At 45.0% G+C, this 72,089-nt stretch overlaps 1 protein-coding gene, 1 long non-coding RNA gene and 1 pseudogene across 2 annotated transcripts in view; 2 read left to right on the top strand and 1 right to left on the bottom strand.

Annotated features, from left to right (window-relative positions):
- Window positions 1-32,698: 32,698 nt before the first annotated feature.
- Window positions 32,699-41,636, top strand: LOC142584265 (uncharacterized; annotated as a pseudogene).
- On the bottom strand, window positions 37,071-37,968 carry LOC142584503 (uncharacterized). Its single transcript, XM_075694623.1, has one exon. The coding sequence runs from the start codon at window positions 37,962-37,964 to the stop codon at window positions 37,071-37,073; it is 894 nt and encodes a 297-aa protein (XP_075550738.1). The 5' UTR covers window positions 37,965-37,968.
- Window positions 41,637-70,564: 28,928 nt separating the features above from the next.
- LOC142584264 (uncharacterized) overlaps window positions 70,565-72,089 on the top strand; it is a 12,816-nt gene continuing 11,291 nt past the window's right edge. Inside the window, exon 1 of the long non-coding RNA XR_012828745.1 lies at window positions 70,565-70,832. This is a non-coding gene — a long non-coding RNA (uncharacterized LOC142584264). The remainder of the gene's footprint in view (window positions 70,833-72,089) is intronic.

The following is a 72,089-nucleotide window of genomic DNA, read 5'->3' as shown; positions in this document are numbered from 1 at the left end:
CTTCCTTGTAAACAGCACACAAGAACTTTTTTGAGGATTGATTTTAAAACCATTTTTCTCTGCCCACCCTGACACCTTGTTCAAGCCATGCTGTACCTGTCTCTCGCATACTGCGAGGTTACAGGATTTGAAGCCTATTTGAATGTCGTCCACATAGACGGAATACAAGATGGCTGGTGGTAAGGACGCACGAAGCGTTGTCATTTTAACAATAAAAAGTGTGCAACTGAGCACGCCTCCCTGGGGTACACCAGTTTCTTGTGTAAAAGGACGTGACAGCACATTGCCGACTTTCACCGGGAAGGTACGACTGGACAAGTAGCTTTTTATTACGTTTAGCATATTACCATGAATGCCCATTTCTGACAAATCTCTCAAGATTCCGTAGCGCCAGGTCGTATCGTACGCCTTCTCCATATCGAGGAATATCGATACGAAGAACTGTTTGTGTACAAGCGCGTCACGAATATGTCCTTCAATACGTACAAGATGGTCGGTTGTGCAGCGCCCTTCTCGGAAGCCACACTGAAAGGGATCAAGCATTTTGCTCTGTTCAAGGAAATGAATGAGTCGCCGATTTATCATTTTTTCAAACACCTTACAAATGCAACTTGTGAGGGCTATCGGGCGGTAACTTGCCACTGAGGAAGGGTCTTTGCCTTGTTTCGAAACAGGGACAAAATGGCTTCCTTCCTCGCGGTTGGAAGGTACCCTGCATCCCAGATGGTGTTGAAAAGTCTGAGTAGTGTAAGTTGCGTGTCATTGTGTAAGTTTTTGAGCATTTCATACATGATTCTATCGGATCCCGGTGCAGAGCTCTTGCATGCGCTCAAGGCAGCTTTCAACTCGGCAGCACTAAAAGGGCAATTGTACGGTTCATTCTGTCGGAATTTATTGACGAGTGGCTTGCATTCTTCTATTTGTTTATATTTTAGGAAGGATTGCGAATAATGTTTTGAGCTTGATACACTCTCAAAGTGCTCCCCAAGTGAGTCGGCCTGATCTTTCAGTGTACCGCCCTGTGTATTTACTAGAGGGAGTGAATAAATTTGTCGTCCTTTTATCCTGTTAACCCTGTTCCAGACTTTCCCCTCCTCAGTATAAGAGTTGATACCCGATAAAAACTTCTGCCAGCTCTCTCTTCTGGCCTGTCGGCGCGTTCTCCTTCCTTCAGATTTTGCTTTTTTAAAGTTAATAAGATTCTCCGCAGTGGGAGAGGCGCGTAGCAACCCCCACGCTTTGTTTTGTTTCTTACGGGCGGTCCTACACTCGTAGTTCCACCACGGGACCCGCCGTTTGCATTCGAAACCACTCACTTCAGATATGCATTTAGACGCGGCATCTATAATGAAGGCTGTAAAATACTGAACGGCAGCATCAATTTCTAAAGAGGACATGTCATCCCATGAGATCCTGGTGAGAGTTCGGAATTTCTCCCAGTCCTCTGTATCGATTTTCCACCTGGGAGCCTGTGGTAGACATTCGTGTTCTTTATATGTTCTTAGTAGTATAGGGAAGTGGTCGCTTCCGTAAGGATTATCGTTTACTTCCCATTCAAGTTCAGACAGTAGTGACGGGGAGACTAGGCTAAGATCTATTGAAGAAAATGTTTTGTTTGCGAGAGAATAGTATGTCGCTTCCTTCTTATTCAGAAGGCAAGCACCAGAAGAGAAAAGGAACTGATCAACGAGACGACCTCGCGCGTCTGTACGAGAGTCGCCCCACAGGGAGCTGTGCGCATTGAAATCGCCGAGAACAACATAAGGTACTGGCAATTGATCTATATAGGACTGAAATTCTTGTTTCGTTAATATGTGATGTGGGGGTATGTAAAGAGAGCTAATGGTGATAAGTTTGTTTAGGAGAACAGCTCGAACCGCCACTGCTTCGAGAGGCGTTTGTAGCGGGAAAAGTTGACACGCAATGCTCTTATGGATAACAATGGCGACACCGCCCGATGATGCGACAGCATCATTGCGATCTTTACGAAAAGTTATGTACTGTCGGAGAAAGTTTGTGTGTTTGGATTTTAAGTGTGTTTCCTGTAAACACAGCACTTTTGGATTGTGTTGGTAGATGAGTTCTTGTAGATCATCGAGATTCCTAAGAAGACCTCTGACATTCCATTGAATGATTTGTGTATCCATATTAAAGAAAAAATTGGTGCTGTGTTTACGGAAACGGTGGTGATGTCTTAGGTTACAGAGCTCTTTCGAGGCCCTGTAACGGGAGTTCTGCCCTTTTTGAAGCGTTCGAGGGAGCCTCGCCGCTCCTTAGGCGCTTGGTGCGCCTTGAGGATAGGTGTTGTGTCCATTGCCTCTTGCGAGGCGCCGGACACGTGCTCTTGCGAGCGAGAAGTTACAAGAGAGAGTCCTGCCTTGGAGGGCAAGACCCCTGCGCCCACCAGCCCAGAGGTCGATGGGGCACCCTGCGGGATTTGGCTGCGCCGGCTGTTGCCAGCGCTGGAAGGGGCCGGGGAGGTTGGGACAGCCTCGGCGGCGGCCACCTTCGGGGTCGATGGTCCCTCATTCTGGGTCGACGGAGCAGCGCTAGCTGCAACCGCCGCGGGGGCAGATGGCGTAACTGCCCACTCACTGCCTGTGGGTCGGACAGTTGCCGGAGGCCGTTGTGGCTCTGCCCCCTGACGCGCCACTTCGGCAAAGGTTTTCTTGGGCAGGTACGATACCCGCCTGCGTGCCTCCTTGAAACATATATTTTCCTTTACTTTAACTGTTACAATTTCCTTTTCTTTTTTCCAGGATGGGCACGCACGCGAGTACGCGGCGTGCTCCCCATCACAGTTTACACAGTGGAGAGCATTCTCACAAGTTTCAGATGTGTGTTCGTGGGCACTGCATTTTGCACATGTTTGGCGGCCGCGGCAGCTCTGCGAACTGTGGCCGAAGCGCTGGCATTTGAAACATCGCAGTGGATTTGGCACGTACGGCCTGACACGGAGCTTGATGTACCCGGCCTCGATTGACTCGGGTAGGACACTTGAATTGAAGGTGAGTATTATGTGTTTGGTCGCAATCTCTTTACCGTCGCGCCTCATCTTTATTCTTTTCACATTGACAACATTTTGCTCACTAAAGCCCTCCAAGAGCTCTGCGTCTGTTAGCTGAAGCAAATCATCGTCTGAGACAACGCCGCGGGTAGTGTTCATAGTGCGGTGCGGAGTCACTGTCACTTGAACGTCCCCAAATGACACGAGGCTGGGTAGCTTTTCAAATTGTTTCAGATTCTGGAGCTCCAAGAGGAAATCTCCACTTGCCATCCTTGTTGCCTTGTAACCTTGACCAAGAGCCTCAGTTAAAGACTTTGAAACTAGAAATGGGGAGATTGTGCGTACTTGTGTGTCTGACTTTTCGGAGTGAATCACGTGAAATCGTGGGAAGTTGGGTCTTTCACGACCAAAGAACTTGAATACATCTTCGGTGCGCCCTCTTTTCTGAGGGCGATCAAGGAGGGGTGGGAAGGAATTTGCCATAGGAGAACTTAATTTTCGGCAATAACGCCAGCCACCCACCGTGGAGCCCTACAGGGGGACGCTACAGGTACTGTAAAAAACAGGTCCTGTAAACGCCAGCTGTACGTTATCACTATAGCCAAATATGAGATAACCTAGGTTGGCTATTCACACAAGGTTAACCCTGGCTGCCTGGAAAAATTGGAAGTAAACGGAAGCTAGGAGAAGACAGGAAAGATGAAAAAGTAAGAGAAAGACGAAGGCTGGAGGGAGAGAGAGACAGGAAAAGGCAACTACCGATTTCCCCCGGGTGGGTCAGTCCGGGGGTGCCGTCTATGTGAAGCAGAGGCCAAAGGGGTGTGTTGCCTCCGCCGGGGGCCTTAAAGGTCCAAACACCCAGCATCAGCTCAACCCCCAGGATCCCCCTTTCCCCAGACACGGCTTAGCCGCGCATGGCTACACGCGGGAGGGTCCAACCCTCGTGTGCTCGGGTACGTGGTGTCGCAACACACCAAACGCCTGCTGGCGCAGACGCCCCTGCGGGGAGGGGGATGTCTAGTTAGAAAGTCAGCGTCAGGCATGTCGATAGATTCAGATTAACTCCATTTAGTATACCTCAAATACCTGAAAACATGCTTGAATTATCCTCGGTATACGGTTTACGGTATACTCCATGGTTCTGAGAACGTGATTTCGGATTCACCAGTACGCAAGTGGCCATGAACACGGCGAGATACACGAGATACTTTCGTGGAAAAGAATTCTAAAATGCAAAAGCTTTCAGCGCTTACCGCGAATTTACTAGTCGCGTCTGGAGGGACTTACACCAAATAGTTCATGGTCTAGACTGTCTGTCTCATGCATCGGGGAAGCCTTTGCGAAAGAGACGGAACTGTTACTGATGCGCCGCGGAAGGCTGAGACGTCGGATGTGAGGAGGGTGCATTGAGAGAGACTTTTGCTCAAAGGCAAATTCTCACGCTGAGACGGGCGGTCAAAGAATGGTTCTGAGTTCAATAGTTCAACCATACTGTCTCCTCCCATCTGCGACCGCCACCCACCACCTATCGTCCCGAACAGAGCGAGCACCGTTACCAGCCTTCATTGACACCGCAACAGCCAAACATTGATGCGCGCGCTCCCTGCAACAGTCTTTCATCGTCATTCCGACGTCACCAGTTCCGTGCCTATCGTCGCAGGCTCGTCGCCCACCATCCCCGATGCAGCCATGACGCCCGCGTCCGGAAAACTTTTTTTATTGGGCTTTACGTGCGAAAACCACTTTCTAATTATGAGGCACGCCGTAGTGGAAGACTCCGGGAATTTCGACCACCTGGGGTTCTTTAAGGTGCACCTAAATCTAAGTACACGAGTTTTTCGCGCATTTCAGCCCCCTCCCTTCGTAATGCGGCCGCCGTGGCCGGGATTCAATTCCGCGAACTCGTGCTCAGCAGCCCAACACCATAGCTACTGAGCAACCACGGCGGGCCGGAAAACTAAGCGATGCAGCTGCCGAAGGTGACGCTGCATTCACGACTAGACCGCAAAACCCTCTGGTCATTTTGCCGACCAAACAGAACTTGATGGACGTTTTAGTCGATGGCATCAGTGTCCCAGCACTCATTGACACTGGCCTGCACGTATCCATGATGTGTGCCCAATGGCGCCGCCGCTTGAATAAAGCTCTCACACCCGCTACATCACGCACCCTCCGCGTCCCCGACGGAGGGACACCTACCATACATGTTATGTGCACCGCTCGCATTGGCATCGCTTGGCGCCCAACGACTGCTTTGTTTGCCGTTTTACGACAATGCCCTTACATTTACGTTAAGCCTTACGTTGCATTCGGCTTAGACTTGTTATCGTCTCATTCAGCCCTCTGATTGCGCATCAAGTGTCATTAAGCTTGAACTGCCCCATGGCTGCAGTAGTACACCGGTTACACAACCACGGTTATGCTCTCCCAAAGACACCCGCCTGTCGCCTCAAGCCACTATGTACGTCACGCTACTGCCGTTCCGATCTGTTTCTGACGGCGTCTATGTACTACTTCCCACCGCTGATGTACTGCTTGATAGAAATCTGGCTGTTCCCCATAACATGCTCACCGTTACAGGCAAAGCGACTTCGCTCCCTCTCCTTAATGTTAGCTGCTCGGCTCAAATTTTTCCCAGAGGCATTTCTTTCGGCGAAATCTCGCCTGTGAGCGATTGAAAGATATCGGCATCCGTCTACAGCAACCTCCGATTCACCGACTCTCACAGACGGACGGATTAGCAATATGATTTCACCTGATCTTCCGGCACAAATTGCTGGCCTACACCGTCTCTTGGAAACTTACCGCGACATTTTCGGCCTTGACAAGCTGTCACAGAGTGCATGCCCGCGCCCCTCTCAAGATGGCCGCCATTGCCGCAGCAGCAGCAACGCCGCTTGCACGGCGATGGGGAAGAGAGCTTCCCATTGTCCCGAGCTCGCCAGACCGGTTTGGTCACGTGTGTCGCCTGAGCGCGGCGGAGGGACGAGGCGGCTTGGCGAGCGGCAGAGCGGCTTGGAAGACGGAGCAGGTTGGTCGGGCAGCGGGGCACAGCTGAAGATGTGGTCGGCAGGCTGAAATCTCCAGGCCGAAGTCTTCGCCGGCCGAGCGACAGACGGTGCAAGTCCGTCAGGATCTTCGGCAGCGAGGTTGCAGCAGCCCGACGCTCTTCAGATCGGGACCTCGGCAAGCACGCCCCAGATAAGCCTCGTGTTCCAGCCCGCTCTCAGAACTTTCCGCCGGACTCTCTTTTCTAATCGCGTTTAATCTTTCATTTGTTTATCCATCGCGTGTTAATTTTTGTATGTTCTGTTAGTGTAGTGTTTGCCGTATTTATTGTCGCGTATATTTTTCATTTGTGTCGCGGATTTTTTATTTCGCGAGTGTTAATGGTTCCCACGTGGTGGGCTTAGTGTCGCGCGAGTGGCGTCAGGGCGTGTGTTGTGTGACCCGCACGCCTTCCGCGAGCAAGGACTCACTACTGGAAGTTGTATGTTCTTTTTCTTTCATTATGTCTCGCGCATGATTTTATCTTATTAAATTGAATGTGTGTGTTGTACGTCGCCTCCCGTCTCATGCCTCTGGTTCACGGTCGATCAGGCGTGGACCTTATCGCCGGTCAGCAGTCGAACCTTCAATAACGCACGCGGGGTGGGTTTGTTGTCGCCCCATCCCCTCCTGTTCGGAGAGTGCGAATTACCCCACCATCAATCTTTGACACAAGCGCCCTTTAGCCAATCCCACACGCCGCCGGCGTATCGGATTGATTTCGCATGCTGAACTGCAACTAATTCAACGAAGTCAATAAGATATGGACTAAAGGCGTTATCGAGCCATCATGCAGTCCAACGGCGTCCCCTGTTGTTGTTAATAGTCAAGAAAAAGGACAGTAGTTGGTGCCTTTTTGTGGATTACAGACACCTCAACAAAATCAAAGGCAAGTATGTCTACTCCTTGCTGTGTATTGATGACGCCTTGGGCTTTTCACACGGAGCCAAGTACTTTTCATCGATAGACCTCCTTATCAGGCTATTGGCACATCTCGGTAGATTACACGAACTGCGACAAAAATACCTTCGTAACACCTGACGGCCTCTACCAATTCAAGGTTATGCCATTCGGCCTTTGTAATGCCGCGGAAACTTTCGACATAATGATGGACTCCTTACTTCGCGCCTACAAATGGTCCACATGTCTGTGTTATCTAGACGATGTCATAGCCTTTCACCAACTTTCACGAGTCATCTTAAGCGTCTCTTGGCTATTCTTGCTGTTTTCCGACGCGTCAGCCTGCAATCGAACTCATCAAGTGTCACTTTGGATGTCCTAAAATTACCGCTCTTTGCCATTTCGTCAGTGCCGCTGGCGTTCTACGCGATCCTGACAATATTCGTGCTGATCATAACATTCCGGTTCCGTCTTCCACCGCCGGCATAGGAAGCTTTGTTGGGTTATACTCGTATTTCCGTCGTTTTATCAAGAATTTTGCCGAAGCCACTGGCCCACTCACGATTTACTTAAAGAGAACGTTGCTTTCGATTGGAGCCTTGCGCAAACCCGATCCTTCTCTGGCCTCCTACGTTTGCTCACGGGTCCTCCGTTGCTGTCTCATAATGTCCAGCTGCCACCATTGAAGTTCACACTGATGCCAGTCGCCATGGAATTGGGGGCTGTACTTGTTCAATGGCAGCGTAACGCATAGGATGTAAGTGCATACGCCAGCCGCCTCCTGACACCCGCCGAAAGTAATTTTTCAGTTAGCGAACAGGAGTGCCTAGCGTTGGTTTGGGTAGTCGTCAAATTCCGCCCCTACTTGTAAGGCCGCACATCTTTCATGGTTGCACATCACTACGCCTTGTGCTGGTACTCCTCGCTTAAAGATATCACTGGACGATTGGGTAAGTGGGCGTTACAGCAACAAGACTATTAACTTGCTCTTTTATACAAGTCAGGGCCTTTGCAAAATGACGCCGACTGCTTCTCCCGTCGGCGATCAACAGGATTATTTACCGCTCTGAATATGACGCGCACGACACCGACTCTTCCGTCCTGGTCATTTCTAATCTCCAGGACATTCGATCTGAACAACGGTGTGATGACAGCTTACGTGTTCTCATCAATCGTCTCAATTATGCACAATCGGAGCCCGCGCTGCTCACGTTCGTGCTCCGCGACGACGTTCTCTACCGACGACGTTCTCGACAGTCGCAGCTTACGCCCTGAAGGACCAGAACTTTTACGCGTTCGAATACGCCATCTCCGGACATCAGTTCTTGACCAGTTGCATGACGCCCCTGCTGCAGGCCACCTCGGCGTTTTGCGTAATTACGACCGCATAGGGCGCCGTTTCTATTGGCCAGGACTGTAGTGCTCTGTGCACCGCTACGTTGAGGCCTGTGTGTTCTGTCAGCGCCGTTAAACCCTGCTGTGCTGCCCGCTGAACGCCATCACCCCATCAATGTGCCCTCAGAACCATTCTTTCGTTTCGGCCTCGCTCTGCTCGGCCCCTTTGTGACGTCTAAATCTGGCAACGAGTGGGTCGGTGTCGCGACTGATTAAGCGACTCAGTATGAGATCACGCGAGCTTTGCTCAGAAGCTGTGCAACTGAGGTGGCAGATTTTCTTTCACATGACGTCACCCTCCATCACGGGGCCGCCTGGCAGCTCCTCACTGACTGCAGCCACAGATTCTTGTCCACAGTAGCTCAAGACATACTTAGTTCAAGACATTTGCAACGTTAACTCCAAAAGAACGAATCGCACTGGCTAAGGCATCGATAGTACCGGGAGTATTAGGTATTGCAGAACGTTTACGAGGGACAAACGTGGCGGAGGAAGCCCTAAGCACACGGGATAGGTGACGCTGCGCTGAAGCAATAAATGAAGCAGGATAGTCGTTACTTCAAAGTTCAAAATGAATGGCTTCCAAATCTTTTGTCTAAATCTTTAGGAGTGCTGCAGGATTGTTGCGAACGTTGTATAGCGGATGGAACGCCGGAAAGTTTGTGGCAAGCAGAGTGAATTGACACAAAGTTTAAGTAGTGTCCTGTGTGCGTAGGTTTTCAGAACACATTGAAACGAAGTCCGGTCCCTTCACGTGTGCACCATAACATCAAGAAATGGCAACGATAAATCTCGTCCAATTTAACCGTGAAAATTGTGGCGTGTTTTATTGAGTATTAATGCAACGAAAAAACCAATCAGTATATACTTCTTTATCACGCAGAATCAGTCGCACCCATATGCAAGAAATATTCTTGGTTGTAGCACAAACGTCGCTGGAGCCCGCTGTTCAGCTGCTTCCATAATGAGGTTTTCAGCGATGACCGAAAGGTGGGCATCCATGGTCATTCCTTGAAGTTGCTTGTAGAAGCTACCTTGGAATGCGAAATAAGCATTTTTAAGGCAGAATTGCAAAAGCTTCGCAGGTTTGTTACCTCCAACGGTGCCTTCCGGGATAGTGAAGCGTCATCATGGAGGGCAGCAGAACACACGCAAAATGCGAAGCATATCGGGATAGACGTAAAGAGGGACGTCACGTCGAACGACACCATCGTGGCGTCATCGTCGAGCCGAAGTTCATGCATTTTTCGATAAAGTCCCCTGCGTTACGCACATGTATCGAGCCTCAGCCCACAAGTGACGATAGGATGCGTTTTGCGCCAAATATTCACACGTACATAATCGTATCCCACTTTCGTTTACTTTCATTGTGAGCAAGGCTCCCGTATGGGAGCCGGAACATCTTTTCTTTTCTTTTTTTTTTGTTTTCGGTTTGCGTTCATTTTACCTTTGACTATGAGAATTCCCGACCAGACGAGTTTTCGTCGAACTCTTGATTTTGAGAAAAAAAGTAATAGGAAGTAACAACGCATTCGAATGAGAACGTCAAATAATTTACTGAACGTCCCGTGAGCGCACAGGCTCTTCTTCATCCTTCATCCCTTTTAGCGTATTCTAAAGCGGCTGCCAAATTTTAATGATATCGGGCAGACATCATCAAGTGCGAACTTCATAATATACGCAGACGACACCAGAATATTCTTGACCAGAGAAAATATAGACGATTTAATTGATATTATAAACTGTACTTTGGAATGGCTAGATGAATGGTAAAGACAGTCTATATTCAAGACAGTCTTAAGGAAGACTGTTTTGAATTATTGGGCTTTTCTATAAAAACCGACAACTATTACTATGTAGTAGGCTGTTAATTGTATATCCCGCCTTGTTCGAATCAAAAGGTAATTACTGCATTTTAATCTGGGCATCAACGATTCAAGAGAACTGGCCTAAGTAACTCCCAATAAAGAACGAGCTTTCTTAGGATCGTACCAAGCGTAATGCTAATGTTTCATAATAAGGAAATTTTTATTAGGCGAGGTTCAATAACTTAGTTATATAATTTATACCGAAGTTTTATAACAAATTATGTATTTATTGACTGTGCTGCGCAATAAAAAACACCAAGCCCTTCCAACGTTTCAGACACTCTTTTAGTGCAATCCAGCATCAAATATATATGCAGGAAACATTAAACTAATTTAAATACTTATACAAGAAACGCAGGTGCAGATACATAGAGGCGAAACAACTATAAGGGCGACTCAGGATCTGAGTTGTGCCATTGCAGACATCGAAGCAAGCACAATGAGGTGACAGTTTCTTTGAGGACGTTGCACAGCCGTCACCCATTGAACCTAATAGAGAGACATTTTATTTACATCAGCTACTGCGTGTCCAATAGGTGCATTGTTGGCAGATAACCCAAAAATAACCACAAGCAACAATCTCAAAAGCCAAAGCCCTTCGGAGGGCAATGCAGCGACTGAGTCTGACGCAGGCTACTGTGAAACATCCCTGCCTGGGAGACTTCGATTTTATAACGCTTTCATTACAAAAGCTTGTACAAATACCGTAAGCTCCTCTTTGGAGTCAAGTACAAAATTTCAGTAGGCATATTTTCCCAGTTTCGTTGAAGATAAGCGCCTCTCATGTTTCAAACATGTATGAGCGCTTGCCATAGAATGTTTCTTCTCTCTAGGACATTTAATAGTGCTTGCTTTACAGGCATTTTAGAGACACGTATAACCAAGCCCAGCTATATATACATTAGGCGAAGCAGCGTTTGCATTCAACAACTTTTAAAGGCGTAGTATTGCTTTCATTTGGCCTCGGTTACTCTACGTATTGCAAGAATATCCCTTACGCTTTCTGCAGGACACAATCCACAGAGACAGGAGATCAGGCGCCATCATCGTGAAAGTTCAGAGTACGAGAAGATGATTGCAAGGTGGTGAAGACTGCAGGTGAAGTCTCCTATCACATTCGAAGTGCTTTTGCTGCCAATTATTCCCAGCTGTCTTGTGAGAATCTCAATAGATTCTACATTCGTTACAGTGATGCGTGCGCGTTCCCGCTTGTCTAGGCAGCTGCTGCCGCTCATCTGGGAGATTCCGGAAGGCAGGAACACCATGCGTCGGTGAATACTAGTTCCAGATATTTGTTTCCTACAATAGTATCAGTATCTCGCATTGTTGTAGCGAAATGTAATATTTTAATTATGCTTTAACCGCAAGTGTTATACAGGCAAATGAGAATAGGTACGTCGCATTTTCTGTTTTGATCTTACTAGTATGCATTCGTTGCATTTATTTTATTATTTTTATTATTGTGTTGCGGACATCATTGGTACAGCTGTGTTCCATTATTGCCGTCGTACTTACCCAGAGCAGCTTCAGCGCTCCCAACTCCTTCTCTTTTTTTTTTTTAGTCAGGCATAAAAAACAGTCGGCCATTAGTCTGCATTAGCATTCAATCATCGGTTGGCTGCCCAACATCAAAGTGGCTAGAAACTTGACATGGTTCCTGGCACGCAACCATTCCCGTAATTTAGTTTCCTGAATTCACCTTTCTCCGAAGAATAAGTAGCACAAGAAACATCATATGTAGCTTTTCTTGAAAAACTTAATTCCAGGCAAATTATTTGCTGCCTTGTTTGTGTAGTTATTTTTTTCATCATCTCGACATTTGTAACATTGCTTGTTCGCGTTCTCTTGGTTGTGTAAAGGCTTACTGCTAGCAAGTCATTCAGTTTCGATTAGTGTCCAACATTTTCATTTATAAGTTTCTCCTCATTTTCATCTATATACCTTGCGTCTGCCACCTTGCTTGCAATTCTACAGAAATAAATTACTATGTGGTATTTTCTTGTTTTTCGTGGTCCAGCGATCTCACTTATACTGCCGGAGCAGGGCAAGGTTTCTTTTCTATAATACCTTCGTTTTGAAGTACAAGAGTATAGTTTGTCATACTATTAAGTTCTGCTCCTTCATTAGCACACCATAGCAACGTTTATCCAAGTTGCAGCTTGAAACATCATAATCATCATCGGCCTGGTTACGCCCACTGCAGGGCAAAGGCCTCTCCCATACTACTCCAAGTACCCCGGTCATGCACTAATTGTGGCCATGTTGTCCCTGCAAACTTCTTAATGTCATCCGCCCACCTAACTTTCTACCGGCCCCTGCTACGTTTCCCTTCCCTTGGAATCCAGTCCCTAACCCTTAATGACCATCGGTTATCTTTCCTCCTCATTACAAGTCCTGCCCATGTCCCCCCCCCCCCCATTTCTTTTTCTTGCTTTCAACTAAGATGTCATTAACCAGCGTATTTTTTCCTCACCCAATCTGCTCTTTTCTTATTCCTTAACGTTACACCCATCATTCTTCTTTCCGTAGCTCGTTGCGTCGTCCTCAATTTAAGCAGAACCCTATTCGTAAGCCTCAAGGTTTCTGCCCCATACGTAAGCACTGGTGAGACACAGCTGTTATACACTTTTCTCTTGAGGGATAGTGCCAACCTGCTGCTCATGATATGAGAATGCCTGCCATACGCACCCCAGCCCATTCTTATTTTTCTGATTATTTCAGTCTCATGATCCGGATCCGTGATCCCTACCTGCCCTAAGTAGATGTATTCCCTTACCACTTCCAGTGCCTTGCTACCTATCCTAAACTGCTGTTCTCTTCCGAGACTGTTAAACATTACTTTAGTTTTCTGCAGATTAATTTTTAGACCCACCCTTCTGCTTTGTCTCTCCAGGTCAGTGATCATGCATTGCAATTGGTCTCCTGAGTTACTAAGCAAGGCAATATCATCAGCGAATCGCAAGTTACTAAGGTATTCTCCATTAACTCTTATACCAAATTCTCCCCAATCCTGGTCTCTGAATACCTACTCTAAACACGCTGTGAATAGCATTGGAGAGATCGTATCTCCCTGAATGACGCCTTTCTTTATTGGGATTTTGTTGCTTTCTTTATGGAGGACTACGGTGGCTGTGGAGCCGCTATAGATATCGTTCAGTATTTTTACATACGGCTCGTCTACACCCTGATTCCGTAATGTCTCCATGACTCCTGAGGTTTCGATTGAATCAAAAACTTTTTCGTAATCAATGAAAGATATATATAAGGGTTGGTTATATTCCACACATCACTATCACCTATCACCGGAGTGATAGTGTGAATATGGTCTATTGTTGTGAAGCTTGAAACATAATCAGTATGAATTCAAATAAAATTTTGTCATAAAATGAAACATTTGCCTTGTGCACTCATTGCCGCAAAATGCAAACGGCAGTGCAAGTGCTTGCACGAAACAACTTGACGATGTATGCAACGTTACTTGTCGTAAATACGAAAAATAAATTTAGTTAACGGGCTCAGAGATTCAGCAGTGTGTAGCATACATCTCGGAGGCTGTTCTGATTTGACCCTAGCCGCTAGATTCGAGACAGAACCACTGTTGGCCGCTGAGCCGTACGGGAGTGCCCATTCCTAATGATTTACTGTAATGTTTTATGTTTGACCAATCACAAGTGCCTATATGATTGGCGGTTGTATTCAACAATCACATCCAACGTCTTATCATGACACAAGTGACTTTAAACTTAAGCACAAACAGCTCGAGAAGCGAGGCAAGTTGATTGACTCACAGAAGTAGATTTCCACCAGTTGAGACAAGAATGTTGTGAAACACGAGCTTAAGCCGTGTGCTCCATTATTCTAAATCTTGTACGGGAACTTTCACTTTAAAGTTTAGCCAAGACGTTCCTTTTCCAGAGAGAGAGAAAGAGAGAAAGGGAGAGAGAAAATAATTTACTTCATTTCAGACTTCCAGCTTTTCAACTTATCAACTCACTGTTCCACTGACTTCATACCCTCTCCCTAATCCTGCCGCTTCACAACATCGCACATTTCTCAGACATACTCTGGATTATGTTCCATGTAAAGAACAGTATGCCTCAATAGCATAATTCTAGTCAATTGCTTACTGATCATCGGCAATCGAACTCCTGCGCTTTTCTGTGCTGGCACTCTGTTTAGCCTTTTGTACTGAAGAACTGTCTTGCTTCAACGTTCCACACACATCAACTTTTAGCTGAAGTGTGTGGAAGTATGTGAATACTCCAAATTAAATTTTCTTCAAGGCCAAACAGATGCATTCAGACTTGTTAAAAACCAAGTGTCAGCACCGACCAGCAGCAACAGCACATCTGCGGGTTATCTAGTCATGCGGATTCAAGTACACCAACCTGCGAAAGCGAGTGCTGCCGTCACTGCTTCTGCCGCCGCTGTCCGTGAACGGGTGATAGAGTCATCTCAGCCAAGCTTGCTTAAAATAGCGCGCTGACGGCGGGATGTCGGGGCAAGTAATAGTTAGACGCTGTCAAACCTCCAACCGCCCTAACTTCTATATGTCGTAAAAGATTGGCTTCTGGCTATACGAACCTGCAAAAGCGGTATACAGGTGAGTGCTACCACCCTCTCATATGCAGCGGAGGTGAGTGAACCGGCTTTGCTTTGCGGCCAGTCGCATTTAATAGCGCCCTGACAGTCTGAAGTCGAGGCATATGGTGTGCGACAAAAGGTTTCTGATAGTAATTACTAGAGGGAACAATGGCGGTGCGATCGCAAAGCCACCATGGGAATTATGGCTGGCATATAGATTTTACAGATCTTCATGACTTTGATTATGGATTTGTAAACTTTCAATTGAATGCTGGGGTTACGCGCGCCAAACACATGATTTGATGATGAGGAATGCTGCAGTGAGGGACCCCAGAAAAAGTCTGACCACCAGAGGTTCTTTAACGGCGCAGCCAATGCACGGTACAGCCACTGGTACTGTACAAATCTCTACAGAACTCCTCATCCACTTGAAGTATCTCATCCATATTAGTAATGATATTGCCGGCTTTGTCTCTTAACGCATACATCTGATTCTTGCCTATTCCTAGTTTCTTCTTCACTGCTTTTAGGCTTCCTCCGTTCCTGAGAGCATGTTCAATTCTATCCATATTATAGTTCCTTATGTCAGTTGTCTTACGCTTGTTGATTAACTTGGAAAGTTCTGCCAGTTTTATTCTATCTGTAGGGTTAGAGGCTTTCATACATTGGCGTTACTTGATCAAATCTTTTGTCTCCTGCGATGGCTGCGCCTGCAGGTATGCTGTCTAAGGTATACATCGACAGCATCAGGTATGCTGTCTAACGGAGTTACCACCTACTTCTATTGCACACTCCTTAATGATGCCCATAAGATTGTCGTTTATTGCTTCAACACTAAGGTCTTCTTCCTGAGGTAAAGCCGAATACCTGTTCTGTAGCATTATCTATATGTTCCCTAAAAATGAGCAACTTGCTTTGCTTCGTTCAAAAATACTACAGGGTTACCTACTAGGGTTTCGTATACCCCATTAAAATGCTGAGAAAAGGAGTGCTGGGCAGACTTTTAAAACAGATATTTAGGCTACAGACGTGAAACTTTTTATTTAATCAATGAACCAAATAATTGTGTGTGAAATTCTCATACTTCGGAATACAAAGCGAGTATGAGTTTCGGATTGAGTTCAGTTATTTTTACCAAACACATGGAGTTTCACGTAAGTCGTTGGGACGAGGAAAAAAGGCTGCATCAAGAACATCTTGACTAGCCCTACGTCCCCGGTTGACTATGGCATCATGGTAGTAAAAGAAACGTAGATTACAACGTTAGTGTCAAATGAGAACACAGATGATATGCAAATAAAAAAGACTATTTCACAAAAAAAAGAGAATTTAGCTACGAACATATTAAAACAGCATGCTTGAAACAGAAGAATTATAGAGTGTGCGAATATTTTCGTAGGAAAGTGTGGTTCCTTTGAAGTATTCGGCAAGCAATAACTGAAAGTTTGGAAGCCATAATTTGTGCAGGGCTGTGGCGCACACCATTGTTCCGAGCGTTGGCGTAGGCGCGACGAAGGATTTAGTAGCAAGTCAGCTATATTGTGCATATAATCGCGATTCTTACAGTGTCTGTTCTAAAGGGAAGTAATAGAATGTATTCATATAGCGCGTTTAATTTAATTAGATTACATTTAACGAATAGTTCTGAAGTGTGTGCATCAAAACGTACGTTTGCAATAGAACATAGAGCCGTTTTTGTAGCATAATAATGTTATTTATGGATTGTTTTGTTCTGTTACTCCAATTTAAGTTACTGCAGTGCAGATGGATGAAAGATTGTGTTAAATACCGAAAGATCTTAAGGAAGTAGCAATACACGATGAAATTTTCTGAGTACACCCAAGACCTTGCAAAGTTTGCTTTGTAAAAATTCCCTATGGTGATCCTATTTCGTATGAGTGAGTTCAGCAAAACCGATACCACGAATATATTGTTAAGTAAAACAAAGACAAATGATTGAAATATGCTAGTTGTAAACATGATAGCTAAGAAAGTCAACTTTCTATTAGAAATATTGTTAGTTCTTCATAAATGTAACAAAATGTAGAGATAGCTTTAAATCTCTAGGCAAATTATTAACAAGTACTACTGCTGCATATTGGGCAGTTTGTTTTCCATAGTTATTTCTTACATTTACTAACAAAAAGTTGATATTTGTTAGTCGTAATCATAAAGGGACATAGTTTGTCGACACGTTTATAAGGATAAGGCAATTTATGTTTTTTTTTGGTATAGGTGATGACTACGTGCTAAGTAACAGTATGGCTATATGGAATCATTTTACATTTCCGCAAGGGTGCAGGCGCGTTGACGTGGAAAGAACATAAGCTGAGTAGCTGGAAGGCATTATTCTGTAAGTACTGTAATTGTACGTGCCGCATAAGCTTTAATTATAACTCTACGTCGGTGACATAGCCCCCAGGTCGCACAGAAGCAGTGCCTATCTCTCCTGGAAATTACTCTGTTTGCATGATGTCTGCCAAGCCCTCTTCCCCGCTACCCCTCCCCGTTTTCAGTGAAGTGCTTCCACTCCCCCCTCCCCCCCCCACATCCCGAACAAAAACATTCTGGCTACGCCACTCGGTATTGCTACGATTATATGCAATTTGTAAAATGACTCTGAGTTCAGGCGTAGTACAATAACAACAAAATAGGATGGCTCAGATCTCTTATGTTATACGACATTTTCGCTTTAAATAAAAACATATTTTGGATATAACTTCGACTACAGGGCGAAACCTGGAAAAGAGCAGTGGGTAACAGCGTACGATTTAAGTGATTGAAATGTACTATAGAGTAGACTGGACTATTAAAGTAGAATAAAAAACCATAACTATAGTCTTAGATGGCATATTCTGGAGAAAGCTGAGCTTACACCGCTCTGTCAAGCTCGTAAAGTCATTCGTAAGCCTCGTAATTAAGAATCTGTTGATTAATCTGCCGCGAATATTTTAGTTTCGTCAGTGTAGATAATATGTATGGCATTATGAACACAGTTGGTTATATCGTTGCATAAATCGGAAATATAACTGTTCTCATTAAATAGCGTTGAGGTGCGCTTTTCCCGGTAACTTTGTCGTTGGATAATACTCTAGGAACATAAACAGACTTTCGTCTGTCCTCTAAATTTTTAATGTGAAAATACCAGGTCTAGCAATTTTCTAAAGCCACAACTTTGTTTCAAAAATCGTATGACTGATTGAATGAAAGTTGTAACGTGAAGGAATGGTGCACCAGCGTATAAACCTGCGTGAATTGCAAACCAAATCCGGTCCCTAAGCAAAAGAAATGCTAGGTTTATCGAAAAAGGAGGAATGCGAATCGATTATGTAGTAACATGTGAAATTTAGTTCGTATTTGAATACGAACTAAATGTTGCACAAAATGTTGTTGTTGTTGTATTTGAACAAACAATGTTGCACGCTATGTCCATAAGGACATAGCGTGCAACATTGACGAATTCTACAGCATTAACGAGAGGAAGGCAGCACTCGTAATAAAACTTAATAAGAGGTGTAGATTAAATATAGTACAACCCTACGCCCCAACCACCAGCCATCATGATGATTAAATAGATCAGTTTTATCAAGATGTTGAATGAGCTATGAGAACAGTACAAACTCAGCATACTGTAGCAATGGGCGACTTCAATGCAAAAGTGGGGAAAAAGCAAGCTGGGGTACAAGCAATTGGCAACAACGGCGTCCACTATAGGAGCACTCGAGGAGAGACGTTTGTAGAATTTGTGGAAAGGAATAAGCTGCGAATAATGAATAAATTGTTCAGGAAGCGTAAGAACAAAAAGTGGACCTGCAAAGCCCTAATGATGATACAAGAAATGAAACTGGTTTCATACTTTCTTTATGCCACTCCCAGCATATTGCAGAATGTTTAAATACTCGGTAGGGTAAAGTACAGTGATACTAGGTTAGTGAGGGCTACAATTCACCTCAATTTAGAGGGAGAAAGAGTAAAATTTGTCAAGAAGAAACAGAACAACCTAGACGCAGTAAGAGTTAGAGCAGGCGGAATCAGGCTGATACTTGCAAACAATATGCAGCCTTAGAAAACAGAGGTGAAGAAGACATAGAGGTAATGAATGAAACCATAAGCAGGCTGGCTTCAGAAGCAGCAATTGAAGTGGGAGGTAAGGCACCAGGAAAACCAGTAGGTAAGCTCTCCCAAGTAACAAAGTACCTAATAAAGAAACGACAAAGAATGAATGCGTCCAACTCAACAGATCAGATAAAAATAGTGGAACTCTCAAAACTGATCAGCAAGGACAAAATACTGGATATTCGAAATTATACCGGTGAGAAAGACTCAGGAAGCTATAAAAAATGGACGCAGCATGATATCAGTGAGAAGAAAACTTCGCAAAGGACTAACCAAAATGTATGCACTGAGGGATAAGCAGGGTAATATCAGCTATGTCGGAGATGTAGTAAAAGTAACGGAAGAATTCTATACTGACTGTACAGTACACAGAGCAACCACGACACTTCCATTCGAAGTGGTGATGAACAAGTTGCGGAGGCTCCTTCTATGACTAGCGATGAACTGAGAAGGGCCTTGCAAGACGTCAAACCATATTTAAGAACGGTGATCATAACGTGTTAGAAAACTACCGTCCCATTGCTTTAAGCTCTACCGTTAACACAGTGTTCGAGAAGCTTATAGTCAAGCGAATAACTAACTTCTGGGCAAAATACAATATATTAAGACTGCAGCTGCGTGGATATCGCCCAAACAAGTTGACCAGCACCGCAGGTACTTATGCTACAAACTATATTGACACTTGTCTTAATAACAACGAAGTAGTAATTGGCATATTCCTAGACATTAAGAAAGCGTTCGAAACTGTCAATCATCATATTCGGTTTAAAAAAACTACAATGTTAGGGATTTCGACAAAACAGTTTGTACTTTCAAAATTACCAAGAAGAAAGATACGGCAGGGGCCAAGTTTTGGGTCCGATACTATTTTTCTTTTACATAAACGACCTACCCCAAAGGCTTAATTGATAAGGGTGAGGCAATCATGGATGCTGATGACACCGTAATTTCTAATCACAGGAAAAGATATCAGTCACTTGGAAAACGCTGCTAAAGAAAACTAGAAAAACTAAGACACTGGTTTATGGACAACAAATAACACTAAATACATTTAAAACAAATTGCGTTACATTTTCGTCCAATAAAGTTAAATACCACGATTAACTTTGAAGATTGTGATGGCAACAATTTCAGAGGCTGAAGGGGGATAAATATCTCTGTATAACGCCAGATTCTTCCCTTCATTACAGGGCACGCATAGCAAATTTTTCCAGCCGGCTGAGTCAAGCTCGTTTCACTTTATATTTACTTTATATCAGGCGCGTCAGCATTTTCCCGCATGTACACTACGAAGGATTGATTTATTATTTTCAAGTCAATTAACCTATTGTATTGAGACATGGCGGCATGCATATTCATCCTACTTAGATCCAATATTCAAACTGCAGAAAAGAGCGCTTTCAATTACTTTTTTCTCTGGTAATAAGGAACACACAGAACCGCTATTAAAATAACAAACATTATGACATTCCTCATTTTAAGGGACTTCAAAAGAGCGTGCTCACTTCATGCCATACTTTCGGACAATAATCCCCTCCGAAGTACAATTTTCATCACGCTACAGACACACGAGGACACAATTGAACATACATTTTAGCGTGCCACCTGTTACGACTTTGTACGGTAGGTGCAGGTTAGCCTACATGGGAACGAAAATATGGAATAATCCTCCCAAGACAATAAGGTAGAGTTCAAGATTTTCGTATGTTCCTAAACAACTCATGGTTCATAATGAATATGTATCAAAAGTGCAATATTAATGGATTTTGCTATTGTTGGCTTTTCTCTTGTATTAAAAAAAATTATCATCTTAACAACAATGGTAGCGGAATCTGCACTTACAAATCACAGTACCTGTTACCCTGAGTTGCACTGGTGTTTTGTATTCATGTACAAGGGCCCAGAACTAGTAGTATTGCTAAGGGCCCAGGTGATATTCAGCAGCATTTCTAATCATATATACAAAACTGAACTGAAAAAAAAATGGGGAAAAGCAGCAGGAGAAGACAGACTACTAGTCGATTTTACCAAAGATGATGGGGACACAATGTTTGAAAAACTTGCGGCCCCTTATACGAACTGTCTATCGACTGAAAGGGTCCCAGAGAACTAGAAGAATACCAACATTATAGTGATTCTCAAAAAGGGAGACGTTAAAGAATTTAAAAGATATAGGCCAGCTTACTTTCAGCATAATACAAAATATTCAGCAAGATAATCTCCTATAGAATACCTGCAACATTGGACTTCAGTCGACAAAGCGAAGAGGTTGGTTGCAGAAGGGGATATTAACACGTGTACTTATCTTTATCGGGCGACCACGTTTCGCTGCCTGACAAATGTTATCGCACAGCGCGGGACGCGCCTGCATGTATCCGAAGTTTCTGGAAAGTTATCGATGCTTCTATCCGCTGTCTGTTGTCGCCGAACCTTGTGTTATCTGATTTCATCGCCTGACGCGAACGGTGTAGAACTTTGTGGAAGGCACGCGGGTCCCAACGATTAGTCTGGAATATTCGACGACTGCTGTATAAAAGCCGACGCGCTTGGCCCGCTGATCAGATTTTCGACGATCGCGGACCGTGTCCGCCGCTATCGCTGTGTCATAAGCGTAGCGTGTTTTGTGGGCACAGGTTCGCCCAATAAAAGTTAGCTTTGTCGTTCACAGTATTCCTACTGTGTTCGTCAATGTCACCACCACGAGACAATATTCTACAATGGATCATATTCGTGTCATTAATCACGTAATCAAGAAATCCACAGAGTACAGTCAGGCTCTGTATACGGCTTTCATAGATTACGAAAATACATTTGATTCAGTAGAGATAACAACAGGCATAAAGGCATTGGGTAATCAAGGAGTACCAGAAGCTTACGTAAACATCTTGGAAAATATCTACTGAGATTCCGCAGCTACCTTATTTCGCCACAAGAAAAGTAGGAAGACACCTTTAAAGAAAGGCGTCAGACATGGAGATAAAATCTGTCCATTGCTGTTCACTGCGTGCTTGGAAGAAGTATTCTAGCTATTAAACTGGGAAGGCTAAAGAATAAGAATTAACGGTGAATATCTCAACAACGTTTGGTTTGCAGATGACATTGTCCTGTTAATGAGTTACAACAAATGATTGACAATGAGCAAAAACGTGAACAAGGTGAAAGCAGGAGCCAACGTTTCGACAAGTGTACTTGTCTTCTTCAAGGTGACATGCTTTCCTCGCCACAGTATATATAGGCGGGGTTCTTCTAAAGGGGAGAAGGTGTAAGGCGGGAGTGTGCGGTGACGAGGGAAGGCGTGTTAGCGTGTCGAATTAAGAGAAAAGGTATGCTGTACAAAAAGCCAAGGCCAGATCCGCCCCCCTCCCCACTCCCCGGTCGGTCAACGCACGCATGTTAGCCAGCGTGTCAATGGCGTCTGACACGCCTTCTGAAAAAAGAAAAAAAGAAGAGGAAAGGAAAGGAAAAAGGGGGGATACTCTAAGAAATCAAACTAAGTGTCGTTCCCTATAGCTTGAAATTGAGCAGAGCGAATAGATTCTAAAGCTCCCTTCGATACGTTTATGCCTATTGGTTGCAATGTCTTGAACTAATGGATAAGGTATGATTCTTTGTATTTTCTTTCTCGTTCAGAACGGAAATTTGACTGTAAGATGTAGAGTTTAAGTTCATCAAAGTTTTGACCAGGTTAGTTGAAATGATCGGCGACGGCTTTGGGAAGGTTTTAGCTGTGTCCGCGCGATGTCCGTTTAATGTGACGTTCAGTGATTCTCCTGTTTCACCGATATATTGTTTCTTACAGAAGGAACATTCAAGCATATAAATCACATCCGAACTTTTACAAGTGCAGCTAGATTTGACTTCATGTGTATAATTATTTGCGGTTTTTTAAATTTTCATGTCCCTTTGAAGGTGCCTGCAGGTTTTGCACCTAGGGCGACATCATGCTTCTATTAGGGGGAATGTTGTTGGCTGACTTTTGCGTGCACTAACATGTCTTTAATGTTCCTGTTTCGGCGATTTGCAACCCTAGGTACATCCGGGAACGCTTTTCGCAGACGCTCGTTACTTGATAATATTAGGAGGTATTTTCTTAGGATGTTGTTTATGTTTTGGAGTGCATTAAAATATTTTGTTATAAAGGCCGGCGGTCTGTCAGATTCTAGTGTGGGCTGTCTCTTCTCCAATTCAGACTGTCTCTGCACTCTTCACGCGGCCTGATAAGCTCTATCGAGAGTAACTTCGCAATAGTTCCTTTCTGCTAGCGTTATTTTAAGGTCATTTCGGTGATGGATATAAGCGTAGTCTTCGCTGCAGGTTCTTCTTATCCGTTTCGCTTGTCCGACGAAAATTCCTTGCTTGCAATGTCGTGGGTGATGACTGTTGTAGTCCAAATATTGCTGGCTATCTGTAGGCTTCCGGTAAAGTGTGGTTCTCGGTTTTCCGTTTTCTATGTAGACCGTCGTGTCCAGGAAGTTGACCTAACTAGGAGAGTGGTGAGCAGTAAATTTAATACTCGGGTGAAAGCGATTGAAATGGCTAATTAAGTCGGTTGAGGCGCTTATGCCGTGTACCCATATTATAAGTATGTCGTCAATGTAACGAAGATAGGTCTGGGGATTTAAAGGGTAGGATTTCAACAGGTCTGCTTCAAGCTGTCCCATGAAATTGTTCACATACGTGGGAGCGAATGGCGTACCCATGCTAGTGCCGAAAGTTTGCAGGTAGTGAATCGAATTGAATTCGAAAAAGTTGAGCATGAGAACTAACCTAAGGAGCGATAAGTAAACTTCAGGAGCATGCGCTTGGGGATTGAGTGCGAGGGATCTAGAAACGGCTTCAATTGCTTCCCTCATGGGAATGTTGGTGTAAAGGGCAGAAGCATCCAAAGTGACTAGAATAACGCGATTGGAAAGGATTTGGTTGGCTTTGATGCCGTCGATAATTCGAAGGAAGTGCGGCGTGTCTTGAACGAAAGATGGGAGGGTGGTGGGTATGTTTGACAGGTGGGGATTTAAGAATTTAGATAGTGACTCAGGAGGTGTGTTGGCATTAGACACAATATGCCGACCTAGGATTTCTGCTGTAAGTATTTCTTCGACCAGTACTTTATGTATTTTTAGAAGATAAAAACAGCCTGCTTTTTTGTTCTTTGGCATCATGAAGCGATATTCAGATTGCGTGAATAATTTCCTGGACAGGAGCTCCGCTATTGTGTTTATCACAATATTGCTGTAATCTGAAGTCGGGTTAGAGTCGAGTTTTCTGTAATGAGTGTGGTTGCTCAGCTGTTTAGAGGCCTCATCCTTGTACTTTCATGTAGGCCTGATTACGATACTGCCACCTTTGTCTGCTGGTTTTATTACAATATCATTCCTTTTCGCAAGTTCTTTAAGGATTTGGTGTTGATCGGGGGTCAAATTCTTGCGTTTCCGACAATGCCGCGCTGACTCTGCAATTGTCTTTGATATCAGTTTTAAGTATAAATCGAGGTCTGGCCACTGTTCGGTTTCCGGTGTCTACGTGCTAGGTGGTCTAAGAGTTTCTATATTCTTTTCCTACATCAGGTCTATCGAAAAAGAACTTGATACGCATGCGTCGTGAAAACTCTGTTATATCTTTGTGGAGTTCGTATTCGTTTACTGCGTTGTTCGTCGGACAATACGTTAGACCACGTTTCAGGAGATCAACTTCTTCGGGGGTTAGACTCTGGGATATGTCTGCTACATTGCTGCAGTGCTCTGGATGCTTGCCTGTAGGACTGTCGGTGGAGCTACGTACTGCCGGGGTTACATTAGTTTCTTTGGGTGCATCTGCAGCTCTAATATATTTGCGCTGGTATTTATATAGTACTTTTTCCTCCTTAGTTTGGACAAATTGTTTAAATTCCCTTTAGGCTCTCTTTTTTCTTTTTAAGTTCTCCTTTTTTCCGGTTCAGACAACTTTATGCTGTCGAGTTGATCAGCAATCATAATAAGTTGTTCTTTGCAGTGTTCTTCGAGAATGTCAGGAAGGGAGAGCGATGCATGAATTATCGACGGCATCAACGCCAACCAAATCCTTTCCGACCGCACTATTCTAGTCACTTTGGATGTTTCTGCCCTTTACACCAACATTCCCATGAGTGAAGGAACTGAAGCCGTTTCTAGATCCCTCGCACTCAATCCCTAAGCGCATGCTCCTGAAGTTTATTTATCGCTCCTTAGGTTAGTTCTCGCGCTCAACATTTTCGAATTCGATTCTATTCACTACCTGCAAACTTTCGGCACTAGCACGGGTACGCCATTCGCTCCCAAGTATGTGAACATTTTGATGGGACAGCTTGAAGCAGACTTGTTGAAATCCTGCCCTTTAAAACCCCAGATCTATCTTCGTTACGTTGACGACATAATTATAATATGGGAACAAGGCAAAAGCGCCTTAACCGACCTAATTAGCCATTTGAATCGCTTTCACCCGAGTAATAAATTTACTGCTCACCACTCTCCTAGTCAGATCAAATTCCTGGACACGACGGTCTACATAGAAAACGGAAAACTAAGAACGGCACTTTACCGGAAGCCTACATATAGCCAGAAATATTTGGACTACAACAGTCATCACCCACGACATTGTAAGCAAGGAATTTTTGTCGGACAAGCGAAACGGGTAAGCAGAATCTGCAGCGAAGCCCACGATTATTTCCACCATCTAAATGACCTTAAAACAATGCTAGCAGAAAAGAACTATCCCCAAGTCGCTCTCGATAGAGCTTATGATGCCGCTTGATTGATTGATTGATTGATTAAAAACATCTTTATTTGCAGGATATTCGTAGAGCTCGTAGGTGGGCCACCAAGTCCGGTAGCCCACTGGTTACTGCTGCTGCGCTGACCCTCCCCACCAGCCAGTGCTGGCGGTCAGGATCATCGCTGAGCAGAATAGCCTCTCACTGCTCTTTTGAGGGATTTGGGATGGGGTCAACTATGGGATTAAATTGGCAAGCCCACTCCATGTGGTAGAGGTTAGCTATCTCTCCACAGTGTGGGCATTGCGGGGAGTATAGTGTAGGGTACCACTTGTGTAACATAGCTGGCGTTGGGTATGTATTAGTTTGTAGTCTCCTAAGAGTGTTCTCTTCCAACTTAATGAGTGATTTATGTGGTGTTGGGTACTCCTTCCTGGCTGTTCTGTATGGTGCGAGATTGTCAGCATACACTGCTGTCGCAACTTCGATAATGGATTAATTCACAGGTGAGGGTTGTCATTACTGACTAAGCATCCACCCAGCCAAGCTTGAGTCATCTGGTTTCCCGGTCACCTGGAACTACCAGGAGGAAACGAAGCCACTCACAGGCATGCCCGAGCTCTTCTATACAGGCCCTCTCCCCCTGATGACCGTGAAGGGTGCTGCGACCTAACTGCTTTAGCAGTGTATGCCGCGTGAAGATTGGAGAGACAGTCGGAATTTGCGAAGAGACAGCCCACACTAGAATCTGACAGACCGCCGGCCTTCCTAACAAAATATTCTAATGGCCTCCCAAACACAAACAACATCCTAAGAAAATACCACCCAATATTATCAAGTAACGAGCGTCTGCGAAAAGCGTTCCCGGAAGTACCTAGGGTTACCTATCGCCGAAACAGGAACTTTAAAGACATGTTAGTGCACGCAAAAGTCAGGCAACAACATTCTCCCGTAATAAAAGCATGTTGTCGCCCTAGGTGCAAAACCTGCAGGCACCTTCAAAGTGACATGAAAATTAAAAGCACCGCAAATATTTATACACATGAAGTCAAATCTAGTTTCACTTGTAGATGTTCCGATGTGATTTATATGCTTGAATGTTATTTCTGTAGGAAATAATATATCGGTGAAACAGGACAATCTATGAACGTCAGATTAAACGGACATCGCGCGGACACAGCTAAAGAGCTTTCCAAAGCCGTCACCTAGCATTTCAACCAACCAGGTCATAACTTTAATGAACTTAAACTCTACATCTTACAGTCAAATTTCCGTTCTGAACGAGAAAGAAAATACAAAGAATCACACCTTATCCGTAAGTTCAAGACATTGCAACCAATAGGTATAAACGTTTCGAAGGGAGCTTTAGAATATATTCGCTCTGCTAAATTTCAAGCTATAGGCAACAACACTTAGCTTGATTTCTTAGAGTATCCCGCTCCCTTTTTTTCCTTTCCTTTCCTCTTCTTTTTTTCTTTTTTTCAGCAGGCGTGTCAGGCGCCATTGACACGTCGGCTAACATGCGTGCGTTGACCGACCGGGGAGGGGGGAGGGGGGCGGATCTGGCCTTGGCCTTGTGCACAGCTTAATTTTACTCTTAATTCGACACGCTAACACGCCTTCCCTCGTCGCAGCACCCTCCCGCCTTACACCCTCTCCCCTTTAGAAGAACTCCACCTATATATACTGTGGCGAGGAAAGCATGTCACCTTGAAGACGACAAGTCCACTTGTCGAAACGTTGGCTTCTCCTTTCACCTTGTTCACGTTGTTGCTCATTGTCAATCACTTGTTGTTACTCATGAACGGGACAATGTCATCTGCAAACCAAAGGCTGTTGAGATATTCACCGTTAATTCTTATTCTTTAGCCTTCCCAGTTTAATAGCTAGAATACTTCTTCCAAGCACGCAGTGAACAGCAATGGACAGATTTTATCTCCATGTCTGACGCCTTTCTTTAAAGGTGTCTTCCTACTTTTCTTGTGGCGAAATAAGGTAGCTGTGGAATCTCTGCAGATATTTTCCAAGATGTTTACGTAAGCTTCTGGTACTCCTTGATTACCCAATGCCTTTATGCCTGTTGTTATCTCTACTGAATCAAATGCCCTTTCGTAATCTATGAAAGCCGTACACAGAGCCTGACTGTACTCCGCGGATTTCTCGATTACGTGATTGATGACATGAATATGATCCATTGTAGAATATTGTCTCGTGGTGGTGACGTTGAAGAACACAGTAGCAATACTGTGAACGACAAAGCTAACTTTGATTGGGCGAACCTGTGCCCACAAAACAGGCTACGCTTATAGCACAACGATAACGGCGAACACGGTCGGCGATCGTCGAAAATCTGATCAGCGGGTCAAGCGCGTCGGCTTTTCATACAGCAGTCGTCGAATGTTCCAGACTAATGCTCCGGACTCCTGCTTTCACCTTGTTCACGTTTTGCTCATCGTCTTGAATTTCCATCTCCCGCATTCCCCGTGTTTTCCAACAAATAATTGAGCACCTTTACAGAGAGTGTAACAGTGGGGTTGAAGATTAATATGCAGAAAACAACATTACTGATCAATGATCAATAACGAGGCCAGAGAACAAGAGCTCAGGGTCGCCAGTTAGCCTCTAGTGGTGAAGAAGTGCGCTTACCTTGGTCACGCATTACATTACTCACAGGGGAGCCTGATTATGAGAAGGAAATTTACAGAAGAATAAAAATGTGCGGGAGCCCATACGGCAGACATCGTCAGATCCTCTCTGGAAGCTTACCATAGTTATTGAAAAGAAACGTATACAATCAATGCATTCTACCGGGGCTAACCAATGGGGCAGAAGCTTGAAGACTTGCAGAGAATTTCAAAAAGAAATTAAGGACCGCACAAAGAGCGATGGAAAGAAGAATGGTAGGTGTAACGTGAAAAGACAGCGACAGAGCGGTGTGGACCGGAGAGCAAAAGGGGACAGCCGATATCTTAATTGACATTAAGATTTTAAAAAATGGAGCTGGGAAGGTCATGTAATGCGTAGATTAGGTAACCGGTGAACCATTAGGGTTACAGAATGGGTGCCAAAACAAGGGGAGCAAAGTCGAGGTCGGCAGAACATTGGGCGGGGTGATGAAATTAAGAAATTCGCTTGTGCTAGTTGGAATCAGTTGGTGCAGGAAAGGGGCAAGTGGAAATTACAGGGAGAGGCTTTCGTCTTCCAGTGAACATAATATGGTGATGATGATGATGATATCCCCCATAATGACATTTTTCTGTTCCGCAGCCAAGGTGCTAATGACCGTATCTAACACATCACAAGATTACGACGCTAATGATTGTGGTGAACAACAGATGTACCCAAAAAATATTTTCTTAGTGCTTCGTGACTTGGTGCAGGTATTTCTATCCATATTGATTCACAGTTCTTGCAGAGCAGGTTAAGGTCGACCGTCTTTTTTTGTACTACGGTAGATGAAATGAGTAAAACTATTTCATCGTGATTGCGCGCGGAACGAAAACAATATTAGAAAGGATTTGACGGGAAACAAAATAAATTCTTCTTGTCCGAAAAAGAATCTCAGTGCCCTACCATTCTGTGAAGAAGGATGACCAGCGGAGCTGTGTATGAGGGCCCCTTAGTGGCGAGTTGCACCTCTGCCGCCTGTCGGCCTGGCGTAGCACTATCTTCGGGATGAGCCCACGTATGGGGGGCGCTTAACGACAGCTTCACCTGGACCGCGGTTCGGCCCGGAATTGCAATATCTTCGGGATCGGGCCACGTATGGGCAATGCTTAACGCCTGTTTCACCTCGGCCACGGGTCGGCCCGGCATTGCACTATCCTCGGTATCGGCTCACGTGCGGGGAGTTTTTTGCTTACCACAAAGACACAAAAATTTCTTTGGACGGTAGGTATACATCTTCGCTGTAAAAAGCTATGTGTCAGGCGTGCAGATGAACGAAAAGTCATGGTGAAATGAAGCCAGCATCTCATGGATTTTATCATGATGTCCGGGCACCGCACTTTCGCCATCATCATAGAAGATTCTGTTCACTTGGTGAGAAGCAAAATATGTCATCATGCATATAGGTTAGGGTACTCACACGTGGTTCCTATCTAATGAAAGATAGAGAGATCAGCCTACGGAGTTTTATGGTGAACATGGCTGTCGTTTGTTTTCCTAGCATGCATCTGGCAGAATTATCTTTACATAAATGCTGCTTGAGCGTCCTTTTTAAACGACACAGCTTTAGCCAAGAACGCTTTGTTTTCAGGAATTTTGTGGTTGTTAGCAAAAACAGAAAAATCCTGTGGGCCTCAGATATTTAGGTCTTTCGTGGCCAGGCGGACCTTTTGTGACTCCCTACGGAATTCATGTATTTAAGCACAAGAACATAATGTAGCTACGGTGTGTTTCTTGTTAGGGCTTCGCTTAGTCGGTGCGCGGCACACGACGTCAGTGCCGGTGTCGTAGATGGGGTAGCTTATTTTCGTGTTCAGAGTTTTGACTATGATTATAAAATTGTAGCCACAGTCAAAGGGCGCCCGTAATCTCCGAGTTTAAGACCATAGAGTACATTAAACTAAACTTTATTTTCCCTAGGATAGTGCTTCAGCTCGGCGACTCACTTCACCAAAGTTTCATTTTCAGACCTGAGTAAACTGTTGGCGATTTCCAGACTAGCGTTTCCCGCCTTACTGCTTTCTCTTAAAGGAGTGAATAGCTTTACACGTCAAGGCAAGTTCTCAAGTTATGCGTGCAACTCGTCAACAAGTGTTACAGCAGAACCTAATTCGCGTCTACATCTGTCACGAAATTTGTCAACTCTTTTCTCCGTCGATTTGTTTCACCACGGTTCCAGTTAATCAACTCCTTTAGCTAATTCCGCATACAAGCACATGCATATCATATTGGCCGCAAATAAAGACTGGGAAAGCGGAAGAGAACACAAAAATGACACGGGTAGTAACTTTGCACTGGTTTATTCACGGCAATCCGTGGGCATATATGTAAACAAATAAATTTGTCTATATATGCCCATGGCTTCAGATGAACTTCAGTTTGGCCTAGGTGTCCTTTACTGCATATTATATTGACCGCAAATAAAGAAGGGAACAGCGGAAGAGAACACAAAAACGACACGGGCGGGAACTTTGAACTGGTTTATTCACGGCAGGCCGTGGGCATATAAAGACAGACAAATTTGTCATTATACATATCGAAGAGGCCCAGTGGGCCTCTTCGATTTTCGGAGTTCTGGCAGCCCGCTGGCAGCCAAATTGCAGCCAACTAGTTCCGGCTCTGACAGGAAGTCACTTGGGCTGGGATCCCAAGACAACCCGAACCTTCCCGATGTTTGCAAAATTGAACACCGGTACAGCTGGCCAAATGTAAACATGCTACCAGCATGGCAGCGCCCGGCGAGGCCGGCGTGCGCTCGGCGTAGTCGGCCTATTTATGCGTTGCCAGCTTCAAAATATATAGTTGCATTTAGGGATACGATCACTTTCGCGCGACTCGGCGCAGGACGCGGACTCGGCCAACCTCGCCTTGCGCAGCGCAACAGATGGCCTCCGACGCGGCGGATGAGAAGACGCAAAATCGTGATTCTATACTCGAAAGCGATGGCTGGAGGATCCCGGCTCGCAGCGATCACGTCGACCACCGGCGACATTGATGAGTTGGCGTTGTGTCATCACAAGACATGAAAAAGCAGGTTATCGGGTACGTCTCATACGCATAAAATTTCGCGCCGACCTGCTTGGGCTTCGATTTCAGAAAGTTTGTTGCGGCTGATGGTGCTTCTCATTTAAGGAGCTCGTGGCGCGGCTGGCGCGTGAAAATGCACGTCGCCTGTGACCAGCGAAACGTTCCACACGAAAAACAACATTGGTCGCAATCATGAGAGCAATAAGCCAATGTACGTGTGTCTAAGTGTACCGAGTGCAATCAGTGTATTCTTAGATCAACGGCTTGCACTTCAAACACATATCGGTTTCGAGCTGCCACCTAAGACACACACACACACACACACACACACACACACACAAGCTTCAAACGGTTCAACACGGCTCGTATCAGACGGCTTCGCGATGCGTAACGGAGCGTTAGCACCTAAAAAGATAACGCTAGAAGTAAGGAAATCCGAAGATGACCGTAGACAGTTTGCTGAGCGAAGTAAATTTAAGTCTTCAAGCGCCCGCGTTGCAATCCGTGAAGTCCCCGTAAAGATGGCGGCGAGCGCCCATCGCCTCTTTTAGTCGTCTGCTAGCCAGAGAACTTCCAGAGAGCAGCCAGACGAAAATCGTCCTGGCAGGTTCGGGCTAAAACTCCTGCATTCACGCGCCACCGCCGCTTTCTTAAGTAGCGACAACCTTTGTTTTGCGCCGCTTTTCTCCTCACACCAAATCCTGTTCCAGTATTTCCGGTTCCGGTATTTCCGGTTGTTTAAAAATTTCCGGTTCCGGCGTTTCCGCTTCCTGGAGTTGCGTTGCGGGAATTTCCGCTTTGGCTGCTGTTAGACGATGGTGAGACGCCCTCGCGTGCTTAGTAGAGCTGTGGCAGTCACCATAAGAAGAATGCAAAGGGAACAAGTTGTTGTATTCCGCTGAAGTAGTAGTTCGCGGTCACTGTTTTCCAAATGCACGAAAAACGGCAGTGGTCTCCAAGCACCCAGGCACTACATTCCACTGTACGTTGTCGCTCGTGCCACAACCGGTCGCAGGTTCACGCAAAGCAGCGAACACGAGCAGATCGCTGGTTACAATAGGCGGTGGTTCTTGGATGGGATCGCATTCACAGTTTCAACCGCAGCTGGTGCAATTAAAGCCTCTCAAGCGACGCGAAAGTTAACAACGCTAAAAAACAAAATGTCACTTCCACTCGGAACAGGAAGCTGCAGCTACGTAAGTTCCGCTTGGCGCCGGAAGCTAAGGGGATGAGTGGGAGAGGGGCGTGGAGGAGGAGGGCAAGTTGGCGGTACTTAACAACGCTCTTAAATTCTTTCAGTTCTCAAACTGCTGAGCGGCGCCTGGCCCCTTTCCGTTGCGCGCCGCGAGAGGGCGTGCACGACGGAGATAGCCCGGCAAGGCGCAGCGTAGCAGCACGTTGTGCAGAGGTGGCCGCTGTGTGTAGTCGTCGTTTGCTCACGTTTGCGCTCGCACTCGCGGTATTTAATGTTTTGTGCATCGCGCTGCCAATCGTATGCACTATGCCAAGCTGCTTCGTTCCAGGCTGTAGGAGCGGCTACGACACCACGCGATCCGTGGACAAGATACATTTTAACGCGATAGCGTCAAGGAGCTCGTGTCGCAGAAAAGCCGGTGTCGTCGGCGTCGGTGTCGGTGTCGGCGTCCGCGGCGTTGGCCGTGAGCGATAAATCACGGCAGGCACTTCATAAATAAAAAGCAACTTCCAAGATGGGCTGGGTGGGAATCGAACCAGGGTCTCCGGAGTGTGAGACGGAGACGTTACCACTGAGCCACGAGTTCTTTTTTTTTCTTTCTTTCATGGTATTTATTATAGTTGCATTCAACCATTCAACCAGACGTTCACCAGTTCTGCATAGTCAGAGAATGGAGGGCACAATGAAAGTCACACACAGAAAAGGTAGCGTTCATACTGTGAGTAGAAACGTTCGTGTCACTTTAGAAGCGTGGCAAGGATAAGCACCTCAACAAAATAGGGTACCAGTCCGGTTGTACACCGAGTCCATCATAAACCTGCTTTAGGTGTAGTGTCATTTGGATGAAATTTGCCCTTGTAGGTACAACCGTTTCGGCGTTGCGGTCCATCATTCGCGTTTTCCACAAACTGTGCATTCCCATTACAAAAAAAACATATCGAAAGGCGCACTATTATCACAGGTTGGTAGCAGGTATCGCACAGTATGAGCGTTAATCTCAAAGTCTTTCTTTAAAGTCCGTTGGAGGACATCCCAAAATAGGATGGCGTCGGTGCAGCTAATAAAACAATGTTCAATTGTCTCTGGTACATCACAAAGGCGACAGTTAACAGAAGAGACGAAGATACCCTTTTTTTGTAGCCATGTTTTAACCGGTATGGTTTCACTATGAACTTTATAGAAGAATGTTTTGCAGCAAGGGGATAAATACATTTTGCGAACTCGCTTTAGCACATCGTGGCCTGGCAATTTAATGTATATTGATCGGTAAAGTGGAGGCGGAAATAGCATGGATAGTAAGTCTTTGTACAACGTTTTGCGCGACACAGAATACAAGTATTCAGTGGAAAACCGAACTGTCAGGAAACGAACCGCCAAGTAAACTTCTTGCATGAACCCCCACAAGCATAAGCGCGAAGAAAAACTTGAAGAGACAACTAAATCAGGTAACACATTAACAAGTGTGACTTGCATGTATGAACGAATTACAGGATGGGAAGTATCGCGAAAATAGAAGACACGAGACACTATTTGCCGCACATAAAGATGTACTAAGCCCAGCCCACCTTCACTAACAGGCCTAAAGATATTATCGCGCCTCATGGGCTCAAAAGTTGAAGACCATACGAAGGTTGCAAAGATACGGTGAAAGCGTTGGATTTATAGCCCAGCACAATGGATAACTTGCAATACATAGAAAATTTTTGTTGCCAAGAACTTATTGCAGGCTGCGGCTTTCCCAAAAATAGAAAGTCGTTGTGGAACGAATGTCTGGGCGTAACTTTGCAGTACCGAAACCCGTTCTTTCCTATAGTGTGCGCTTAATTTATATGCGTCTAGCGGCACGCCAAGATACTTTGGCGGGACATCAGTCCACTTAACGCCTGCAAACTGTTCTGGTGTATAGCACCATGAGCCAAACCATAAGCCTAAACTTTTGGAGGAGTTCATTCGCGCTCCTGATACGCTGCCAAATTCTTCTATTTTCGATACTACTTTTTCAACACTGGACTTATCCGTGCAGAAGAACGCTAGATCGTCTGCATAAGCTAAGACTTTAACTTCATTACCCAGCATATTGAAGCCATGGATGTTACTCGACTGAATTACGCTTAAGCATAGCGGTTCCAGGTAAAGGGCGAATAGTAGTGGGGACATTGGGCAGCCTTGTTTTACTGATGAGCAAATAGAAATGGGTTCGGAGAGTTGGCCATTAATAACTAAACGAGTAGTACAACAGGTGTAGCAAAGCCTAACGCCTTTAAGCACAATGGAGCCAACATTGACATGCTCCAGAAGGGAAAATAAATAGGAGTGACTGACACGATCAAAAGCTTTAGCAAGGTCTACCTGGAGCATTGCAAGCTGCTCAGTGGAACCATAACAGTATTGAAGAAGGGTACGGGCGATATGTATGTTGGTTTGAATTGATCGGCCCCTGATTCCACATGTCTGATGGGAACCAATTAGAATTGACATCGCAAATTGCAATCTATTAGATAGAACTTTCGCAAAAATTTTGTAATCCACGTTTGACAATGTGATTGGTCGATAGCCTTCAACGGAACGCAGTTTCTCTTTATCTGAACTTTTGGGAATTAAAACTGTGTGGGTTTTGCAAAAAGACTGCGGAAGGGCGTCAATCTCTAAACTTGAAATAAAAATATCCAATAATATGGGGCTAATAATTGATTTGAAAGCTTTGTAAAATTCACATGAAAGTCCATCGGGGCCGGGTGTTTTCGACAAAGGCAGCTGATCAATAGCTAGCTCAATTTCTTGAATCGTAAGGCTACCACTGATGACTGCACAGTCATCATCCTGTAATGGTTTGACAAGAGATACAAAACTCTCTAAAACTTTTGCATCGTGATCGTCCGGAGGGGCACTAAACAACATAGTGTAGAAAGTTTCGAACTGAGAAATTATGTCATTAGTATTTGTTACAAGACTACCTTCGGAGTATATTTCCGGAATTACTTTGGAAATACCGTGACGTCGCTCGTCAAGTAAAGCTTGACGTGTTGGTTGCTCAGATTGCAGAGCACGCCTGTTTCGAGATCGAATTCGCGCACCTCTGTAACGTAGCGCGTCATACTTTTGTAACTCACATTTAATATTTTCTATGTCAACAATGTAAGTGCCTGGCATTTCGCATTCAATCTCATAAAGGCTACATAGGCTCTTAAGAAGCGTTTTTTCTTCATTCTTTCTATAGAATGATTTCACTGATCCAATTTCTATAGCCACTGCACGAACCTCTTGTTTAAAGAGTTCCCAAGCAGCAAATAATGGCAAGTCACTAGAAAGAGAATTGGCTAGAGCCATGCGCACGCGATTAATAAATTCCTGATCATTTAGGAGCTCAGAGTTAAGCTTCCAGAGTGCCCACTGTGGTCGGAAATTAGTTACAAATTTTTCACCAATGTTTGCGATAACCATACAATGATCAGAGAATGAAACGGGGATAGTAATGCAGGATAGTCCTCGAGAGAGGAGCGATGAAGAAACATAAATCCGATCACGGCGGGCGTAGGAATGACCTTGAATTCTTGTATAAGAGCGAGCTCCCTGTCCCGACACTCCTATATCAACGAGCCCTGCATTTTCTATTATGTTAGACAAAATTTCACCACTCCTGTCCCGCTGAGTGTTAATGCCGCTTCGATCGTTGGGATCACATACACAATTGAAATCTCCCATTAAAACAATGCAGCGATCACAGTCCAATAGACTAGACACAGTATCAAATAAAAGAGTTCGTTTTGCAGCGTCATTAAATGCATAGACGTTGACTATGCGCCATGGCACACCCTGCAACACAAAATCACAACATATATATCGACCTTCAGTGTCGACATGATAACTAAAAGCTGAATAAAGTAGGCTCTTTTTCAGAAACAGGAAAGAGCCCGCGGATAAACCAAGAGCGTGTGAAACGCAAACATTATACTCAGACAGAAAAGGTCGCAAAGCCCTTTCTGTCTCGTCATCACGCTCAATCTTCGTCTCCTGCACGGCGACGAAGTCGAGGCGCTTCCTAGACAAAAGCCGGCGAAGCTGCGCCTGTTTCTGCAAAGACCGAAGGCCTCGTACGTTCAAGGTTGCGAATAGAAGTTGCTGGGACAGGGCCATGGTGACTACCAACTATTTGGACCTAATGATCTATGTGATCGGTCCTAGAGGGCAACGGTGAGGCTCCCTCCGAAACCCCACCTGGCCTTCTGGACCGTGATCGACGGCACTTTCCTGAGTGTTTCGATGTTTTGCGGCGACGTGCTTTTCTTGTGGTACTGGTCGTCTCGCTGTCTGTGCTTGATTCCGATCTGTTAGTCGCACGGCGCTTCGGAACTGAAGTATCCGCGTTACTTCGTCTGTCCTCTGCCGGCTCAGCGCACGTGTCGAGACGCTTGGGTGCATCAGGTGAGTCGTCTCCGGCTCCCTCATTCGCTTGCTGGGCAGCAGCTGGCTCCGTGGTAGCGGGTGCTCCTTTGGGTTGTTGCTTCGGTTGGTCATCTTTCTCTTCGCTACTTTCGTTTTTCACGGGCAGTTTGCGATGCCAGTGTGACTGTCTTTAACAGGCAGAGGGGCCTTACTGGCACAGCGGGTCTCCGCGGAAGAGGGAACGTCTCCCGTCGCGTCAAGAACCTCCGTAATGTCCATTATGTGTTCTTGCAAGCTTTCATCCGGAGGCTTTGTTCTGTGTCGTAACTTATCGGCGTATGTTACGACACATTCTTCAGATGTGTGACCAAAGCGTCGGCAGGTTTCACAACGCGGGGTTCTGCAGTTTCGACGAATGTGCCCCACCCTGTTACAGCGCAGACAAAGTGGGGGCCGGCCTGGAATTAATACGAGACTCTGCACTCCAAAAACAGGTAGTAGATGTGGAACGTCCCCCACGCTCACTCCATCGGCAAGAGTCAACACCACGTCCCGATTTAGCGTACGCATTTGTTCCATCTCCGATACTCTCCAGCTTTCTGCTGATATAGACTTGACTTTCCCGTAAGCCTGAAGCGCATCTCGAATGTAGTCATCTTCCAAACGCTCAGGAAGCCACAAAAGCTTCATTTGAACTTCCGTGGGCTCAGGATCAATGACGACGCAGCGTCTACCTTTTACGGATAATTCCCCGCATGCGACTAGCTTTGATTTTGTCATCCCTGATTTGCACGTCACCATCCACACGTGCGACATCTGAAATTGTCCGATGGAACTTATTTCCTTCAGGTCAATAACGTTCCGAAGGGCGTCTCTGAAGTCTTGGGCTCTGTACGGTCGACCACTTAAGTCAGCATGCAGGAAAACGGAGTCCACAACCAGCTTACCGGTAGGAAGACGGGGTAACACAACACGGTAGTCATTGCTGCTGGCTGAAGCCTGAGCAGCACCTCGGCCAGGGGCCGATAAAACCTTTGAAGCGGAGAACATGAGAAAAGCGACCGTTCGGAACGGTACAAAAGCGCCTCTAGTGAACGCGGTGTTGCCTTAGAAACGAGCTGTTTCTAAGGCTCAGGCGCACATTTCGTTGTCGCGCCGAACGCTGCGTTGCTCGACGCTCACCGCGTCCGATGCGGGGCGCGTAGTCGCTGCGCCGTAGCCCATTGTCTTACACTCCTTGGCGGATCGACGGGAACGCTGTCGCGTTCCACTCTTGAAGGCGAAGCTTAAGCGTCCTCCAATTTTTTTTCAAGGCACCCCGCAATGCTGAGCGCCTTCAACAGTGGTAGCGCGCTATACCACGGCTGGACAAGAAGCTTTCAAGCTCGTGTTCCGTCTGCGACCTCCACTTCATCAATGATGAGATTTTGAAGGTCTTCGAAAACAACATTTGTGGTGATATTGTGGTTATACCGCGCGACAAGTGGACGCTGAAAGATGACGCCGTGCCTCGCCTGTTTCCGAACTGCCCAAGTTACCTCTCGAAACCCACACGGAAGCGCAGAGCACCAGCTCCCAGACGATCACCAGCACAACAAAAGCGGCATAAGAAACAAGGTGAGTGTGTGGATGCTGCTGTCAGAGCTGCCGACGACGAAGCGAGCTTGCCTACCGATGACAGCATGCCGGCGGAGAATGTGTTTCATGTGCTCAGTCGCATGGCGAAAGAGGGACGAAAAATTCGAGGTTCGTCCCTTGACGTTGTTAAGGCAACGGTCGTTTTGTACAAGCTCGGGATAAGAAAGAATATCCCGCATGTATAAATGTCTGTGGTGTTGTCAGACAGCCTTAATTTAATTGTCAGCGCAGATGGTCGAGTTGTGCCACGCAGTGTGTGTGCCGGGAAGCAGACCACTGAGTTCAAGTGTATGGAAGACTTCACATGCCTCGTGCTATATGTGGAACAGCTGAAGCTGTGTAAGGGCTGTCCTGCAAAGAAGTACCCAAAAATCTCTTCGTCAGTGGTGGCAACAAAGCATGGTAAAACGTGGAGGCGCAACACATGCACGGTATTGAGTGTCAATGCTATATGTGCTCAGTGCCGGACTCTCGAGAAGCTTTTCTTGCAGCGGACGAAACAGCAAATGATACCAAGAAAAAGCAGCCTGCTCGCTTGAAGTTACTGCGTAGCAAAGCAATTCGTGCAACCTCAAGGCGAGAAAAACTGAAGGAAGAAGTCGTTCTGATGAAGAGGAAGCTTACTGCAATTACGGAAGAGACAATTGACTGCTCTCTTCATATTCTTCCGGCCAGGCAGCAACTAGCTTTCAAAACAGCTTTCATGGCTGCAAAAGCCAAGTAAAAAAATGGGAGGCGATATGATGATGAATGGCTTATGACATGTTTGTTACTGCAAATCTCAAGCCCGAAGGCCTACACTTTACTTGGGGATATGCAGCTGCTACCACTGCCATCAAAGGCTCGCCTTCGCCAAATAATAGCAGGAATACCATGCAAGTATGGATTCAACCAAGTTGCATTGAACAATGTCAGAAGCCATTTCAGCAACAAAAGTCACTTGACACGGCTAGGAGTATTGCTCCTAGACGAGATAAAGTTGAAGCGAGGTGTCTCCTTCAATAAGGCCTCATGCAGAATGGATGGCTTTATAGACTATGGTGAAGTCGTGGCAACAAATGCAAACCACCTTGCTGATCATGCATTGGTACTGATGTTTGTGCCACTGTTCGAAGACTGAGTGCAGCCAATAGCAAGCTTTGCTACAAAAGGAGCGGCTCCTGGGAAAGTTCTTGCAGAACTGGTAATGAGCAGCGTCCTGGAACTGCACAAAAACAATGCGTCAGTGCTGGCTGTGATCAGTGATGGTGCTGGCAACAACAGATCTATGTGGGGCCAGCTTGGAGTGTCAGGAAAAATGGATGCGACATGCCACTTCATTGAGCATCCCTGGGAACCGTCACAAAATATTTACTTCATTTGTGATGTTCCACATATTGTGAAGTGCATACGAAATCACCTGAGGAAGCACACATACGGAATGGTAAGGGAAAAAATCTCCTTATTTTCCGAACAGTTTAACAATTTCTTTTTATTATTTCCAGGCTGGTGACCTTCGCATCAACTTTCAGCATTATGCGTCCCTATACGAAACAGAAAAAATGAAGCATGTACGTGTTGTGCCAAAACTCAGTGAAGCACATGTTTCCCCTGACAACCTGCGCGAAATGAGCGTCAGGCTGGCTACACAGGTATAACTTGCTGCTGTCCAAGCATGTTGCCTTTCTGTTCGTAAACTAAAGAATGCGATCTCTCTCTCTTTTTTGCACAGCTCTTTAGCCGTGGAACGTCAATTGGATTGCGTGTGTACAGGGAAGCAAATGTCCCCGCCTTGAAAGACTCTGAAGGGACTGAGACATTCACAAGAATACTGAACGATGTTTTCGATGCACTCAACGTCAAGCTTCCATGCAGGGGAATCAGGTGTCATTCCAAAGAGATACAGGCAAGTGGCCAAATCTCATCCTGGAGCCTAAGCTTGATCTTACATATGCCGTCGTTTTGCTTCTTGTTATCGTGAACTGTTGAAACGTTTTCTTTCCAGATAATGAAGCAGTTTCTAGAAGTCTTAAATGTGACTGAGCAAAATGCAGTTGAGAAAGGTACAAAGCTATTCGCGTCGCAACTAACGACGGAGACTCTACGCGTCACATTGTTGTCTACGCTGGATATTATCAGTTATCTGTTCAACAAGGGAGCGCTTTATGTGCTCACTGCCAAGCCTAACCAAGACCCCTTGGAGGTACCTACCACAATGACCTTGTTTCCCTTTTAATATATAATTTATGGATGTTTTACATATCCACTTTAATGCGTATATTTTTTCTTTCAGCGGCATTTTGGTCTTGCACGATCATTTGGAGGAGCTGAGTCGCATCCAAGCGTCATGAATTCCTCGCAGATATTTCGTCTGCTGAGCCTCTACACACCCATCAAAACAGCACTACGTGGAAGTGTACAAGGCGAACCAAATGCTGTACTTGTCAGCGTGGAAGAGGCATTGAACACTGCTCGAGCGGTCCATCGCTTGAACAGAGCTAGTTTGAGAAATGAGATTGAGGCTAGGCTGCTAGCAATTACTTCTGGTCCTTCAAGCTCTCTTGAGCGAATGGACACCGAACACAGCTATTTCAGAGGCGGTGTAGACGATGCTGTGACATACTACTTATGTGGCTATGTCATACACAAAATGAGCAAGCACACAGAGTGTGAATTGTGCCTGCAGGACATCAGCTCAACTGTCCCACTCGTTGGTTCCGATGCATACTTGCCAACATATCGGAGCTTTAAGGAAGGGAGCCTCAAGCATCCAACAATGAAGATGCTACAGTTCGTAAGAATTGCAAATGACTCCGTATCATTTTCCCTTGATCAGGCAGGTCTCTGCGGTGACCTATTTTGGAAAGTCCTGGATGAACTAGATAAGTGCAGTCTTGCTCGGCTGGGTTGCGATGAGCACATGTGCGCGTTCACGTGCCAAATACTGAACTTTTTCATTGCCACGCGAATGCATTTCTATGCGAGAGATGCGAACCGCCGCCTGGAAACACGAGAGAAAGTAGCCATCGCAAACAAAAAAGCTCGTCTTTTGTAAAGCCACGCGGTAAATTCATAAGCCGTATGCGGCTCCTGTAATAAAAGCTTTTGAACTCGTTGGGAAAAAAAAAGATCTTGTCTTATTTCTTTCTCTGTTAGTTGCTAGTAACTAGCCACGGCCGCTGGATAAAATGCGGCCGTGCTCTAGCAGACGCAAACGACGGCCGCAGTGAAGAGTGGTCCGTCACAGCTTTGGGCGCAAGTGCTTTCCTTGTTCAGTTGGCTAAGTCGCGGCATTTTTTAAACTTCGGAATGGGTACGAAATAAGCTCCAAATAGATTAATGACGCGCTGGGCACATTTGGCGATTTCAACAAAAATAGCGCCACTCGCTGAGCAATCGCCAGCGCTTCTCAGCGTAGGGCGCCGAGCACGGCCGGGCTAACAGCGGCCGCCGCGCCACCTGTTGAGTGGAAACGAAAAGGGGCCGTGCATCGACGGCCGCCGCAAGGGGAGTTTGACAACTGAAAGGATCTAGTAACGTTGGTACTTAACCTGGTCAGCGGAAACGTGTATGGAGGGGTTTTAGTTCTGGTAGCCCACGGGTAGCCAGAACCGTCCAGCGCGAGCAAAACGAACGCCCGGCAGAAGTGCGTAGCGCGGTCGGCGGAGCAACCCGAGAAAAACGAAGATGGTCTGGCTGGCTCTGGCAGCCCGCGGGTAACCAGAAGTGGAAGAATCGAAGAAGCCCAGTGTGTGTCACGTGTGTGAAAGGGTGTGGCCCAACTTTAATGAAACATCGTGCGCACGGCCTTTGCAAAACTAAGCCGAACAGACCTTTCGCTCGTGATAGCTAGGTTTACGAGAGTTAAACCTCAGCCAATTTTTTTGCTCTCCCCGCTAGAAACCGACGGTATGTTTTGCTCGCCGTGTTCCATCAAGAGCTGTCACGAAAGGGAGATGACTTCATGTTATAAAGGATGCGCGGGTTATCGATTTTTTTTTTTATGAGCAAGTGGGAGGGTTTCAACATCGCGCTAATGAGTTGGATGACGACGACGATGCAGACACCTGTCTAGACAGAAAGTGAAGCCAGCGCAGACTAGGTCCCCGCTCCATAAATATGCCGGAGTGGTTTCATTCCCAGTCGAACGGTGGCGCTTCGACCTCACCCGCTAGCAATATCGCGGTCTCTCCTTTGGAGCTAGTGAGGACATCTGAGTTTCGAAACGTGCAGCTTTCAGTCCTCGCGCCTCGATCGGTAGGTGCCGCCACGAATCTTAAAACTGGTAACGCCTCCCATGTGGTTCGCTGTTTATCGCAGGTAACCCGGTTAGAGGAAAACATTCAGCGCCAATTCAATTGCAGAGGCAACTGTCAGCTGCTATATCTCAAAATCCAGTGCAATTTACCCTTTAAAAACACGTTTCACGAAGCGTGGGACAAAAAGCTGGGTTGAACCAGCCGTTTGCGACATTAATGGGGTGGTTCTGATGCATTCACGACAAACAACAATGGAACATGTTTTTTAACACATAATGTGTTACTAGCGTGTATTCTCTACTGGAGAATTTCGTGTCTCGAATAATGTAAACTCAACAATACGAAATATGCGCAATTCAGAAAATGCAGTTTCCCACATATCTCTTTTTACTTTATATAGTGGGACTGTACAAGCATATACCGATGGTACGGTCACGCCATCTACCACAACGGCCGCATTTGTCATCCCACAACTTGGAATTACTCAACGATTTCGATTAGACCACAAATTGACATCTACGGCTGCGGAACTTGCGGGAATACGGGAGGCTGTCCGTTTTATGAGAACGCAGACACCCCATAAATGGACAATATTGTGCGATGCCAAATCAGCGCTACAGGCGCTAAAATACTTTTTAAACAAAGGACCATACTATCTGCTCGTGCTGGAAATCGTCGAACTTTATCACAGTGCCGAGTTAAGTGGCCACGTGATCACCTTTCAATGAGTGCCTAGTCATTGTGGTGTTTTTGGTAATGAACTCGCTGACAGTGAGGCAAGATCGGCCTCCTCTTCCTCTGATGAAGTACGGATTGCCTACTCGCGACCTGACACCAACTCCATGATCAAGGCACTCATGCAGGACCTTACAAAGGCTTACAGAGCCCACTCTGATAACATTCACAGACGTCTACATATGATTGACCCAGACGGTGAATTCTATTTGCCCCCGAAGCTTACACGGAGCAAAACATCATTGCTACACAGGATTCGGCTCGGCGTTGCTTTCACCCGTCGCTATGCACACCTCATCGGCCAATCGAACAACCCTGATTGTGTACACTGCCAGATGCCCGAAACACTGCAACACGTACTGTGCGACGGCCCAGCATATATGCTGGAGCGAAGGACGTTAGACAGTTTCTTACTGCCAGATGCCCGAAACACTGCAACACGTACTGTGCGACTGCCCAGCATATATGCTGGAGCGAAGGACGTTAGACAGTTTCTTAGCCAGCGTTGGCAGGCAACTACTGTCGGAGGAAGCTATCCTCGGCCCATGGCCTGACACTGCAATTTCAATGCGTGCAACAACAGTATTGTTGAAGTTCCTGCAGGACACCAAGCTCGACGAGCGGCTCTAGCGAGGCAACTGTCTCATGTACATAAGCACTCACCACTTCTCTTATCATCGTCATCCATTCCAATACTTTTTCTCCCCTTCCCTCTTCCCTAGTGCAGAGTAGCAGACTAGAGTGCACTAGCTCAGGTCGACCTCTCTGTCTTTCCTATCAATAAATTCTATTCATTCATTGACGTAGCCCTCAAGGTGGCAGTCAATGAAAAGGGAGCGCACGAGCTCGTACCGTTCTCCATGCTAGCATCTCTAATTTACTAGTGCCTCGTTTTTTCCAGCCTAAGGTCAATGATGCCGTGAGTGGGATATCAGCCATCTGGTGTGGGAAAATAGTGTGAAAAAGCCTACTTTTAGTGCTTTGCATATACCCTTTGCGTATGTCCTTTTGCGCTCGTTCTTTTTTTCCTTTTTTGCTGCAGTAGTACTTGTAATGCAGTCCCAAAGCAACGGCGCATGTGGTTCCTTGCATAGTACGATGAGCACATTAAAAGACGGCCGCGCTCGTTACATCTATCCGTACATTTAGGTACCGTTTACTGCCACCGCACACAATATGAAATACTTTCAATTCAGTAGGACCCAACGAAATGCGTGTGAGTGAACTAATAACAGTAGTTATCCCTCTCCGGCGCTTTCTTACACTTTGCGATATCCTGTTATCTTCACGGTGATTCTTTTATATGTGGAGTAACACTGCAATGTAGGCCGTCCGCAAGTTTTTGAAGCCCAGATATAGACAAAACATTTACCTTCCTGGTGACTTCGCTACTGAACTTCTAAATTTAGTGAGCACTGTACCTGGCTTGTGTGAGTTACAGCCACAGTGTCTTTCGATTCAAATGTAGCTTTTCTAGCCATGGCGAACTTTTTGTTTGTCGGTGCTCTTGCTCGAAAATTAAACGTATGCGATTGCAAAGAATGCTTTGACAGTAACGGAAGTATGGTCGGTGTATCACTTCGGCAATAAAGACGGCTCACACTTAAAAAATAAACAAAAAAAAGAAGCTCACTCCAGATCTATCTACCCCGAGCATCTCGAGTTTAGGGGATAATGAGCGATAATGACCATTACGGGACAGAAATTAACTCGTCCTGGGGATTGCCGCGTTTACGGATTTCCTAGGACAAAAAGAGGTGTGGTTAAATCCCAGTGCCTTGACACTCTTTAATTAGGCTTGTTCAGCTAACTTCGACGCGAAACAGCACGCGTACTTACACAGTTTACCTTATCTTCTCGCCTCTGGGTAAAGGCCAGAACTTATTTCGTTTCACCTTAAGTGTCTGGTATCCCTTCGTAGCATAGTTTCATAAGAAAACTACAGGCAAATAGGTGTAGGGGGGGGCGGGTGGAAGTACCTGGAAATGCTAACAGAAAAGTTCCCTCAGTGACATAACTTCTCAGGAGTACTCAATGAAATATGATCAGCGCCCATACTATTGGCTCTGCCTACGTAAGAGAGTTATGCTTTATCAGCTTTAGGCTCTGCCTGGCCAACTGCAAGTGTTAATAAACACCAAAGTCACCAGCACTAATTGAAGTACGGATGTTTTAGACACGTCGTACACATATTAGTAGTTCTTGTTGTACCGGCGGCCTAATTTTATTCATATGCACCTCCGAATCTTTGCAACGGGCTCTTTTTCCTCCCACAAGCTGAAATCATTACGAAAGTAACTATTGGTGCTTGTTGCAGACTTCACGGAAGCATTGGCCACTTTGATTATCAAAGCACAACTAGTTTACCTTGCGCACGCATGCCTGATAAACTAACGAATTGTAATGGGAAAGTAAATTAGGGACTGGAGTAAATGGCGCCAGAGCATACAAAGGGCAAGAAAAGGCGATCGGGAAAGTCATAAGTTGCATAGTACTTCCTGTCCATCGTGTTTTTTGGTGCCGTTTACCACTACCGAGAATCAACCATTCCAATAATACGCTTGAATTCAGGAACAAAGTTCGAAACATAAGTCAGTAGCATAAAGCGATAGTGACTCATACTCGTTCACATGTATTGTGGCTGGTAGACACTCCGTAATATACATGCACACTAACACTCGTTGGTCATTCGCTCAGGTTCCTACTCGCACTCACTAAAATTCTTGAACACTCGTACTCACTGAATATCTTGAACACCTTAATATCTTGACGGACTCCTTAGCAGCCGTTCAAGAAGTCAAGAAGGTACACAAGACCGTCAAAAATCTTTGAGTCCATGCACACCTCAAATCGGGCAATACAGGTACCTGCGTCAAGGTGCACTAGATTTAAGGCTCCGCTGCGAATCGTCACAGCATCGCCACTGACCAGCTGGCGCGCAGACGTCATACTCGAGATCCTCCGTTAGTCCACCTGTCACCTCTATCCCTCACCTCACTCTGGGCCTATAAAATATTCCCTCCTGAGAGACATGCGCGTGCTTATCCCAACGTGTGTTGGCTCCCTCCCCCGTCCCCTGACTAATGCGGTAGAGGTGACGCTTAGAACGCTTCGGGCTGGAGCGGCTCTTACACCGGCTGTCACATTCGTAAAGTACTCACCGAACTTTCTATGGGGTGTAACATGTCTAGAATGTTCTCTTGCAGTAATGTAGGCAGGTGCGTGCCAGCTAACATGGACTTGTCGCAGCTTGCAAGCAGAATGCTCCCGTCTCCTGTTGCAATGCAAGTTGACTTATGCCATTTTTGGATTTTACGTGCCTAAAGCAACAATTTCTTTATCATGCAGACTGTAGTGGGCAACTCCGGAAAAATTTTGACCGCCTGGGGTTCCTTAACGTACACCTAAAGCACGGTAGAGTGGCTTTTTGTGTTTCACCGCCAGTGATCGATGTATCCACCGCAGCCGGGATTCGATCTCGCGAATCTTAGTAGCTTAGTAGCGCAACACCATAGCTACTACACGACTACTGCGCGTAAGCTGACTGAGGCTACAGAGCCACGACCGGCCATGATCGCCGGGTACATGTACAAGAAATACCACAGAACACTGCTTGCTTTCCCACGCATAAGGGTTCTCACAACATATATATATATATATATATATATATATATATATATATATATATATATACATATACCTGCTAAGGTATGTTTTATGGCAAGCCTTGGTAGCAATAAAAAATACAGCGCGAGCCAGTTTACTCGTGCGTGACCATGCCGACCTATGCTTCAAAGCAGTCATGTAAAACTTGACCTAGTGCACGGTACTGTCGTGCACAAATGGAACGCAAGCAAGTTAGTGCTAGCTTGCCACTGACAGGACTTCGTCCGGCGTAGGCATAGTTTCGGCTTATGCACTTAGCTTCAGGCCCACGCCACATTTGGTTGGCCGGATACCTACCGGGCTAAAGCAAGAACGCCATATACAAGAGCTTTTCGTCACGGGTAATATTTCGAGAAACTATCTTAACATTTGTCGATAAACACCGCACACCATTTCTAGACTGAGAAAACATTCTTTAATGAAAGTTCCACGACGTCGCACGCACCAACCTACGCTTTTAGCAGGAACATAAGCACGGTTTTCGGAATTCCATAGTCCTGGAATGATTCACGGCTCCTCTGGCAATCAAGCAAACGCTGCGTCTGCCTGAGTCATACACCCGGTGTGTCTGTGTATTCACCTCTTGGCGCACGACATCGTGACGGCAAGCGGCGACGACCTCACCGTATCAAAATGCGCTCCTCGACAGTCGTAAACAGGTATCATTTTTTGTCGTGTTGTTACTGTGTTTCTGTACTTAAGTAGGTTCATACCTCAGTTCTCATAGATTGCTGACTTGCCGTCTTCTTCCCTGGAATTCTATAATTATCTGACTGCCTCATCCTAGCCCACTCGGAACGAAATCGTTTTTAGGAGTGCCACCTGCTTGTGGCTCATCACGAGTAAGCAAATTGTCTTATTTTTTATGCGTGGGGGGGGGGGGGGGGAGCAACACATGTGCATGAGCCTTCTTCTGTAGAGACTATTCAGTATAGAACGGTGTACGTATCTGTAATATGAATATTGCCACGTGGTGGTGACGTTGAAGAACACAGTAGCAATACTGTGAAAGAGAAAACTAACTTTTATTGGGCGAACCTGTGCCCACAAAAAGAGGCTACACTTATAGCACAACGATAGCGGCGAACACGGTCGGCGATCGTCGAAAACCTGATCAGCGGGTCAAGCGCGTCGGCTTTTATAGATCAGTCATCGAATGTTCCAGATTAACCGCTGGGACCCGCGTGTCTTCCACAAAGTTCTACACTATTCGCGTGGCGTATACATGCAATCAGATTACACAAGTTGCGGTGAAAGACAGTGGACGGAACCATCGATAACATTCCGGAAACTCCTTTTACATGCAGGCGCGTCCTGCGCTGTGCGATAACATTTGTTACGCGGCGAAACGTGGTCGCTAGATAAAGATAAGTACACGTGTCAATATTAGAATTGGCATTATTTTTTCTTAAATGTTGAAAGACTAGAAAAAAAGAAAACTTGAGTATTGTAATATTAGTAGGTTATTCGCTGTGTCTGCACTTGAACACGGCTGTCAAACGAAAGCTGTTGAATTGGTGCATTTAAGAGGAAGATCTAAATCGTGGCTTACTCTGGTTTTCCTACTGGCATATATGTAAAACGCAGAAATGGATTTACGAGGTTACTGCAACATCCTTACCACAAATAAGGGTATATTTCTGCTGTTTTTGTTATACCTAAATTTTATTCAATTTACATGTATGATCAGGTGCGGTTAATTAAATTGTGATGCGATTTTTGAGAATAGGGTTACAGTATTGCAAGTTTGATAGATTAAGATTTAATATTTTTTAATTGTGCAGGATTTCATGAACAAATTGAAAGCTTGAATAAAAATCTACTTCTCACAGTAACTAGATTTCACTTGTTCTTTTGACTTTTGTTCAGGGTTTGGGAGAAAAACAAAATTTTTATTCCCATGTATTCCGAAAGAAGCTCCCGGCATCCGTCAAGCAATGATGATTGACATTTGATAGAGGTGGACTATCTACTCGCTAAGATGACATCAATTTTTCTAATACTTTTCTAGAAGTGGTGCGATAGATTCTGGCGAACTGTGCTCAAATATTTACGGAAGTTTCAGGAGCCTTTATACACTAGATCCTCACTAAGAGATTTCACGTAGTTTAAAACGGAACCGCTACTCTAGATTATGAGATATCTGCTTAACACCCGCAAAACAAACGTAGAGCTTGCCATAGCTGTTGGTGGTGCGCAACAGACTTGTGCAGTCTTTTTTACAATGGCAATTTTTCCCTCTTGTGAAACCTCCGCCGCCTTAGCGATTTAAGCGGAAATAATTTTCCTACATAGTTCAGCTGCGATTCTATTTGTCGGTAAGTTCACCGTAACGCTGCCATCTACAAGGCTACACTTTAGCTCCGAGTGACAGCTCCTGAAAGACGTTGGTCCACGGATGCGATATCCAAACATGGTGTGCTACACACGATGTTCCGCGTCGCTGGAGTTTTCTCAATGGCCGACAGCGAACAAAGATTGCGCGGAACGCCCGAAAGCAACAGTAAAAAAAAGTCGTGATAAAGCCACGTACGTCAACACGAGAGTACCCTACGCACACTGCTTTCGCTATTGAAACACAGAAGACTGCCAAATGTTTAGTGCCATCTCCGCTTTTTGGAATCAACGCAATATCGAAACACCATGACTAGCCCGCTATATGTCGCCACACTCGGCGCAAGCCGCTCGCCCATCCTCGCCAATCCTGCGTCACGGGTGTGTCTCCTTTTTGTGACATTATCTGCCTATTCACCGTCGAATGCGAACAGTGCAGGCCTGGCACATTCTCACGGAAATCTTTTCCTTTTCTTCGATTACGTTAAAAGAATTTTTTTATAACTTACTGCAACAGGTATAATGCAGTGGGTGGAACGATGAACAGATGTTATAGAAGGCTCCGACGCTTTCACCACGTCTCATCTGAGGGCATCATCAGAGCACGCGTAGACACCGGTCTTCGCCAAACGCAGGCCTTCCTGCATAGTACCATTTCTTAAAGTGCAAATGTCTTTTTTTTTCGGAAAAGAGGTGCACGCATCTTTATAGATTGCAGGTTTCTCACGACGACATGACTGCTGGTCACCTTGGTTTCCAGAAAACCTATTAGCGCATCAAAGGTCACTTCTACTGGCCTGGATTGTCCGCCAGTGTAGCGAGGTATGTCGCTTCCTGCACCCTATGTCAGCGTCTAAAGCTCCCCACATCAGTTCCAAGCGGACAACTGTAACCGGTTCCTTGTCCGTCGCAACCATTTGAAGTGGTTGGCATTGACCTGTATGGTCCTCTTCCTGTGACTCTCACCGGTAAACGATGGATTGTGACAGCCGTTGATCATTAGACACGCTACGCCGAAACAATAGTGTGAGTTCTGCCTCAGCCTCTGAAGTTGCCGCATTAATACTTCAATCCTTAATACTGCGTCACGGTGCTCCTCGCGTCCTCCTGTGCGACCGTGGAAAAGCATTGCTCTCGCAACTAGTAGACGAAGTACTCAGAGCCTCCGGAACCACCCACAACAGTACCTCCAGTTACCATCCGCAAACCAACGGCCTCACAGAGCGATTTCATCGCACGCTGTCAGACACGCTAGCCATGCACATCAAACCGGATCACAGAAACTGGGACGCAATTTTGCCATTCGTGACGTTTGCGTATAATACCGCCGTTCAACGCACGACCGATTACTCGCCATTCTACCTTGTCTACGGTCGTTCGCCCTCTTCCTGTATTGACGTCTCTTTCTTCGTGCCAACTGTCCACCAATGTCCATCCTCCTGTGAAGAACATGTGTCCCGAATTCTGCGTTGTCGCCAGCTCGCCCGCATCAACACCGAAGCACGGCAACAGGACCGCAAGCAGCATTACGACGCCTCTCATCGCGTCGTGTGCGTCCGGCCTGGCGAGGAAGTGCTACTCCGGACACCAGTTCGTACTCCTGGCTTGAGTGACAAGTTTCAGCTTTGGTTCATCGGCCCCTACAAAGCCTTGGAGCAGACTTCTCCGGTTAACTATCGCGTGGTACCAGTTACTGTTCCAAATGACCGCCGCTGCCGCTCCGCTGAGGTTGTCCACGTCTCCCGTATGAAGCCTTTCACGAGGCATTCGCCGCCCCTTTGAATTGCTGCCAGGATGGCCGCTTTCGCGCGAAGGGACATTAGCGTGGGAATTTATAAGCTATTCTTTGTCATCTGTACATGATCATCATCATGTGGGGTTCATATGGGGTGCTTCTTCATCATCGCTTGTGGGGCTGGCTCTCGAGTGTGATCCGTGCTGTGGGCGTGGTCGATTCGCCGCATCTTTGACGCGGAATAAACGTCGTAATTCCCGAACAATTTTGAAGCATTTTTGTGCAGTAACTAAATGTAACGTTCAAAAACGAGCGAGAGTGAACCCAATATGTCGAAGAGGGCAGTACCGCTCATTCTTTATTATTTCTCGCTTTGTAATTGCGTAAAGAAACCAATAGTGGAACGTGCTTTTCCAGGTCGTGTTAGTTCAAGTGAGGGCACTTTATTTGGGAAATTTCGGAGAATCGAATATCGCCTATAGAAAAAAAAAGAATTTTTGCAGTAGCGCTACCTTGCGAACATGCCCTAACTTTAGCTCTATATCTGTTGATTTTAAAAGCGGACGATGGCGAAGATATTTGCCTTTAATTTGAAAGAGTTTCCTGCAAGCAGGGTGACAAATTTTGAAAACCGTGCTCTTTCTAGATGAGCAGAAAAAATACAGAAAGTTAGGCCAGTATCTTGAAACGTTACCTTTTCGCAATTTTTCTCGTCGGTCACAGCGGGGATACGTGTTAATTAGTTGGGGTGAATGCTACGGAGCCGCTAATCTGTTCTGCATCTTCCTTCCATCGTCATCATCACCGATTATGCTCCTTTTTTACTTCTTTTCCCCTGCCCCTACCACAGAGTAGTTGACTAGAGAAATCCAGGGAAAACACGGGAAGGAGGGAGATGGAAATTCAAAACGATGAGCAAAAAGTGAAAAAGGTCATAGTGAGAGCCAACGTTTCGACAAGTGGACTTGTCTTTTTGAAGGCCACCTTGAATAAGACAAGTCTACTTGCCGAAACGCTGACTCCCAGTTTTACCTTGCTCTCGTTTTACTCATTGGCTATAGAAATGTAACTTGGATCGATTTGTCTACCTTTCGTATCATTAAACATTTCTCTCTTTCTCTTTCGTTGTCTAAACACTACGTAGTTACAACACTTCTTCTTTGGGAATTAAAGAAAATGGTGTTTCTTCAAACTACATAAAAATGGCTTCTTTTGAAGGGATGATTTTACATTTCTTTCGTGAAGTGCACTTTTTTTCTGTCACAACTATAATCGATTTGGTTGTTTTTCGCACTCGGCAGCCAGACTAATTTTTTTAATAGAAATTAATAGTGGTTAGATTCCTATACCTGTCAAGGTTATTTGAACACACGTACATTGTTGCTTTATTAGAAACGAGGTCCAGAGATGACATTCAAAATCCCAGTTCTTATGTTCATGGCAGCTTCCAGAAATGATGACATTTTAAGAAAGAGTATGCTGGAATACTGCTTTGATTATTAGCGATACTGTGACTTGGCGACATTTTCATTTTTTACTCATTTAAATATTAATTTGACGCACGTGCACTACGGTTATTTAAAGAAACATAATAACCTGATTGAAAATGCAGGCATATATTATTATCAAAGAAAATGCAACACTTAACCTTTAGGTGTGTACACTGAAGAAAAATTAGAAAAAAAAGAAACATAATAATGAACACTGATAGTGCCCCAAAAGTCCAGCCAAGCTCATTTTTTTGTGGTGATTTCACTTGGGGAAATCGAATAGGGTGAAAGAAAGAAATTGTGCAGAAACCATCTAAGATGCTTATCAATTTTAGTAAATAAGCGAGCTCTAGTGAAAATTTGTTCGCTTCAATAAAGAAAGGATGTATTTGAAGGGGTACATTTGTCGCATGGCAGATTTCTTTAGCTTTTGTCACTTCACTGCACAATTTTGCAGAGAACCGAGCAGTTCCTTAGCCGTAGTTGACTACACCCAAGGTGTTTTTGCAGTCTTAGGCTAGTTTCCGGCGTTTCGGGATGTGAGTAGGCCAAAACAATGGCGGCGTCTGTAGAGCCGCAATTTCTTAAGCATCAGGAAAACTAGCATCAGCGTATGTGTCCCAGCTGCGTTTGAGGCCAGATGCATCGAAACCGGTTATGGATGATGACTTGATGCGTTGCGATCTGCGCAAACAACGACAGCCCGTCCGTTGCGCCCTGTGGCTTATACCAACGATGGGCAAGAGCCTTGCCGTGGACTGTGCCGTCGCGTGCGCCGTACAGACTGGTGCGGAAAGGTTGTCGCTATCGTATACGTTCATCCCGGAACGTCAGAGAGGGTACTCGAAGTCCTTATGATCGACACATTTGGATGGATCCTCCCGGTGGACCCCAATCGCTTCGACATCGTGGGTGACGCTAACGTCGACGTGTCTCGTCCCGCCGGAGAGCGGTTCTAGGCGTTTCTCTCGTAAAGATTCGGCGTTCAATGCGACATTGATACCAATGTCTCCACGACGCGCCATCGGTCGTGCACAGCCCTAACGTTCGCTAAGAATCTTTCCAGTGTCTTCACAAAGCCCATGGCTGTCTATCATAGCGACGATAAAGCAATAACTACTGTGGTCCCGATATAAACGTGAATACAAATGAACATAATAACGTGCATATCTGCGTAATATTGTTTTGTTATATCATTTTAATTTCTTTGTATTTATATACCGCTCCACAGGTCATCCACCTTCACAGAGTGAAATGGCTCTGACTTTTTTTTTAGCTCATTCAGAACTTTTAAAAGTGCTTGTAGGACTTCATGATTTCTGTCATAGAGCTGGATTGCTCGCAACCACGCACATTGCCAATTACTTTATTGAATATTTTAGTCCTTGGAATATATTGTAGCTTGTGAATTGTAACCGCCCAGGTTGTCAGATGAATGCGCGTGGAACGACTTTTCAGGATGACACTGGTTTAGAGGTAACAGTCGTCTAAGTTGACGACAAGATACACTGGCGAACCAGTTACTTTTGTGCTTCAGTGGATAAAACGGCATACCAAATAGTAAGGGGAACAACAGGAAAGTGTTACCTCAAGTTCCGCGGCGCGTACTTCAAAACCGGTGCCATCCTGAGTATTCGCTTGAAGCGGATACGCCTTGCAAACTCACTTACACTCGCAAATCTCAATGCGTGATCTAAAGTGCTTAATGCTCACATCAAACGATCAAATTTAGTGACAATTCGAGCTAATGCTCTTTACTTGGCTCAGTGTCAATTGAGCGGCGTGGTGCTGGACGGTAAAACGAAGTCTCATTGGGAATGCGAATGACGGTTTAGTATTGTAGAGCTTGGTACGATTCTTAGAATTTTTTCGTTTAAGAAACGCTTACTCCTTTAACACAAAAAGAAAAGGCTCTTTTGAAGAATTTTCGCAATGAAATATGTCATACTCTTGCTAACACATCAAGTTGCCTTGAGTCTATACACGAGCAGAATGCAACCAAAAATCGAAACGGTCAACAAAATGGATTCCGCCCAAAATGAACGTTTCAAGCTTATTTAGGCTCCACTGATGTCGTAAAGACGCTCATACATCTGAAATCAAGAAAAAAAGTGATTCTATAATTAGTGCCGCCTCTGCTATGAGCGTTTATTTATATATTCTCGCAACACTGCTATCGAGGCTACACACTTCACCACAGCGAAGTTAGTTCGTCGAACACACTCGCTGGCAAGTGCACTTCGCAGCAAGCGCCACTAGACCTTTCCCTCTGGAAGACTGCGTGTGATACTACAGGCAAAGTGCATCCGTTCGAAGTGCCATTAAATTTACCCCTGTGACTGGAGTATGAAAAGGGGAGTTAGTGCATTTTAAGAAGTGAATTGGTACAATATTCGTCGCTTCGAATAATCCAGGTCAACGACTAGGATTAGGCCATCTTCCACAGGCGAATTAAAAAAAAAAAAACATTGTCGTCCACCCTGCCCCTCCCCGCCCCAAGGAAGAACGAAAGAAAATAAACTGTAAAAATCAATTAATCCCATGAGTAAACAAAGCTAAGCATTATTTGCACCTTGGAGGTAATAAAAACCATTGATACTAAACGTGCACAGTTAGGCATCGTAAATTACTATGCAGGAATCATTTGGGAAGCCTTAAACAACATCGGGCGCATGATGTCTATTAGGCCTTGTTTCCTATCGTGCAATATTAGTAAAGATGTTTTGTGTTAGTTTGATTTATCTATTGAAATTGCAGTTGCAAGACAATTATAATGGAAAAAGTGTATTTACACTGCTATACGTTCAGTTTAATGATAACCTCAGCAGTTATTGATTGCACGGTGCGCTTCAGTTCAGTGGTTTAGAATTCACATGTTCACGATAAAGGTGAGGATGCGTAGTTTTGTTGGCAATTCAGTGTGGGGAGGTAGGGGGGGGGGAGTAAACTAAAATCGCAAATATATATATACACACAAATGCATAGCTGAACAAATATTTATCCACTCTCGCGAATGTCATTCCACGAGCATCCGGCCCATTTCTACCTTTTGTTCCCGGCCCTAATTATGTATTATTATGTATTATGTATAATCCCGGCCTAATTACGTGTACATAATTACCCATATAACGCTTCGTGCGTAGTCGTTTTCCAATCATATTTACATCACGTTGCTTTAAAAACCTTCTTCTTCTCTTTGGCCAAAGCGCTGTACATACTTTTCAATTCCATTTACTTTTATTTGTCTTGTGAAGCTCACAGTTCTCTTTCTTTTTTTCTTGCTGCTGAGTCAGTTAAGCATAATGGGTATCTGTGAAGCTGATAAAAAATTAGAATGCAGAATTAAACACGCTACGAATACCTGCGCTACTGCAGCCATAGCTCAGGGGAACCACAGCCAGAATTCGGCAAGCGTGGTCGTTTCCCTAGGCGGCAAATAAATCCACGAGTGAAGGAACGCTCAGTCTCAAGAGGCAAAACATAAAGGCACGAAAGGAGAACTGGAACGTGAAATTCAAGCTGTGCGCTCTGAATTCCGCGGCAAATTAAAGTGTCCCTGCCTACCTACGGCTCCGATAATCCAAGTTGTCCGGCACTTTGCTCGAGAGCAATCATTCGTTCTTATAGGCTGTCAGAGTTAGAGACGAATGTCTGCGCAAAGTGCGAGAAAGTGAGAGAGCAAGAGCATTATTCTGCGCTAGAGAACTTTCTTGTGCGTGTTTTTTTTGTTTAATTTCCGAGTTAATGCAGCAGTCAGCTGAAAACCTAACGCACCAACAGGAGCGTAATATATTAGTCGAGGCGAAACGTCAGCCCCTATTAAAGCACGGCGCAGTTCTTGCCGTCTCCTTTCTTAGGAGCACTGGAACCCGAATTCAAAATTGAGGGCACTGCCGGATTTCATTTACGTGCTCTATATCTTTGTCAAGTTTTGCTATACGTATACATTTGGCTTTCATGAAGGTTGTGAAAGTTGGAACGAGGTCTGGGAAAGTCACGGAGGTCGACCAAATGCACGTCCGATTTCGTTTAAGAGATCAAAGAAACGAATGCCGCGAAGTATTACGGGTCCACTTGTCTAGAGAGGTATATAGCCGAACTTAGCGAAGCGCTGACATAGAAGAGAAAAGAAAAACTACAAGGCATCAGTATATAAAATAATAAGAATAATTAGGCAGCGAATGTTTGTTTATTTTCGGTTATTCGTGGGTTGCTGTGAAAAGACTGCGCTACTTTATGTTGCTCTCTATTACAGCGAAGAAAAGAATGCAATGCTAGATTTGCTGCTATGGGGATTCAGAAATGTGCGAATACTAACGCTGACTAGGAATTTTCTGAAGCAAAAATATGTGCGATGAGCGAGCAGTCATACGAAAAGTGGGGAAAGCTATCTCACCTCCGTAAAGTATGAACGAGTTGTGGTACAATATGTGGTTGATAGAAACAGTAGATTACTTTCAGACGCGTAGCAATCACCATAAGGGAAAAAAAATATCTTACGATGCTGGCACACACACACACGCGCTAACAAATTGCTGTAATTATACAGAGTTGGAACTTTGGCATTCTGATATAGTAATCTCTTGACAATGAGCCACCAGTTGATTAAACACCTGTATAACCACGTTGCAACTCATTAAAGGCGTTCGAAGTGTTGAAAAGGACACGTGTGCTATTACCCTTTGTCTTATATTTTACTTCTAAGATTATGCGTTACTACAGTTACCAGAGTGGTGCTGGCATTAATGAATTTACTTTCACCTCTCACCGTCTGTCAGGGCATTGTTCTCAATTACACGTTTAAGGCGCCTAATTTGTCTTCCCGGATCTCTTAAGCTGCCTGATTATCTGTGCGCAAGGTTCGCAGTATATTTTCTGACGCCTCAGGGAGCTGTTCTGCAAGACTTCGAGAGATTACGTCTTCTCCTTTAAAACACGTTTTCGCCATGGGTAAAAAAGCGCTTGTTCTCGTTATAGAGATCGCAGTCAAAGCATGCTTCGCACAGGAGCTTCATTTTTCATGCCAAGCAAGAACCAGGATATTACCGGAAACAAATCACCTCTTTACAAGAGGACGGAATGTTTTCTTGTTCCCACGCGTTCAACAAAGTGCCTGAAAACTCTGCAGCATGGGTTTAAGCCGAGCGTACATGAGGTGACTGCTCTTTTCGAGGTAGCAAGGGCCGCAGTCCACGAAGCCATTACTGAGGCCCAACTCTTCACCGGAGCTTAACCCCTTCGCCGTCCACCCGCTTTCCGGAAAGCTGCGATGAAGCACGTTTCGCAAGCCACCCTTTGGTTTTCTTCTGTGTTCGATCCCCTCGTCTTCTACTCAAGTGCGAGTCCTGGCTAGCGTCTAGATATGGTGTTACGGCAGCCGGGTGTAAGCATCACTCCTGGAATAGCTCCATAAATCACTATTGTAGAAAATGTAAGCGTTTCCTCTTCGAATGGCTACTTCACAAACTTAGAGACTTCTATGTCACACTTTAGCGAAGATGTGATTTCCAGGCGCCGTAAGTTTTTCTCTTCTTTTTTTTACAGCGATAGCTGCTATAGGCCCGTTCCTTTGGTCGTTTATACGTCCACCGGTATTGCCACAAGAATTACAAAATACGTTGACAGAAAATTACAACAAAACAAAGCTCTTATCGTGCCCCAAGAATTTAAATCGACGAAGAACCGATTAGCATTTCAAAATTACACTTCTCAGTCACTCTGCCGATGCTACAGCATTGCAGAATACTGATTCTTCAGAGCATGATTTTGCCCCAGTAATGGCCATGACCGGCGTAAGGTCTATGAATTTTGGACACAAATAGAGCTGGCATCAGCGCACTCTTCGTGGGCTAGAAGGTTATCTTCGACGTTACGGAGGTGGTATTAAATTCAGTTTATTTCTATGGATATAGCGACAATGATTAAGATTGTCTACTGCATCTTCATTAGTATTTCTCTAGCGCTCGGTTTTTCACATTTTCACTGGATGACCCTAACGTCGTCTGCTTTCCTTCTTAGATAGCGTGATGCCCGCTATTAGGTGAGTCCAAATGTAAACCAGAAAAAAGAAACGCTGAAAATGCAGAAGTAAGGAGCCAAAAGGTTGTTTTAGTAGAAACCAATGACTGTGTATGGTTAAGTGAAAGCAGAGAGAAAACGGGAGTCTTTCCATTTCACCACCGGGAGACACACCTCCGACAAGCGAAAACAACTTACAATTCTTGTACCTCACATAATGGAATTGTTATCTCGCATCCGCGAAGAGACACGGCTAGACGCAGTATAAACCTTACTGCACAACATAATTCACCAGCTATTGTACCACGGCATCATCTTACTGGTGAAACTGATATTTTCTTTTTGCAGCGTTCAGCAACGATTGCCATAATCTGAAAAATCGGTACAGGTTACGCTATATAGAGAGCAAGAAATATCAATTACATGTATCTTAATGACAAAAAACCAGATATCATATCTTTCTGATGTACGGTATTCTGTGACCATAGGATGTGTCTAAATGGTTTATATATCTATGCAAGAGGTCAACAAGATTGCAGATTAACTCTCTCCTCTAGGCCCACAATGAATAAGCTATATAATAATAATAATAATAATAATAATAATAATAATAATAATAATAATAATAATAATAATAATAATAATAATAATAATAATAATAATAATAATAATAATAATAATAATAATAATAAATAGGTAGCAAACATCGTCAAAATAATAGCCGGATGAAGCGTTTATTCTCTTCGTACTCAGGCACTCTCCCACAGTGCTTGACATCTTTGATGAACGATGCCGCTTCGAAGAAGCCGTCCCATTACTCACCACTTCTCAGCCCTTGCTATCACGGCTTCCGCGTCTGTTTGCGGACACCTCCGTCGCCCACCCATTCCTGGTGCATTCGACAGTATTGTACGCAATGTTCGCGGGGAGATTGAAGCTGCCTTTCCAATGCCTCGCCACTTTCACGCCCCAGCCGACTCCCACGCAACAATATCCCCTGTACCGGCCATTGTGCAGCAAGAATTGGCCAACGTCGGACTCTAATCAAGTTGTCGACTCAAAAAACACGACTTTCGCTCGCCCGGCGTGCGCAATCTACCCCGAAGTTCGTAAGCTCGTCCTCATTATCGAAATCTAGTAGAATGACACGTTTCCGATAACCGGACTATGTGCTTCTGCTGTGGACGCGTTGCACATATTTTCCTCCATTACCATATTGCTTGGAACTCGCATCCTTGGCCGAGTTTTCCAGAAAATCAACAGCCGGCTGTTGGTTTTTGGATTCATATGATTTTTTGGATTCATATGTGGCCGAAGATATGGATTTTACATCTTCTGAATTGTTCTTGGATTTAATATATTCTTACCTTTTAACTCAGCTTGTTGACCAATATACTAGGGTGTGTGCAACAAGGTACTCTGTACTTGCTTATATATTAATCTCTAATGCTTTAACACCGCATGTGATTGACTATCTTGTTGATGAAGGGTTATCTGACCTCAAAATGGTTATTTTGTCCTTGAACATGTCCTCGTACCTCCTGTACCAGGATTCAAGCATCCAATATTTAACCTTTCAAGCTGCTGATGATGTTAGTGTCTTCGATTACCTTGAAAGGTCATTTATAACTTTATGTCTACTTATGAATGCAATGGTGGCACTGACGATATCTGGGACTTTTTTCATAAGGTTACGGTGCATTGCATTGCGAGATTTATCTCTATAAGCGTCAAAAAATGAAAACCAAGAAACTCACGGACTATAAGGGAAATAATTCATGTCCAACGGAGGGTAAGAAGGAAACGACAAGCTTGTTTTCGGGATACTAGCGCCCAGAACAAGACTTTCCTTCCTAACATGAGGCTAGGCTTAAACCGTTTTATCAATGAATCCAAAGACAGATTCGTTAATGCACCACTGAAAAATTTCCTTCATAAAGCACCTAGTAAATTTTGAAGATATGTAAACGCTTCTAAAAACAACACAAAAATGAGGATGAAAGGATTATCCGACAACGTACAAAAAATTGCAATTCCTTTTTTTAATCCATGTTCACCAATGATGACGGCACACTTCCGTACTTTCATGACTCCTCTGACCGCCCTTGAGCATCTAACCTTCTCATCAACGAGGTAGGAGTCCTGAACCTTCCTGTGCGCATTAACACTAAGAAATACCCGGCCCCGACAGCATCCAGAATGAGTTCCTATTTAGATATGCTCCGTGGGTTGCTAAATATTTTACCGTAGTCTTTCAATTTTGGCTTAGTCATGGAACACATCCTTTAGCCTGGAAACAAGCTAAAATAATTCCAGTTCACAAAAGTGGGAGCACATCTGAGGTAAGAAACTACAGGCCTATTTCGCTTACGGGTACCTGCTACAAACTGCTCGAGCATATAGTTTGTAAGTATCTGTCGAATTATCTGGAAGCTTACAATTTATTATCACCAATACAACATGGTTTTCGTAAGAGGTTGTCTACAATAACGCAGCTGCTTCGATTTCTTCACGATCTTTAAGAAACTATAAATTGCCGAGGACAGTTTGACATAATCTTTTTAGACTTCGCCAAATCGTTTGATAAAATATCGCATCCTAAACTCCTGCTAAATACAAATGAAATATTTAGAAATACAAATATTACTAAATTAAGTGGTTTACATCCTACCTTGAGTCGCGTGAGCAGTATGTTGAAATAAATAAAAATTTAATCTATGTCCTAATCGGTTTTGTCTGGAGTACTCCAAGGCAGTACCCCAAGGCCTGAAGTACCCCTGGGTGCTCTTTTATTTCTCACATTGAATAATGATTTGCCTTCCGATGTAACTGTTCCACTAAGGTTGTTTGCTGACAATTGCGTTATTTATAGTAGGATCGAATTTTTAAGTGACCAGTTAGACCTTAACGACAATTTACAAAGAATTTTAAAATGGTGTAACAAATGGCAAATGTCACTGTGAACCCAGTAAAATCAGTTTGTATGACCATAACAAGAAAGAAGGCGACCTTGCAGTACAAATGCAGCATCGGTCCACACGAACTAAATAGAGTAACAGAATATAAATAACTAGGAATAATATTTACTCAAGGTTCGAGGTGGAATACGCATATCAATCAGGTCTGTAGCAAGGTAAATAAAATCTTATTGTGCCTCAGGTGAAGATTGTACAGCGCAACTCCTGAAGTGAAAAGCCTGGCATATAAGATATTAGTAAGGCCAATTATTGAATAAGCAAAGATTGTGTGGGACGCACACACTGCAACCAGCCGTCGTAATTTGGACAGAGTTCAATGAGTCGCCTCCAGATTCATATCTAATAAATATCAGCGCGTGCACTCTCCTACTGAACAATGCAGGCGTGCAAACCTCTCCGCTTTAGAACTAAGGACTGTTTGACCGACTGAAATTTTTATACCTAATTATTCGCAACCAGGTCAAAATTAATTTAGCTGATTTCTATGTAATTTCACCAGATCAACGTTTCCAGGCACAAGCACATTTTATACATACAGCCGCCAGTCACACGGAATGATATATTCAAGTACAGTTCTTTCTTTTTTTTCCGAGGGCAATCCCCCCAATGAATAGAATGAAATACCCAATCTTCTTGTCATACGTTCCTCGTTCAGTGCCTTCATTGCTGGTTTGGAGAATCTTATCTTCCGGGATATGAATGCGTCATAGCAACTGCTTCTGTTTCGGGTGCGCATGCTGCAGCGTGTTTTGTCTATAATCACCGCATGTCACTTTTTACAGACACTGCTATTGTGTAGCTTTTTTTTGTTTCTCGTTCAATATGTACGGATATTTTGTATCTTTTCTTTGTTGTATTTCTATCCACTTCTGTAATAGTCCTTTCTTGGACTGACAGTATAAATAAACAAAGAAACAAATAAACACATAGTCGGCTTTCCCGCTTCCCGCTGCATGCTCGCTCTCCATCTCCTTCGTACCAGAGTTCTTGCTCTAAAAGCGAAAGGTCTCATCTCAGAGATTTAAAGCCGTCATGACGACCCGACATGAAATTCCTCTGCTCACACTGCCTGGCTATCAGAACCTTATCAACGTGGACGGGGACAGCATACATGTAATAGCACTGATGGAGGAAAGGAGTACACACATCGGTTGTGAACTCGAACCTGTGTATGAGACTAAAAAAGTCCCAATGCCTGCTCCACTCGCCGTCTTCTACGTAGCCGACAGTGGAACTCCAGCTGTCCCTGAGGTGTGTATCACCCATGTCCCTGTGACTGCATGCAATGCTTCTGTTTTGTTTCACATCTTGGAACAGTGTCCACGTAAAATAACCTGAAGCCTTTATTTTCCGTCAACACATTCGGCCCTTATTGACTTCTCAGGGGCTGCTGTCTCACTCGTCCTATAGTATGCTCTTGAGCCTCCTGATCCTACACCGAGTCGACTGTGCTCCACCGATTATGTTCGCGTACGTCATCCAGCTGGGACCTATTATTTCCGTTTCACCCGGTTTACCTGTTGCCGACAGCGCTTGCTCCGTGTCTCCCAACATTGCAGTCCACCTTTCGCAGACGGTCGCGTTGTCACACACTTTCGTGACTAGAAAATACAATGCCACGTGTCTTCCTATGGTGAATATAGGCATCTGTTTTCAAGTGGGACCTTAGAGCATATCAGTTGCAGTGCTTGCCCCCAGCTGGCGACCACAACATTCCTGCCCTAACTGGTGATACTGGGTCGGCTACCAGTGTTGATTCGGGCCTTACTGCCCAGGTATTAGTCACTTTCACGACAATTATCGCTCCTGACCTTCTTGTGCAACATGTGGCCGCAGTTCGAAGGCTTCTCGCCTCGTACTGGTACGTTCATGACCTGGATGACATGCCACACTGGGTCAAACGGGGGTAGTGAAACATCAGCTACACATTGGCGACGCCAGCCCCATACATGGAGGGCCTGACACTGTCTCCCTCACTGAGCACCCAGTCATAGAGAAAGAAGATGACCAGATGCTTGCCCGAGACATCATTGAGCCTTCCTTTGGCCCTTGGACTGGCCCGGTCGTGGTCGTCAGAAATAATGATAACAGAGGGCAATTCTCTGTGGACTATCGCCATCGCAACAAACTAACAAAAAAGACGACTTTGCGCTTCGCGAATAGATAACGCTCTAGATTGTGTACATGGCGCGTAAATAAAGTTCTTTAATATTTCTTCGAGATATTTAATCCAGTTGCAAGTAATGTGGAGTTGATTACATGGACTATGAAAAATTATTTTATTGTACTTGATGACTTCACTTAAAGTGATGCCGTTCGTGTTATCAAATGTTCCTGATATGTTTGAACATATGACGGTGACTCTCCTTCACATATTTAAGTGTACACTTTTCCTGTGATGTCTCGAGGACATTTTTCTCTTTTCACCGACTTTTGCCACACACCTCGGGCGTCTTTTGACAATTCTTTATGCTTTTCGCAAAGACGGCCAGCAGTGTTCCCAGCCGGCCACCTTCAACGTATGGACGTACCATCTGAGCCATTCTTAAGGGTTGGTTTTGACCTTCTTCGATCTTTCTCACTTTCTGCCCGAAGAAATATGTGAGGTGCTGTCGTTACATACGACATTACCCGGTACGCGATCACACCATCTTTCACAAACAGCTGTGCAACCGACGTCACCGGCTTCCTCCTCGAAGACGTTGTACTTAAGCATGGCGCTCCTCGACAACTCCTCACAGCCCGCACAGGTATTTTTTGCCAAATGTTGCCTACGACATCTTGAAGTCCAGCGCTAGAAAACACAGGCTTGACAACTGCGTATCACCCTCAAACGAACCGCCATACAGAGCGTCTTAATAGAAATATAAGAAAGATGCTTATTTTGTATGGTTATGCCTACTATCGACACCGGTGTGCATTTTATGACATTTTCCTGTAATTCCAAATGACATGGCTCTGCAGGATTTTTTACGTTTTATCTCTTGTATATGGACAGAACCTCGCGCTGTCATTTGGCATGCTCGTTCCAGCTGTTCTTTATACAACGTTAGAATAAGCCCGTGAAGTCTCCATAGAGCTGTAGAGGCACGCCAGATTGCTCCTTGCGACTTACCACTTAGCAGGAAAATCAACGATGGTTCAATGACGTCTGTCACCGCGATGCACACTTCAGCCCTCGAGATATCGCCCTCCTATGGGCAACGTCAAGGTGAGATGACCTAGGCAAATGTTAACTTCGCGTTACTCTGGCCCGTACCGTGTTTGGCGCCAAGTGACCCACGTCACATGTGAAATCACGCCTGTCTGTACCCCATGACTCAACCTTCCACCGATGTCGTCCACATCATCCGCCTCAAGCGATAACACTAGAAATGATCTAGCAATCACCATGACGACAACTTCGCTGTTGGGGGTAATGTTCGGAAACACTGCCAGAGAGGAATTTGAGGGCAGAACTGAAGACGACGATGCTCGCTGATTTTGCGCGGACTCTTTTCCGTCTCCTATGCCTCTGGACATCCCATAAAAAAGCTTCTAAATATATCCTAAACATCTGTTCTCCCTCTAACAACATAATGGACAATATGAATTATGTCACTTTGGAGCTTAGCAACCAGGTGTTGATGCTGAAAAATCTCCAGCGTCCTTTGAAACAATAAAAGGGCCGAATTTCATGCGAGTACTTTGTCAGTTTGAAATTGTCGTTTACTACATCAAACGGCATTTTTCCGCATTTTTTTCTTTTTTCGTTTTCCGCGATGAAAATCAAGAAATATTCAGTCGGCTATTATTAGTGAAAGCAACGCCTTCGCATATATCAAAACAAAACAGAAAAGATAAGCCGGAACTTCAGAAGTTCCGAAAACGAATGGCGAAAAGACCGAAGAGTGCGAGATCCCGATATAGTCCGATATGCACAACAGTATGCATATAAAAATAAAACAGGTTGCACCACACATTGAATAATGAGTCCCGACGAACTCAACAGGCGCTCGTGATTGAGACGTGGTGCGGGACGTTATATACAAGCACTGAGGTGAAACAAATACCACGCTGTAAGGTGGTTGGACAGCGAAGCTGTAAACAACAACTAGAACGATTACCCACCCCGGCGTAGCATGAAATTAGGCACATGGAGATATTCACATGCACTTTACCTGATTATTAGTCCAATAGGTTTCAACGGTCTCCAGAACGGCTTGCGCCGCTGCTTCGTGCACCTACAATGAGTGGATCAGAGGGAAGAGTAATACACTTAACCACACCTTCGCCGCGCCTCCTATGTACGTTGCTCTTTCTTCCCATAGCACTGTCCCAACACGAATAATTTGTTGGCGGGTTCTTCTTTCACATACCAAAGTGAAGTTACGTAATTCACTGCTTTGTATGTGACAGTTGCCGTTGCCCGGCACCTGAAGCTTATGCAATCATAATCTTAACCGGGAAACGCTTGCGGCGAACGCTATACGCGAAGGTGAGCCGTCTTTTTACTATTCCACTCTCTCTCTCCTTTTCACTTCCGGTCTCTATCTCCTTCATCTTTTTCTCCCCATACCCCTTCCCCGTGCAGTGTTGTTGAGGTGTCCTCCTGTGAGAGACAGTTACAGCACTGCACTTCACTTCACACAGCTGTCTGGTTTTGTTTTTTTTCCTCCTGCGCGGCTGTTTCCACCACTGTGGCGGAGGGGTTACGGTTTCATGGATGCGAGCGCCTTCTGATGTGCTGGATATGAGTTTTTGTCGGCTATGGTGCACCGGCGTTGACGATGTGGTTGGAAGAGAGTTGGGCAGCAAGACTTGGGGATCCCCGGGCCCACAACTTTTCACCACGCCGGGCACACAACAAATAGGGAGCGATCATGATTGAAAGATTAGACCATAGGACATCATAGCTGCCATGTAAGCTTTCTAGTGCGGGAATAAACGTCTTCGAAAGCATACTCAGCGCCAGCGGACAAGGACAGAAGGGAGACGGAACCATAATCGCCTGACGGTGTCGTCTCCCTTCCATCCTTGTCCGCTAGGAAGTCAGTTTACTAACACGCCTAACAAATGGCAATGCTGGAATAAATGTCATTTCTGTATGTTTAACAGTGGTCCATACGTGCGACCGCAGATTGCACGCACACGACATTTTACGAGCCCTACTGTGGCGCCGCCCCCCATATAGCCTACCCATATGTTTAGGCATCTTCTGCTGTGAGAATTACGGAAACTGTGACTGCAAAAGTGAGAAAACGTAGCGATTCCATTTATCAAGCAGCACGCACGCGCACTGGCGCAAGAGAAAGAAAGAAAAAGGCACAGAGCAAAAGGGCAAAAGTGCAACGCCCTAAGCCATTCCCTCAAATGAAATGCGCAAATTTTTAAATTTGCCCGGTATATTCAAATGTGATAGCTTTATAAGTGTGTTAGCCTTTACTTTACACAATTTCTAGGGAATAAACTTCTATTTGTGCATGTTTCTCTCTAACCTTGTTTCCGCCTAGCCGGGTGTCTTGGTGGTCCATGGTCGAATCTGTAACGCATCGGGCTGCTGTGATGAGGGAACAAAATTCCGAAGCAACGCTCGGAACAGCTTCTGTTCACTCAGTCACTCAGACTATAGCACGTCGTGCATATGTGCCGCTTTTCAATGAACCTCTTTCAGGCCGACATGGTGAACTGCAGATGCCAAACTGGATAAGTACCGCCGTTCAATGAAACTGTTTGCGCATACTTGGAGCGCTAGACAAGGTATACGTGCATAGCGAAGGTTCCATAGAAGCCCATATGTCAAGAAAATGGCGGCTCGTTGCAACCGTCACGATAAAAAATAAAAAGTGACGTCACAACCGGAAATGGCAGTGACGTTAAGATCTTATGCTGCTTGGCGCGAATGCTTGAATTTCTTTAGCGTCCGGCATTTTGATAGCTACGCCAGCAGTTATTTTCCTTTTTAGGCTGAGGCGAGCTTGCGACTCGCCTCAGCTGAAACGTCAAAATGTCCTTTAGCTATAGGAGTGGCGTATGCCTTTAATGTGAACATAATTATGCTTTTGACGGCAATTGCTCCAGTAGCGTGCTTAGGGAAGTGAGCGAATAGGATGGAAATAAATGACGCTACCACAGAGGTTTAAAAAGCAACCTCTGGTTTATTCGTCTAGAATAATGCAACTGCGTCGAGGCTTATTGTCGTTCACAACGGTGTGGAACGCTAGATAAATCAAGGCACTGGAAGGGATGATGATGATGATGATGTCCTTGATGAGTTTGGCGCTTACCCACTCGCGGGGATTGGCCAAGAGTCGGGCAGATTTTGCTTAAGTGTGCAGAAAATGGAGGTAACAACCTAAAATTTTGTTACATGAATTTAGTCCGTAGCACGGGGCTCGCTCGCGATCACGGCACGGCCCTTTGTCTTCCTCTTCAGAGGGCACATACGCAGGGGCGCGTCTTCTTCATTACACAACCAATATAATTGACCAAACAAAACATTTTTAAATAGATGAAAAGTACTATAGCCAGCAGACAGCCCTAATGTATAGCAACATATGCGGATTGTTTTCACAGAACCCGCCGTGGTTGCTCTTGGGCTGTGGTGTTGGGCTGCTGAGCACGAGGTCGCGGGATCGAATCCCGGCCACGGCGGTCGCATTTCGATGGAGGCGAAATGCGAGAACACCCATGTACTTAGATTTAGGCGCACCTTAAAGAACCCCATGCAGTCGAAGTTTCCGGAGTCCTCCACGACGGCGTGCTTCATAATGAGAAAGTGGTTCTGGCACGTAAAACCCCATAATCTAATTTTAATTTCTTTTTTCACAGAATCATTCGTAATTCCTTGCGGCATTATGTGTTCACATGCAACAGTTATCAGACAACATTGCCCCAGATTATCATTTAGAAAACATTCGACTTACTAATCCCGCTGCCCGTCGGAAACTCAGAGCCTGTCTTACGGAAAGTTAACGAACTTAGCGTGACTTTCCTTCGCGAAGCGTTGCAATTTATCGCCATGCCGACGCAAGCGCGTCAGATGCTGCAGCGTGAACTTGCACGATAAAACAAAAATCTGCACTCACACCTTTCGCCATTGAATGCCTTGCGCTGGGTCACGCAAAATTTGGAGTGAAGCGCGCGCCGCACTTTGAACAAGCACGCAAGAAAAAAAAAGAACTTAGGCGACACCGCCGCGTTCAAGCGAGCAACGCCATTCCGCGCGAGATGATAGCTTGTTTGCACAGCCTTGCCAAGTCTTGCGCAAGAATCACTGGTTGATAGGGGTCACTAAGAATGAACTAATAAATTGTGAAATAGGAGAAAATTTACATTTGTTGTTTTAGTACAGCAAAAATACATGAAACGGAATATTTACGAGTATGACAGTATTCTGATTCAAAATTCCCGCACATTTTTTTTTTCACATAAGTTTTCTAGTAGCTTTCTGGGCGATACAATCGAATTTGTATTCAATTGCAGTTCAGAATGTTTCTTAGCATTTCCGGCACTAAATATACATAGGATTTATTTTATATAGCTAAGCGATTGCATATTTCTGCCGCTGGAAACACGTCGTGTAAATTACAGTTGTGATGTATTCCATAAGAGTACTTCTTTTTCCGTAGCCGCAACATTACACTTGGTTAGTGGACTGTTTCGTCTAGCTGGGGAGCTGCACTGAAGGGCGCTCATAATTTAATACATGAAATCAGCTTGCATGAATTTACGAGCAGTAAAGTTACAATTACCCGTCTCAATTTCCCCAGAAAGAATAATTATGCTTTTCATTTTTTTATTTACGATAACTTAACTTTGCTTTCGCCAGCAGGTAAATTATCTGGGTGGGAGGGGGGGGGGTGTCTTTCAAATATCTTCATGGCCAGTCTTCTGTGACAAGTGAACGTTTTTAAAGTATTAACTCCTTTGTTCACTAAATATCTGCAGTGCTCTTTTCCTGTACTTAAAGGGAACAATCGTTATAATTTCCTTTGAATGGGTTGGACAAGGCTCCCAAGTAGTAACGTCTCCAACAACAGCGTGCGCCATATGATCCCACTTATCGCATGCGCAGAGGTATATTCCCCTTCCATCACTGGGCAGTGGTAATTCTGAGCTCACTATAGGCGACCTATGGCTGTCGGTCAGTTAAAAACAGTAAACCTTGGAATAGAATGTTTCAGGAGCCGCTGTCATTGAATGCGATGGCACGCAGAAAGTGTGACACCGTGAGCCAACGCGCAGTGTTCTAAAATTCATTAGCACTTTTTTTCTTACAGTTGTGAGCGCATAGGTTTTTAGAATTCCTAGTAGCAATACAATCAGTAGCCGAGGTTTCAAAGATATAGGTTTATTTCTACGTCGTGACATTCGCGGCGACGACATGCACGAATTTCATTTAGAACGCCCGGAGATGGTGACATAGTTTGTTCTAACATAAAGCCTAGATTTCAAAATCTCACAGAAATGGAGCTTTGCTTGTACACACACTTCGTGACTGCTGCACAAGCTACTGTTGAACGCTGCAGCGCCTTGACACTTTAATTTTGGACTTGTAATAAAACCAGCTTGTTATTTACGCGCTTGCGCTTCTTTACTCAAACATGTTTCGAGGTTTCAAGTCGAACGAGTTTATTAAAAATAAGGTAAGACCTTCCAAATGAAGACGTCCTGTCGTTGCCACTCAGATATTGAGAGTGTTTCAGAAGGCATCTAAAAGAAACAAGCATGGCGAATGCCACAGTTCCTCGTGTATAAGTTACGGTGGGTGGCTGCGAATGAAAAATGCTGTGGGCCTACACGCATGACGTACATTGAAGCAGAAACCAATTTAGGCGCACGATAAAGGATCAGTTCGCGCAAGTGGCGCGCAGCCTGTTTGTGTCTTGGTATATCTTCGACACCCTCGGCGGGTAAGCGGCTGACTGGTTCGCTACGCTTTCTCCAGTTAAGTCACCGTGCGGTGTAGTGCAAAAGAAAAATCTACTCGTCAGTGATTATGATTTCTATCCCTGACGCACTGTTGGCAATACTCGCTTTCCTTTGCCTGAGATGTGCGGTATGCAGTGGCTACACAGCGCGGGAAGCGGTCGAAATCGAGAACGGTAGGTATTCCTTTTCTTTGAGACCGTACCAACAAGTGCGAGCGCGATGCGGATGCAAACTGACCATTCTCGGCAATGTGCTGCCACGGCCTTGAATGCAACTGAAACGAGAAAAATTGTTCGCGCCTCCTAGATAAACGAAAGCACTAATTAAAGGAATGGGCCAATAGGAAGCATTTTGATTGCGGAAAGAAATACCTGTAGGCACTGCCAGCCATTCTGCGGAATGTCTTCTGTATTAAGTTCAAAATTGAACAGTTTCAGCTGCTGCGATAGGATATTTGTTATCAGAAATGGTACAAGTGATTGCTGGAACATTCGCTAGAGTAGTCATCAAATTTCTTGTTGACAGGCATGCCGTAGGTTGCCTGTGCGCGCGACCCTAGACGCATTCCACAATGCTTCTCATGTTACATGCAGACGATTGCCCGTTTACAAAGGTTCTTGAGTTTGGGTGCTGAGGTTCACAGAAGAGTATAGGCTTGGGCTGGTTGCTGATACATGGTTTCACTGGAAGCGTAGTCCTGTCTTGTCGTTGCCGATCGTCCTTCCCGCGCTCTGCTTCCAGTGTAACTGAGGTTGACGGAATGGTTCTAGGCAAATATCACTGCGATGATGTTGGAGTTTCACTTTTATAAAAGGGCAACACCATCGAACTGTCACAAAAAAGCCAGTGATATTTGTGGACCTGCTGTAGCTACATCAAGATTTCTACAGATATAGCAAAGCGGAAGAAGTGAGAAAGAAAAAACAAGAGCAATAAAATAGGATAGGATGTATGCAAGCCGGACGCAAAGGAAAGAAAGATCCTTGTAAAAAAAAACCATTCTGTCAGCCCTGAAACAAAATGAGTTGAATTAATTACTCTACTGTGTGGACGAGACACAGCGCGGAAGATCAAATTTAATTTGCTGACTTGTACCGTGAGTTTCTCAAAAACGCATATATTGTTTGTCATGTGCTAGCGCTAGGAGTATAAACTGTATCACTAAGCCAATCCACTTGATAATCGCTCTTATGCTGGAAAAAATTAATTAACCTGGTAAACTCTTCAACATGCGCCATCTTGGGTCAAAAGCAGCTCGTTTTATCGCTTTATCAGCTGCAACCAATTTTTTATATGTGAAGAAGCAACTAGCGAGCATCAATGTAACATTGGAGCCTGCATTCATGTCTGAAGTTTCTGGCAGCGTGGTAAATTTAAAACTGCGTAGCTTTCGTTGGCTCTTTCGGTCACTTTCCTGGTTGGTCGGTGGT

This window comes from Dermacentor variabilis, chromosome 6 (assembly GCF_050947875.1).
Source record: "Dermacentor variabilis isolate Ectoservices chromosome 6, ASM5094787v1, whole genome shotgun sequence".
Lineage (NCBI taxonomy): Eukaryota > Metazoa > Arthropoda > Arachnida > Ixodida > Ixodidae > Dermacentor > Dermacentor variabilis.
Note: the sequence above shows the minus strand (reverse complement) of the source record. Positions and strands in the feature narration are given on the sequence as shown.

Coding starts and splice junctions, on each gene's coding strand:
- LOC142584503 (XM_075694623.1), bottom strand. CDS start 37,964: ATGTTCTCCGCTTCAAAGGTTTTATCGGCCCCTGGCCGAGGTGCTGCT.